At 40.3% G+C, this 57,611-nt stretch overlaps 4 protein-coding genes across 6 annotated transcripts in view; all 4 read left to right on the top strand.

The window, feature by feature from the left end:
• LOC131103837 (paralemmin-2-like) overlaps positions 1-7,920 on the top strand; it is a 7,991-nt gene extending 71 nt beyond the window's left edge. Inside the window, exons 1-3 of the mRNA XM_058050452.1 lie at positions 1-76; positions 5,114-5,190; positions 6,513-7,920. The exon at positions 1-76 is cut by the window's left edge and continues 71 nt beyond it. Of these exons, the coding sequence (XP_057906435.1) occupies positions 5,145-5,190; positions 6,513-7,258 (792 nt within the window). The 5' untranslated portion in view covers positions 1-76; positions 5,114-5,144 and the 3' untranslated portion in view covers positions 7,259-7,920. The remainder of the gene's footprint in view (positions 77-5,113; positions 5,191-6,512) is intronic.
• A 2,724-nt stretch (positions 7,921-10,644) lies between these two features.
• Positions 10,645-18,456, top strand: LOC131103834 (uncharacterized). Its single transcript, XM_058050443.1, has 3 exons — positions 10,645-12,380; positions 15,401-15,486; positions 16,416-18,456. Exons 1-3 carry the CDS (start codon positions 11,039-11,041, stop codon positions 16,512-16,514), a joined length of 1,527 nt encoding a protein of 508 aa, XP_057906426.1. The 5' UTR covers positions 10,645-11,038; the 3' UTR covers positions 16,515-18,456.
• Positions 18,457-38,003: 19,547 nt separating this feature from the next.
• nfil3-6 (nuclear factor, interleukin 3 regulated, member 6) lies at positions 38,004-40,302 on the top strand. Of its 2 annotated transcripts, none has more exons than XM_058050444.1 (2): positions 38,004-38,231; positions 38,659-40,302. In XM_058050444.1, the coding sequence occupies exon 2, from the start codon at positions 38,748-38,750 to the stop codon at positions 39,903-39,905; it is 1,158 nt and encodes a 385-aa protein (XP_057906427.1). In that variant the 5' UTR covers positions 38,004-38,231; positions 38,659-38,747; the 3' UTR covers positions 39,906-40,302. The 2 variants fall into 2 exon arrangements, with proteins under 2 accessions (XP_057906427.1, XP_057906428.1); XM_058050445.1 differs by having other exon boundaries at positions 38,656-40,302.
• Positions 40,303-47,002: 6,700 nt separating this feature from the next.
• LOC131103833 (nuclear factor interleukin-3-regulated protein-like) lies at positions 47,003-57,149 on the top strand. 2 transcript variants are annotated; one of them, XM_058050440.1, is made up of 3 exons: positions 47,003-47,283; positions 51,686-51,778; positions 51,960-57,149. In XM_058050440.1, exon 3 carries the CDS (start codon positions 52,209-52,211, stop codon positions 54,045-54,047), a length of 1,839 nt encoding a protein of 612 aa, XP_057906423.1. In that variant the 5' UTR covers positions 47,003-47,283; positions 51,686-51,778; positions 51,960-52,208; the 3' UTR covers positions 54,048-57,149. The 2 variants fall into 2 exon arrangements, with proteins under 2 accessions (XP_057906423.1, XP_057906424.1); XM_058050441.1 differs by lacking the exon at positions 47,003-47,283 and adding an exon at positions 47,492-47,966.
• Positions 57,150-57,611: the final 462 nt, after the last annotated feature.

The raw sequence follows: 57,611 nt of genomic DNA, 5'->3' as shown, positions 1-57,611 counted from the left end.
TATCCAATGTTTGGCTTGACATAGGTCTTTTTCTTTTGGCAACTCAACTTTCAACTTTTGGGGAAAGTCGTGAGGGGTAAGTCATTTGACACAGTCTTGTTGTTTTGAGTTTAAGAAGCATACACGGTAAAGGATCCTTGTTTTAGTTTGTGCTTAACTTCACTGATAGTAGCCACGTATACATGGACCCAAATATTCCAATTGCATTCGGTTTATTTGGTCAAACTGAAAGAATGTAACCTTTGTATACACCTCATTCCGAAAGAAAAGTGCCAATCCGAATAAATATATAATCGGATTCACAGGGGTGGAATATTCCTTACCCCAATCCGATTGAGGTATATTGTACCCACTCAAATGGAAAGCAGCTTTCGGTGTGCATTACCGCCATCTACGGAACAGAATCTAAACCCTTCTATACTTTATATATTCACAAGTCCAGTTTTTATTTAAAAATAAAATATATATCTATATAAAACATGTCCCCAGTTTAATTATAAAATATTAGCAAGATTGAATTTGATTTTTTCCTGTTTAAATTTATCCTGAGTGCGTTCTTTCAGCGCATGCTCAGATATGATGCAACACTTAGCTGCAGACCTTCTTCAGTTTTAAAAATGAAGGCGAGTAATCGGTACTGGACTGCTGCGGAAAGTTTGTTTTTGATCCAAACTTAATTTCAAGACTGGATGAAAGAAAAACTTGGGGAAGTCGGTATCACGTGATGTTGATGTTTACGTTTTACTGTGCATGCCCCATTGACTATTCTGGTTGATTATAGCGCCGCATGTAGACAAGAGATTGGAATATTCCTTTCCATGTATACCATTGTCTTTGGAAAAGTCATTCGGAAAGAGGAAAAACTCCTCATGTAAACGTGGCTAGTGTTACGGTTAGAACTCAAAGCTATCAGGCGACATGCCTCAGAAGACCAATCAGCTGCAGCGGACAGCAGGTCTTTTCTCCAAAATATTAACTCATTATAAATAATAACCAAGGTAGTCACTATTGACTACGAGGGGACCACAAGGCTGCAAAACAAAAAGGTGTGTTGTCAAATTTACATCATTTGTTTCAATCCTCAAAATTCCAACCTTGATATTTTCATATTGAGTGATTATTGTAGTGGGTCACATGGCTGACTTGTGGGATCAATTCATACCCCATGTGATCTTCACCCAGCCAAAGTTCCCAAAGTTTTTGCAGTGGCATTGGACCTGAAGCCATTTTATGATGAATGGGTTATGGTTGAAGTCTGCATGTAAATTCGATACCAAACAGAAGGACGAAGTTTCACAATTATACGCCCATATATGTTTATTTTTAACACGCGGCTTGCTCCTCCCCCTCCAAACCCTTTTGCTATCTTGACATTAACCTTCTCATCTGATTTCAGATCAACATTTGCAATAAAATCTGTTATAATTATTGGATCACGTTTGACTCCAGAACTCTTTAGCCTCATTTGTCGTTGTTCACTAGAATTGGACGCTAACAAGCTAAATACGCCACACGCTTACGAAAATATAGAAGAAGAAATATTTAGTTTGTTTCTCATCTCCACATGGTTCCAGTTAAATTTGACCCGCCCCACCACCAAATGTCTCGTGTCATATGTAATGGCTTTGGCCAAGCTGGGCTGCTTCTTCGTCAACACCTTACTCATGTGTCCTGGGTGGGGCTCCCTAAACGCCATTATGATTCCTGTTCTGTCCCATTGGAGAGTTATCTTTAGCTCAATGGCATGTGGCATGGAATGGGTGCCTGTACCAGTCCCGCCCAGCTCTGGCTGTCTGTGGGTCCATTTTTCAGTTTTTTTATTTTGCATTGTTCTTAAATAATTTCAAATATTTTGGCTATATTCCCTTCCCCCAACCAAATTTTCCAAAAATTACTACATTTATTTTGTTTTTCAGATTTTTTTTTTCAATAAGGTATTTTGATTTTTAATATTTAAACTAATTTTTTGAGTAATATTTTTCCTCATAACATTACAAGTTTATTCTTGTAAAATTGCAACTTTTTTTGTCATTAAAATATGACTTTTGGGGGATAAAATTACCACTAGTTTTTTTTTTTACATTTCTGTTCTATTTTTCCTTCAAGTAATTAGACCATTTCCATTTTTATTTATTCTCATAATATATTTTTTTCTGTGTTGTTTTGTGTGCACCTCATAATATTATGGCTTTAAAATTTTAAAACTACAAAACTACGACTACTTTGACTACTAAAATTACATCATTTTTACTCTTAATATTAGGAGTATTTTCTCATAAAATTATGACTTTGTATTGTTACATTTCGTTTTTTTCAATATTTTAATATTTAAATATTTCTACTTTATTCTTGTGAAATTACTGCTGACTTTTTTCATTTATGCTGTCTCTTTTCTTTAGTTTTGATATTAAATGACATTTTTAGAATGTGCTGGCGGCCTCACTTTCGACACTCCTAACCCAGAGGGAGCATGAGGGGTGAAAAATGATTAATATATATTTGTGCTCAGCGCTTACTTGCTCATCAGGTCGGGGGTGGGTGCGCTCCGGTGGTGGGATGCTGCTCACATGACGTGGATAAAAACTAGCATTGTAAACAAGGGAGTGAGGACTTGTAGACAGATGAGATGTAGAGACACATTGGAATGGTTAGTCAATTGTCCTGGACGTTTAAGGACTACTCGGGGACAAATTTAACGGTCCAAAATGTACGGGGTACGTTCTGAGGATTGGACCAAGATAACTAGCATAGATTGCGACATTGCAAACTCCTGGAAAAGGAGTACCATTGAAGCTGATAGAAATTTAAGCAAAATGTATGCTAAAATGTATATAAATATATTCATCATCTACTGCTGCTTTAAATCAGAGGTCAGATACTGCATGCACTGAGTGAAAATGGCAAATTTAGAAGAATAAGCTTGAGTAAGGAACACACACACACAAACACACACACCGGTTGCCAAGTTACCCCGCTGCCTTCCTAAGACTTCACTAATGGGCTGAACCATGAACAATTAGACACCAATACAAGTCGTCAACATGCTCTTTATTATTAAATATGGTGTTTTGGGTGTTTGTCTCACAAAGTTTCTTTTCCATATTCATGTTTAACAGCAGCATTAAGGACACACTGATTATTTATTCATCGAGAACCCGATTTAAGGGCACAGCAAATGGGGCATTTACTACTTCTTGCTCACTCGGCTGTCATGTTGAATTTTAAACACCGCACCCTCTGCATCATAAACTACTAAAAGCAGATTTAATTGTAATGAATGTAATTGTAAATGGCTAATGTCTTTTTAGGAATACGATGACCTCATAGTTTCTTTACACTATGCCTCGTGTCTGACCCCAACTACGGTTGCATGTCATGCTCTCCTTGAGGCACTGGTGTCTGCATCCACGTTGCCTCCTTCACTTGTCAGCCTCAGGTTTAAACCCCCCTCCCACTGCAGGTCTCAGCAAAGACCTTGTAGCTTATCCAAGCCTCATTTTGGAAGGTTCATTCACGTCCATTTAAGTCGGCTGTGACATTACAGCCCGAGACAGATTCAGTATGCTGGCATTACTGCTTGCGCACACTGAAAAATATACTCTGTGTACTGTGTGAGATTACAATAGAGACCAATAGAACAAAAATAAAACAGTACAGTAAATCCTAACTTTACACGGAGGTTAGAAAAACACAAGTACAGCGTTCCGTTGTTTATCACTGGGGATAAGTTCCCAAAATAGCCGGAAGTAAGTAGCTAACTTCATTTTTTTATAATTAATATGTTTTACAGGGGACCTGTCATTTTCAGCCCTTTGTTTTGAGTTGTGGACTGTAGAGCAGCTACACACAATAACCAACACAGAAAGCTTTCTAGATCTTCCAGAATCTGCACCTACTCCAGCTATATTTCCTTGGATTTCCAAAACGTCCTGTTTTAATTTATTCCACGTCCCGGCACGGCCACCCCACTGTGATAGGTGCTCCCAAGGACTTCCGGACTACTGCCGAATCCCCTGTACAGGCCTTTGTTTGAATTTTAATGATCAACCTCCAGGTTGAAATTACTAAGTGATTCGTAGTGGGAGTAGGAGTGAACGTATTTCACTCCTGTGACCGTGCCTTTTCATTCTCCATCCCGCTGTACTGTAGTGTTTTTGTATCCTTGTTAAAACATATTGCTGCAGTTCTCCTCCTTTGAAACGAAGATTAACTTTCAGTATTCAATCAATACGCCCACAACAATGTCTCTTGACTCACGGCTTGCTCCCATCCAAATCCCTTCCAACTAGTATTACGTTGCCATTCTCCTCCAATTTTGGACTTTTGCAATAAAAGTGACTGCTGTATTTATTAGATGTGATTGAGCTCTGAACTGTCTCCTTCTCTCTTCAATTGCCATTGTTTACTACAACACAATCCAGGTTTAAGCAAAATGTATAGGTACTCACCACTAATGACAAATAATGTACAATGATTGGTGAACAAGTGGGATGGAGTCTTATAATATACAGATTTCTTTCTGGTAAACAATGGCCAATAATAAATTAAATACCTTTTTATTGAACATATTCAACAAATGGTTTGTTTTTGTTGTGAGAAACAAAGTATCATTATCGCTAATGCAATGGATTTGTATCCTCTTTCAGTCAGCGTCATGACTACGCCTGCTTTGAATCTATTATTTCTGGGCTGATAATAATTTACCATAACTACGTCTTTCGCTGAAGTTTAACTCAAGGTGACAGAATGGAGTCACGGCTAAGAAGCAGCTCGACAGCTCGACTTAGATTGGGGCGGCATCGCGTTCCTTCTCCCGCTTCATGGCTTATGGAGGCCGTATAAGAACACCATTAGCGTATTAAGTTTAGGTTCAAAGCCTTAACAAAAATATAAACACAACACAACAATATGAACACAACAACCCCACCCTCCTCTTCGCTGTCCTATTTCTCTCAAATATTGTTCACAAATCTCTTTTAGTGAGCGCTGATGCTGATTGCACTGGTGTGCCTTAGGCTGGCCCCAATAAAAGGCCATTCCTAAATGGGAAGTTTTAATGTATTGGAGATTGGATGAATGTATAGAATCATAATAAACGTGTTTTTGGTTTTAGTGAACAAAGAGGCTGGCGATAGGACCTCATCATGGCGCAAAGGATGTTCCATGAAAGTGGGCAAGATGGCAGGTCAGGTAAGACGTCAGGAATGCGAATCATCATTGCTGTGATCTCAATCTTATTGATCAATAAGTGGAAGGGTTATTCATTTGGAAAAGAATGTTAAAAGAACTGAAATACAATAAACAGTGAATCTGAAGAGAACAAATCTCCCACTTTTGTTAGTTTCCAGTAATTTCATTGACCAAATTTTATCCACATCTGGAAATGCAGAGATGGCATTAACATTTATTTGACCCACACTGAAAATAGCTCAGGCATCCATCCATGACAGATGAACATCTTCGGGGTTTGGAGACGGGGTTTCTGCATTTGTTTTCATCTTTTGCAAACAGCATTCCTTATATTTAATGTTACTCTGCCCAAGTGGAGCCTTGAGGGAATGACTTAATGATGAGACTGAGGTGAATGGTGTGAACGATGCCAGTGTTATATTTGGCTCACTTTCTACTTCTAGTCTCCTTTGCTTTTTTTTTTTTTTTTTTTTAATTTGCCAGAGGGCTTTGCAGAGTTTAAAAGCTACTTTTTACTCATAGTTTCAGGCAGAATTAAATATTTAGACAGCTCACGCTAGTCAACAAAGGTCTTATTGAGGGGTGTTCAAAGTGCACAAAATTTTTTTTCGGAAGTAACGTTACCAGAATAAAGTCAAAATATTACCAAAAAAGTACCGTTATCAGAAAATGTTACATTTCAAAATATTATGAGGAAAAAAATCATTTTTGTAGCATTAAGTTGAAATATTAAATATATTAATATATATATTAAATATATATATTTTAAGTGGTAATATTATGAGAAACAAAGATGTTTTGAAAATAATTTGGGAAAATTAGGTTTTGGAATAAATGAGAAAAAAAATTAGCAAGAAAATGTTGAAATATTTCAAAAAATATTTTTAAAAATGCACCAACAGAATTGGTAACAGCAGACATTTTCCAAGAATAAAGGGAAAAAATAATGAGGAAACATTCTCCAATTTTTTTAATTGGATTTTTCTTTTAAAGCTGTAATTTTACAAGAATAAAGTTAAAATATTAAGAAAAATGTCATAATTGAATATTATGGACAAAAATTGTGTTATAGTAGTATTTCACTTATGTCACAAAGATGAGAAATATATATAAAATATATATAACTTCTTAGCATAGCCATAAAAAAATAATATCAACGTGGCCTTTGATTTTTCAGTATGTGGTCATCAGTGGAAAAGGTTTGGACACCCCTGTCTTACTGTAACCTATGAGCGCTTTACCTTAAAATTACCTTAACCTATACAAATTGTCAACCATGTTTATTTTATTTTATTCACATTGTTTCCACTTTGATATTGCAGTTCTGGGAATGGTAGCAGTACAGGTGGAAAAGGACCCCAAGACAGGTGCCACTGTTGTCCGATCGGTGGCACCTGTGTCCACAGAAACCAGTGCTACCCTGGCTACGACTGTCTTTGACGACGGCAGGAAAAGCATCCATGCAGTCGCCGGGTCAGGCTGTCAACCCTCAACAGAAGAGCTCGGGCAGATTTTGAGTGCAGTGGACGGGGTTGGAATGAGAGTGATGCTAGATGAGGTCACCGTCACCCCAAATGAAGAATCTAAAATGGTTCATACGGAAGCCAACAGAATTCCCGTGGGAGGACTGCAGGGACAACACAACTCCAGAACCCCGAAGTCCGACGCTAAAGTGGAGCTAGACAACACCATGGTGGTACGAGACGCAACAGGAAAGGAGGTGAATATGGATGATCGAAATTTGGAGGAAAACCCGGTCACTCTTGTGTTCCTGGGCTACACCAACGCCACCCAAGAAACGCAGGACATGCTAACTGCAGAGCGAGTGATTATCACTGACGACGGCGATGAACACATGCTGAGACCGCAGTCAACATTACACGGTGGAACAGATCAAGAGTTGCAGGGAAAAGAAGGTGAAATGCAGCAGAACATTCCCCTCAAGGAAAAACCTCAAACAGCCCAATCCCAGGAAGACAATCTCGATAAGGAATCATCTTCCACTGACGCTAAAGAAGGAAAATCCCAGTCGAAGCGCAAGACTTGTCAGTGTTGTTCAGTCATGTAAGGAGTTGACGTCATTTGATAATAATCGTGCTCAGCGGTCCGTCAAGAATGTATCACGCCTTTCACCCAAAGCCACGTGGGATCGGCTCCAGGTGACTCATAACAGGTGATGGAACAATGACTAAATGAAGGAAAAGGTACATGTTCCTACCAATGAACCACTTTAAGAGCCAGCCATTACCCAACAAAGAAATGTGTTTTGGAGCACAACTGTAAATATACACCTAAAAGCTGATGGATATTGTATCAGCTGACTTCCTTCAAGACAGCTAACAAGCATAACAAGGCTATTTTGTTTCCCAAAATACAAAAGAAACAAATGTCTAGGTTGGCTCTCAAGAGGATACACACTATGAAGGACCGCAGCCCGTTTTAGACTTCCCACCTTTTGACTCTGACTGGTGCTACTGGTGCTACTGGTGCTATGCTGTAAGTCAGCAAACGGGAACAGGCAGCTTCTCAACAGCTCTCTCATGAAAACCACTTCCTCCCCCTAGAGGAGAAAGGCAAGCAATTCAACATGCACTCCTCCGCCTGTTTATCTCAGGATATTTTTGTGCTTCTTTTAACCCTCTAAAAATGTTTTATATGTTTTGTATGTAATAATGATAGTATATATGGGTGGGACTGGACATTTTTTTGCATGGATAAAGCATGTTTCTGGTTACGGTTTCTTCAAATAAAAGATTAATTGATTCTTTTCAGAGCTGGATGGACTATATTATTATATTATTATTATTATATGGACTATGGATTATATTATTATTATATGGACTATATTATTATTTTCTTCAATACAATACTAATAATCATAACAATATAATATGAGGCAGATATACATTTATTCATTCATTCATTCATTCATTTTCTACCGCATATCCTTACGAGGGTCACAGGGGGTGCTGGAGCCTATCCCAGCTGTCTTCATTCAAGAGGCGGGGTACACCCTGGACTGGTTGCCAGCCAATCACAGGGCACATTTAGACAAACAACCATTCACACGCAGATATAAATATCAAAATATTTCAAAATATTAAGTAGATTATTAATATTCTGTAATTGCCAAAAAATACAACTTTTCTGTAATGCTAAGTCGTCCTAATTTTATATTTATCATCAAGTCGAATATGGCGACAAGGACATTATATCATGGTTTTACACTGAACAATTTACTGTTACTCCTGCATACTTAAAAATGCTGATCAAAATGTTAAGAGCTGCACTGTTACAGCTTAAAAATGCACAAAGTTTTGGGGAAAAAACATTTTGAGTAAGTAGTTTATAGCAAACATGCATTAAAGTGAAATTCATTCATTCATTCATTTTCTATCGCTTATCCTCACGAGGCTCGCGGGGGTGTTGGAGCCTATCCCAGCTGTCTTGGGACGAGAGGCGGGGTACACCCTGGACTGGTCGCCAGCCAATCACAGGGCACATATAGACAAACAACCATTCACACTCACATTCATACCTATGGACAATTTGGATTCGCCAATTAACCTAGCATGTTTTTGGAATGTGGGAGGAAACCAGAGTACCCGGAGAAAACCCACACATGCACGGGGAAAACAGGCAAACTCCACACAGAGATGGCCGAGGGTGGTTAAAGTGAAATAGACTGTCAAAAATGTAAGACCGCAGCCTTTAAAAGCCTAAATCTTGGCAATAATGTGGATTCAATATGAGATATTCACACCATCATGACCTCTTGATGGCAAAGACTAAAAAAGTTTTCTTATCAAAGCCTCTCTCAGCACGCATTTTAAACTTCTTAAAAAAATCCTGAGGGTTATGGAAATTATGGCCCCAACAAAATGTCAACAAGGTCCGAGACCTGGGACACGGACCGTCCTCAGCCCATGTGAAGGTTCTTACTGGTTCCGAGTGCAGTCCATCCTTAAAAGGTTTTAAAAAGAAAAAAATGTGTTCAAGGCATCAAAGTGTCCTTAAATGCCACAAAATTTGGAATTTGTATGAGAGCACCAAACATGAGACATTAAAAGGTGGAAGTTTTAGTCTGTGATGATTTTTAAAAAAAATGGTTTCATGGCTTCCGACATTACAGCATAACAAGAAGATCCCACCTGAGATGTTTTGGTTCCATCATGATCTAGATTGTTTTTTCCCTTCAGTGGAACAATGGAGCTTCAGGTTGTGCAGGGGCGTCAAGCGGCACCTGTCTATGTGGAGATGTTGCTGGAGGCCTCACCCATGACTGAAGGCCCTGGTCTGTGTGGTCACGACTGGCTTTTTCAACAGGACAACGCTGTACTTCACAATGCCCGCCTGACGTAGGACTTTTTCCAGAAGAATAACCTCGCTCTTTTTTCCGTGTTCCCCTGATCTAAATCCAAGTGAGAACATTTGAGTAGATGACAAAGGTCATACACAGTAGGTTTAGTTCCATTAAAAAGCCACATATACAAATAAAGCTTAGGAAGTGATGCCCCGTTGAATAGAGTCTGGAATAAACAGGGTAAGCTGATTAATATATCCTGTTACTGGATATGTTGCTGCTAGCGCTGATAATCCTCAACTACAACGCAGCTGACATAAAGCTTGTCAATGCAGGTGTAAATATAGACTCATAGATTTAAACCTGCACCTCACTGAAAGGGATTACTTTGGTATACTATTATTATGTAGAACATGAAATAAACAACATGACACATGCTGTGTTATTATAGTTTTAGGACCTGATGGAGCAAGGGCTAATCGCACTTTGGTTGAATATCGGTCGACAATACTTCGATAATATGAAATCTTGTAACACGACAACGCAGACTGTAGAGGATATGGTTGATTGGCTTGTACTACATCATTTCATTATATGACTAATTAAGAAATCTATGATTTTGGATTCATATCAACAGGCCATGTCGTGGGGAAAACAGGGCTTTTCGTTACGATACAAAACATATTTTAAAAATATTATGACAAAAGGTTTTCTACATTTGTGTCTTCCTTGAACCCTAGTGATCCCTGAGTGTTTTTCAGGGATCCTTGTCCTCATGGAACCCAATGCGCCAGGCTGAGGCCTCTCAGTATAATGATAGCCCGTGGATAAAGATGGCTTCCAAGCTTGTGACAGAAAATCCAGACCTGCTGGACCACAGCTCATCAATGAAACCTGGGCAAAGGTTCATCCAAGATGAACCCAAAGCCTCTCCACCCCTGCAGTGATGGAGAACAATAATGACACTGCGGCTCATATGTTTATCCCACTACAACCTCCTCCATCCTATAGGGATCCACTATTTCCAGCAGGGAGCAACAAAGATTGAACGAGTTGTAATTCCAGTGTGACCCCTGTAGACGAGGCAGGTGACGACACAGGGGATCAGGCTAATTACAACAGATTACACTGGCATCCTAGTGAGAGGCGGTCAATGGCACAGAGAGAGGTTGCGGAAGTGTTAGCAGATGCAGCGGAGATATCAGGGGAGTATAAAGACTCTACTCCAAATGCTGAAGACCAAAAACCCAAGGGGGGCCGGAGTCTCAAGGATCCATTTGGAGGAACAATAGATGGATGATGCATTGAGTGAAGGAAAGGAAAACTGATAAAGACTCTGATTTCTGAGTCATTCATCTTCAAAGACTGCAGACAATTTTCAATACGATGCACTTGTGGAGAAGGTAGGAGACTCAGGAAAATCAACCCAAATCCTGATGCAGAATGCGGTCGGTTGCGGACAAAGACTCAAACAAGGACCTAAAACCCGTTATTTAAGGTATAGCGATTCAGAGACTTCCTTGCTAAGGAGAGTGAAAGCTACCAATGTCTGAAAAGCATTTTGGAAAAGCAATATCACCTCAGAATATGGAAGGAAGGGTAAAGCAGGGCGATGAATGTTGGAGAATAACGTCTGACATCGAGCAAGGGGAGCAGTTACTTCAGCGTCTGCAACTGGTGCAACAACGGCAAGTGGCGGATATCTCCGCTTGCAAGGACGTTGGTGGCGATGTAGAAGATGGGGGGAAGTTTCTGGCAGCAAAAGCAAGGGATCGAACTTGTCCAAATGACAAAGTAGATATGAAGTCTGACAGGACAAGGACGACCCTAATGGAGAAAGAACGGAATGACGGGAACGGAAGTAGAGTTGCCCAAGCAAATAAGCCAACACATATGGAGCGCTACAATATGACCGTAACAGAGGGGGCTTATTCTGATGATGATGTCAGTTGGGTGAGTGCAGATTGGTCTCCAATTTCCAAGCCAGCTTCTTGTCACCGCCTCTCTGTCACGGAGACCTCCATGGAAAGAAGAGTCCACCAGGATGCCGAAGGCAAACACAACCTGCAAAGAGTTGGGGGGGTTCTAAACTTAGCCGATGATCCGGACATATTGGAGATCCCCTTTAATACCAACATCCTGTTTGAGACAATTCCAACCAAGGTATGTCCAGGCCAGGATGATGACTGGCAGATCTCCGAACAGAAGACGCCAAAAGAGACTCCGAAGATTCAGCAAGAACTTGGAATGACTGGATTTGGAGAAATCTCAACGGAGTATATAAAAGGGGGGGCCCATCAATTAAAGGAAACCAGACTGCTGTTTGAATCTTTTCAACAGGATAACACGCAAGGTCCAACCAGGATAAGGAAACCGTTTTCTGCGTCAATGAAAGATCAGGTTAATCCCTCGGTGCTGGAGCGCACACGTAGCTTGGAGATGTTTTCCGTGAAAAGTAACCCCATTTCCAGAGCACATTCCGTCAGAATTTCTAAACCGGAAATCTCTGAGAAGGACAAAAGTTGGGAAAACCTGCCCTCAAGGAGTCCAACTGGAGGATCTCGAGATAGATCACGTTTATCTCCATACCCCAAGCAAGATAAAAATGTGCACCTTCAGAAAAGTTCTGAATCTCTAAGTACCGATGTAGCTACACCAGCCACCACCACAGAAGACGAGATAACACGGGAATCTTCAGTCATCAAACAAAATCCTTTCTTCAAGTTGCGTCCATCGCTGGCTCTGCAACCAGAGGTTGAGAAGGACATCATGGAGGCTGAAGCAAGAGAGGACGAGCTTCGCAGACAAAGACACACTTTGTACGGAGACACGCTGAAGAGTACAGAGAAGAGGAACAAGCCGCTAGTCACGTCGGCCGTCATACCAGGTGAGGCTGTCTGGGTACCGTATGCCGCCATTATCTGCAGGTGTTGGTTACACATAAAGTACATACATTCAATGAGTGTATGACTGTATATTATTAATTATTGCAGTAATACAGCAGAAAATAAATGATGGGCCAAGTGAAGCAGGCTACAAATACTTTGGCCATATTTATAGTCTGCACCAGGGATCACTAACTCATGGACTACTATCCGAGTCCGGACCCAGACGCCATCTCACTTTACTTGAATAATCCTAGACTATGCTTTCACTGTAGTACTGGTTGGCCAAGTGTATACAGTTAGATCAGGGATGTCCGTACTGAAAGAATGCAAGGGCTAAAGATGTAATATATATTTGATATACATTTCTTAAGATATTTTATAGTAATAAAATTACATTTTTCCTCAAAATATTACAGATTTATTTGAATAAAATTGTAAAAATAAACTTTTTTTCCTCATTATAGTGTGACTTCTTCTCTTTATATTTTCATTGTATTTAAATTAAAGCATTTTTTTTATTTTTGCTGCTGTTCATTTTTTTGGTATTATTTCAACATTCTTCATGTAATTTGTACTTTATTTTCATAATATTTTGAGTTCATTATTGTAATATTCAAGATTTTTCCACAACACAAACATATTTTTTAATTAATATTTCAACTGTATTATTCCTTATAATATTACAACATAATTCTTGTAAAACGATACCTTTTTCTCGTAATATTTTTACTTCATTCTTGTGAATTGTTTCAGATTTTTTTCATCTCTGCAGGTGTATGTATATTTTTGCGGCTGTTCATTTTTTTTGGTTTTATTTCAACATTCTTCATGTAATTTTTACTTTATTTTCATAATATTTTGAGTTTATTATTGGCATATTCAAGATTTTTCCACAACACAAACCCCACAATAGTACATATTTTTTAAATTAATATTTCAACTGTATTATTACTTATAATATTACAACATAATTCTTGTAAAACAACACATTTTTCTCGTAATATTTTTACTTCATTTTTGTGAATTGTTTCAGATTTTCCATCTCTGCGGTTGTATGTATATATCTGTTGTAGATTGTGTCATGTGTCAAAAAAAATACCCGCTGGACTGCAAATTGCCCCCGTGCCACACTTTGGACATCTCTGGGTTATATCCTTGACCCCCTGTGACATAATTATTTTCCCATCCATGATATAGATAGTCCTTACTAGCTCCATTTTCATAGCAAAATGTGGCAATAATGATGGTGGTGTTATGATTTTTGTTCCAAGATGTATTATATTCTGAAAAATGTCACTTTGATGTTATTTGTTTGTTGTTGTTTTTTTACACATCTTGACCTTTTTACCCCGTCTGGCGCACTGCTAAATGACCTTCTCTGCTAGCATTAAGTGTGTTATTCAGGGAACAGGATCAGCCACTAGGGTGGACCCTGTCACAAGCTGTTAGGGAATGGAAGTTGGAGCAATTGCTCCGTCAAATAGAAGGAAGCCATCGATGGAAAGCAGTGCCAGTTGGGTTTATTTGTAGGTATTGTTTACCTGCAAATACGTACATTACTGTGGAATAAATGCAGTAATGGTGTTTAGTTCTCCGACATGGTTTCAGTGTGTGTGTCGTTAGTGTGCGTGTGCCCAGCAGGGGAGCTCAGAGACGTGACACAACAGTGCAGCCAGTCTGGGAGTGTGTTGTCCATATTTTTAGCCACTGAGGCTGCTAATGGTGTGTGGGTTGACTCAAGGTGAAAAGGGCCTTACAAGTCACATGTGACAGTAATGCTGTGCGTCTGCAACAGGGATACAATTAAGGAATACGTTGAGGGAAATGCACATAAATAGCATAACACAAAGTTGGATGGAATTGTGTCCTGCAAAAGTTTGCTATGCTGACCTGGCATTGATCCTGTCGGTATAAAAAGCAGACATAAAAATAGTTAAAGCTCTCGGTGGCAGTTGTTTGAATTGCAGTCAAAACCCAGGCATTGTAGAACGCAATGACGGTGGAACAAAGTGTGAAGCCGCTTGACAAAAAACATCATCAGTGAAGTATAAAAACAAACATGTAAAATGTATAGACTTTTTTTTTTACAGTGGTAGATGTATGCTGTATATGTTACCTGTATCGTCATGCATTTATAAATTATTGACTTATGGTGAATACAGTAGTCGAACCGTCCACGACCACCAACGATAGACTACTATGTGATGAGCTTTAGCTCAAGCTACATAGTAAATGGCTAATGGCTCGAGACAAAAGTGGCATCAAGAGCGACAACAAACAAAAGACAGAGGGAGGCTGACAAAGTGTGTGATGAAGGACTTTAGAGGCTGTTCAATTGTGATGTTGAAGAAGACGACTTAAGTGGTTTTAGTTTTAAGACAGAGAGAGGCTGACAAAGTGTGTGATGAAGGACTTTAGAGGCTGTTCAATTGTGATGTTGAAGAAAACGGTCTTAAGTGATTTTAGTTCTCACGTTCTAAGACAGAGAGAGGCTGACAAAGTGTGTGATGAAGGACTTTAGAGGCTGTTCAATTGTGATGTTGAAGAAGACGGTCTTAAGTGATTTTAGTTCTCACGTTCTAAGACAGAGAGAGGCTGACAAAGTGTGTGATGAAGGACTTTAGAGGCTGTTCAATTGTGATGTTGAAGAAGACGGTCTTAAGTGATTTTAGTTCTCACGTTCTAAGACAGAGAGAGGCTGACAAAGTGTGTGATGAAGGACTTTAAATTCAGGTCAGGTGCTTGTAAATTTTAAAATAACTTGTCCTGACAATACAATGGTTTAGTCACATAATATATTGGATTCTTAATATGTTTGTTAGTTTTATAATGCAATGATATACTGGAATCTTAGTACAATTGTATGTTACATAATAAAATGATATACTGACAATTGTTAGTTATATAATAGAACTGATATACTGGATTCTTAGATTTCATTCACACTGTGCTTTTTACAACAACAAAATACCTGGAATGAGATCTCATTATTCTATTTCCACTTTTTCTATATCTTCAGGCGCAAAGCAACCATCCCGAGGTAAACTGGAACGGGTCTGGCCACCCCCAAGCAAGAAAGAGCAGCTTAAATCTGAACAAACTCAGGTAACAACAAACAATACAATCCTACGTTTCATTTGTTTTGTGTATTAATTGTACATGAACTTAGTGCTGTGTCATGCTATAAATGTATCAGTAGTCTGGAGAGATTCATACTGTTAAAAAAAAACTATACGTTTATCCATTATTGAGACCAAATTGCAAGCGAAACAACACTGATTATGTCGTCATTTCAACGACTCTTATTCTTACTTACTTACTTATTACTCTACTTATTACAGATTTATTTGAAAAAAATTGCAACTTTTTTTCCTCTAAGTTTGACTGTATTTTAATTAAAGCATTTTTTCGATTTTTGCTGCTGTTTGGTATTATTTCAACATTCTTCATGTAAATTTTCTTCATGTAATTATAACTTTATTTTCATAATATTATGAGTTTATTATTGTAATATTTGAGATTTTTCCACAACAAAAACCCCATAATATTACATATTTCTTTAATTAATATTTCAACTGTATTATTCCTCATAATATAAATATAATTCTTGTAAAACAACACCTTTTTCTCTCAATATTTTTACTTCATTCTTGTGAATTGTTTCAGATTTTTTCATCTCTGTGGTTGTATGTATATATCTGTTGTTGATTGTGTCATGGGTCATTAAAAAAAAAAAACACCCACCGGGCTGCAAATTGCCCCTGTGCCACACTTTGGACATCACTGGGTCACCCCTGTGACATAATTATTGCAAATTATTGTAAAATGCAAGCAAAATAACACTGATTATGTCGTCATTTCAACGACTCTGTACTTGATAAGGTTACCGTAAGACTATACTGCAAAGTCAGCTGACTTTAATGGCGCCCCACTTGTTCTTGCAATACTGACTGAAATTCAAAAGGTTCTTTTATTAATCCTTTCTTCTGTCAAGTCAACCATCCCATTCCAATCCCTCTTTGTCATCACCGCAGAATGCAAGTGTGCACAGGGCGGGAAGTCAGAGGTCTGGTCTCTGGCAACGCTGGGAGTTTGGTCGCATCAACGGGCAGATGTCTGAAGAAAAGAACTGATCCTGACAGATGAGTCTTCACAGATATTTTAATGTTACCTACAATACTAAAATCAGGGAATGAAATATGAATAAGTATTAGAAAAGCCTAGTTCCTATTCTGTAGATTTGCTTTTACTCTTGTTTAACTTTGGGCTTTTTTTTTTATTTTTCTGATTTGACAGTTTAATACTGTAATCAAGTGTTATGGATGCTATAATGCAGTGACGTGCAATGAGGTTCATAGCAAAGTAATTAATAGAACAATTCATTTTCTTTCCAAATATGTCCTATAGTCCCCTGTAATATTGTTTTATAAACAAATATTTGTAGTCTTACCTTTTATGCGCTCTATAATTCTTGAGGGAAAAGTTGTGTTACTTTGTTGTAAAAGTCTGATCACCTTCCGTTGAGCTTATTATATAATCCACCATCTTGGCTGTCAAGTTCATTCATTCATTCATTCAGCAGGACATGAAAAATCATTGCATTTGACTTGTTGATTCTAGCCGACCCTGATGTTTATGTATTTCAATAAAGTAAAAAAAATGCTGGGGTTTCCTCTCTGTAGAAAGACGGCAGCGACAAGCACTTTCTAACTCATGCACGCCCCCCTTCACAGGTCTCTGTATTGTATTTTTTTATTATTCTTTTATTGTATTTTTATTATATATATTATTATATATAATATATATATTTATACACACACATACTTACATATTAAATTTTATTTTTAGAATGTGCTGCTGGCCACTAAAATATAAAAATCAGCAGCCTGCCGCAAATGGCCCCTGGTAGTATTTTGCTCGTTCATGCAGTACTCTTTCCAGTCTACAGGGGGCAACAGCGAGGTTTACGTGTCACAATGAAACAGCAGTAGAAGAAAACGGATCCCATTTATATAAATATCACTCAACTCCATCAACAACAACAAAAATAGACACAGGAAATTTTACTTTGCGATTGGACTAAAATAATGACCAAACCAGCTAAACGGTGTTTTGAAGAATAACCTGTGGGGGAACTTTCATACGAAACATTACAACTTTGATGCAGTCCATATATCCCCATTATCCCTGATTATAGTGGCTTGCTAGTTATGTTAACACAAAGAAAAACAGAACCATAACAACTATGTATTTGTAATATCTTTTTTATATAAACCTCAGCTCGAATTCAATGACTTCCCAAAAAATATCAGAAAGTAGGCGGTGATACATAATGTATTTAATAGATCGATACTGTGTGTATGACAATTTTATGAATATTGTACATCTGCACACTATAACATATCAATATGGTGGTTATGATTATTAGAGATGCCCACCTTGTCATGTTTATACATACAATACATACTACAGTATACGTGTATACTCCGTATGTCACGCGCTGTGAGGTTTTAATAGTGTAATCCCCCTTGTGATGTGTAATGTGTTGCCATGGAGAGATATGTTCCGGGGTTGGGAAGGAAAAGGGGTGACGGACAGGAAGTGACTGAGAAAAAGCGCATGTTGTTGGACATAGTTACAGTCCAGCTACAGTTCCCCTTGTAGGAACAATTGTTCCGCCTATCTGGTCAGGTGTTTGGCTGAGAGCAGAGTGCTACAATATTATTCACCAAAAGAGGGCAGTATCATCTCAAATAACAACGGAATTCCACATTGAGGCAATTAGAATGAAAGTAAACCTGTACAGTCTCTATTGTTTGACAGGCACAAAGGACGATAAATCGGCAAATTGTTTGGGTGGTTATTATTTTAGCCACGCTTATTTGACACTAAGTGAAAAATGATAACATTAAATGAGAGTAATTATTATTGTTATAATGTAAAAATGTTATATATGTGTTTGTTATGGCCTGCCATATTTCCATTGTCCCTCATAATAGATATGGACTTCAATTTCATTAAATGTTTTTGCACAAAAGACAAATACATTCCTGTTAAAAACTGGAATTAAAGCTGTCAATTGTTTTGCAACTTACTTGTTGGTTACAGGAAATAGAAAGCAGGGAAAACGCTTATTGATGTTTAAGTCCATTTAATTGCCTTGTGTGAATAACAACATAGCATGTTAAGTCTTATTCATATATTAGGGTACATCTATATGACAGATATCATTGAATCTATCAAAAACATTGGTTATGTTGGTTATTTTGTTAGGAAAAAAAACTTTTGTGGTGTGATGGAGATGATGTTTTAGTCCATATAGACCAAATTTGCCCATAGTTGGCGAGTTCCCCTTATGCAATGGCGGTCATACACGGGAAGGGTAAAGCAAAGCTGAGAAAGTACAGTGCAGTTATGTAACCTTTGTAAATTATCTAATGATGAGTCACTTACTTCATGGAACAGGAGCCACCGGCTACACATAATGTATTATTTCATCAACGGTAAAGATTAAGGGAACATACTGTCCCATTTTGTGTAATCGTGTGGGTGGGAACTTCTCCAAAGTTTGTCACATCGAGTCCCCGGTAGAATGTCAAGTATGCATTAAGGAAAAAAGAACATGGCAAGAACATCTTCCAGCCTACTCTTTGTAACAAGAAAAAACATCTACAGTGGATTGGCATTTAATAAAGATTTAGTAAAATTGTATGGTTTCATCCATGGGTTTATAGACAAATACACACTGCATCTGGATTTTGTCATAGTGGAAATTGCCATGAGGAAATTTCCAACATATATGAGTATTATGTAGGGTATACACTACGTATATTAGACATGATGCAAGTCTGCTTGTATATTAAACAAGATATACTAAGCGTGTCTTAAGTGTAATTATCAGATATCAGATTAGTTGTGTGCCCCTTTAAGATGCGCGTGTGATGTCAGCAAGAGTAGCAGTGTAGAGAGCAGCCGACAGCAGCTCCTGTGTGAATGTTCATTGCATGGGCTCAAATTTTGTGTCGCAGCGCAAACGGGGCGCAGGATGACTGAGCGTGGCGCAGCCCACGCAGTGGTAATTTGGTCCAGCACAAAACTGTGCGCCAATTTGGTTATTAGGTAGACTGGACTGCGCCAAGATGGGCGTGGCGGTGCACCATGGGAGGTGTCCACATTTTCAGCTTGGCGCAGTGACAATTTTGTGATATAAAACAGCATGCTAAAGGTGCGCTGAAAGCTCGCCAGGTCTGACCCGGTCTATTTGTGGCGCAGGCGAAGCGCACCGTAGCAGTGGTAAATTGACAGAGGGGTGCACAGTGTACACCAGGGGTCACAAACACGCGGCCCGTGGGCCAAATGTGGCCCGCAGGACACTAGTTTGAGGCCCCCGCCTTGATATGAAAGTTTAATGTTAGTGCGGCCCGCGCAAGTTTGATATGGATGCTGTATGGTATCATGTACCCAGAAAAAATTATTACGTTTGATTAATGTTCATGTTAAAGGTTAAATAACTGTTAATAGTTATCCTCCCTATCCGTGTGGAAGTGGTAAGTTTTTGGCTATTTAAGTTTAAAGGAAATAACTTGAAGGCTACCGTTTAGGTCGCTAGCTCTCTAGTTTGCGAGTTAGCATGTGTCTCAAGACCCTGCAGTTGCGCAATATGTAAATATTGTAAATAAAAAAAGTATAAATGTGACTATAGTCGTGTTTTGTCATGTCTACAGGGCTCTAATAATGCTTTGTTCATTTTAATCTGAAAAAAATAATTTGTCTACCCACCAACTATATGTGGTTTCTTAAGTTTTTATTATTTGCCGTTTTATTATTATTATTATATTTATTTATTTATTACTGATTGATTTTCTTTATTCTTGATTTGTTTATTTATTTTTCATCGTATTTTGTGTAGAAAAATAAAAAAGTAAGATATTTGAGAACAGTGGAATGTTTTATCAGAGCTCTTCTTGTAGAAAATCGGAACCAAAGCCAAGTTTATTCATTTTTCTGTTTTTAATAAATGCGTTTTTTGTTTTTTGGAAAACCTGATGCGGCCCAGTCTCACCCAGACCCTAGCTCCAGTGGCCCCCAAGTAAATTGAGTTTGAGACCCCTGGTGTACACACATCACTAAACAAAGAGTGTCGCGCACATTTCGGTGGAAAAACCAATGGCGGCAACCACAATTACAAGAGTATACAGTACAATATTTGTACTCAGAAAGATACTAAGATCTACACTTTAAGCGTGTAGTCGATGCACTCCACAGGGTGTTGTCTCGAAACAACCAAATGTAGGAATACCAAAAAGCATTGTGTGGGGGTTATGGAGCAGAGCAGCGACAGCTCTGACATCACATGGAGATACAGACCCTGACTCGCCTCTGCACCAGCACCAGCACCATAACTCAAATCCCAGATGAGGGATGACTCATCCTCCCACGTTGCCTCCTATAGTCGGGATTTATTATCTAGGAACTCATGGGCTAAATATTCCAAATTACACTCAACTAAAATGCTGAACATGCGATTGGTCATTGCAGCATATGAGGAAATAAACATGCCAGTGAGGAATGCGATACAGTATGTCCTAACACCGATGAAGGGCATGTTGTAACAGCCACATCACTGGGGAAAAATGACTGAACGAACAGTGACTAGCGGGAGGTAAGAACAGAGTAAACAGACATCCATTGGCTATGTTGAGTTGCACCATTGTCCTCAACAAACTGTCCTATTCTTTACCCTTTCCGGATCATTCCCATTACACAAGCGATCCGATTACGACAGTCCAACAGTTGATGGTGAACACAGTAAAATGAAGGAATCAGTGCCATTCATTGCCTTGGGTCTCTGGCTCTCGTACTCTGAAAGCACAGATTGTTTACACACTCGTTCCTTTAAGCAATAATTTGTATTAGGGAAAAAGAACTTTCATTCATTCATTTTCTACCGCTTTTCCTCACGAGGGTCGCGGGGGTGCTGGAGCCTATCCCAGCTGTCTTCGGGCGAGAGGCAGGGTACACCCTGGACAGGTGGCCAGCCAATCACAGGGCACATATAGACAAACAACCATTCACACTCACATTCATACCTATGGACAATTTGGAGTCGCCAATTAACCTAGCATGTTTTTGGAATGTGGGAGGAAACCGGCGTACCCGTAGAAAAAAACCCATGCATGCACGGGGAGAACATGCAAAACCACACAGAGATGGCCGAGGGTGGAATTGAACCCTAGTCTCCTAGCTGTGAGGTCTGCGCGCTAACCACTCGACCGCCGTGCCGGCGGAAAAATAACTTATATACTGTTAAAAAATAATAATCAAGGGACTTGTGCTTTTTAGAACTGTATTCATCATTTTTTTCTACTCCTCATTTCTAAAATCACAAATACTTCAACTTGCTGATATGTTTATCTTCAAACAGCAAAACTAATGCATAAGGCTAAAAACAACCAACAACCAAAAAATGTCATCCAATACTTCTCTACAAGAGAGGAGAAATATGATCTCAGGGAAGAACTAAATCTGAAACACTTATATGCTAGGACTACGTTAAAAAGCCATAGCATTTCAGTATGTGGAATCAAACTATGGAATGGATTGAGTAAGGACCTCAAACAATGCACAACGATGAGCCAATTCAAGAAACAATACAAGCAGTTGATGTTTGCTAAATACAAGGATGAAGAGTCTTGAACCAGTCATGATGTGCTATATATATCACTATATTGACACTTGCTATGGTACCCATTATGTCATTGGATGGTCATATCACCTCGTACTTCAGTACATGACTAAAAAAAAAAAATTACTTGAACTATATTAGGAAAGCAGGAAGTGAACAAATGTAACAGTTACTGATTGTAAAAGTACCAGATGGAGGGGTAGGATTTAATAAGCTTTGCTTCTTCCTACTCCTTTTGGACATGTGGAACTGTCAACTGATTATGTGATGCATTCAATTGTAATCTGATGCATGTTCAAATGAAATAAAACCACTATTACTATAATATATTTCTCCCCCTATATGCCAAATGGGTCATCATTAATCAAAATCTATCTGTACGACTTTTGCTTATCCAAGGTTGGGTCACAGGGCCAGCAGTCTAAGCAGAGAAGAACAGACTTCCCTCTCCCTGGATACTTAGTCCAGCTTCTCCAAATCCTCTTGGAGGACCACCCTCATTTTATTTTATACATGTTCCCACCTGACCTTGAAGAACATGGTTTCAGCCTATTGCAAGGCATGCAGCATTACATAAACTGAAAGTTCCCCGCAAATGAGTAATGAGACAAATCATTTAGGGTTATAACAAACAGCCTTTCGACAACAAAGACACTACTGAGACCTCAAAGTCTTGTTGAATCAGTCCATTGATGAATTTAGATACATTTGAGAAAACCCAAAGTGCATGTTGTACGCTGGTGTTGTTAAGTCATGTGGATTTCACTACATGCTATGACAATGACTCACTTATCCAACATGACTTTTTATTTTTCCAGTTATATGAACATTAAACAAATCCGTATTACGGGCTATGGAAAATACAGAAAATGTGGAAAAAGTTCCCATAACAAGTGAAACTTTGTGTTATTGCATTTTTGTATTTATTTCACTGTTAGTGAATGGGGTTCATAGGGCTGACTGTCATGCCTTTCAGAGGCGATCACATGGCCATGTGGTGACGACTTTGACGATTCATGTCATGACAACACAGACATGACATGAACGTGCAATGTGTGCTGCGTCACGCAGGAATACACTCTTTTCTGTATCGCCGTGAGAATCAAAACTAGTTTGTAAAACCTCAATGGTGTCATTTTGACAGCTTGACACAGGCTACGCCAATCGATGCCGGCGATCGCTCCCTTACCGTCAAATCTATTTATGTCTTTTCTTATATATTTCTTTACACACTTAGCCTAGCTGTCAACACCTCTGTTTACCTTCTCATGTACGGACACAAAAGTGACTTTTTACAACAAATCTTAAAATAAACAAGCAATACGGTTAGTTTGGAGCTCGTTTTTGTCCCACGGGGATCACTATAATTTGGCACATATTGACTTTTTCAATTGTCAATGGAAAAACTATCTTCAAAAGACTTCTTGTAAGGTTGTTTAATGTACATAAACACATAACAATAATTACAGTAAAACGGAGATGTCAGGGACGACGGGGTAACAAGGGACAATTTTCGGGAAAAAAATGTTTTAACAATTTGTTCAAGAATATTTGCTTCTTTGGAAAAAAACAACACAAAGCAAATTCCTGTTGAACATGAAAAGGCAGAATTACATTTAAAACATTTTCCCAATATTGTCCCTTACTGGCTGCACGGCGGTCGAGTGGTTAGCACGCAGGCCTCACAGCTAGGAGACCCGAGTTCAATCCCACCCTCGGCCATCTCTGTGTGGAGTTTTCCATAGGTATGAATGTGAGTGTGAATGGTTGTTTGTCTATATGTTCCCTGTAATTGGCTGGCGACCGGTCCTGGGTGTGCCCCTAATCTCGCCCGAGGACAGCTGGGATGGGCGTCAGCGCCCCCTGCGACCCTCGTGTGGATAAGCGGCAGAAAATGAATGAATCCCTTACCACCCCATTTTATGGTACCTTTTATGACCAATAGCACTCATCATAAATAAATAAAGTGAAAAATGTATCATTAATCCATGTGATCGGTATCAGTATCGGCCAAACTCACTCATGGATGATTGGAATCTGAAGAATAAAATCCTGATCAACCCTTCAAAGTACTTCACAATACTGTACATACAGTACACACACAACCTAGTACCAGCACATCAAACTCTAACAGTGATACATTTGCTGTACATTTGACTTTATCATGTTACTTTATCATCCAAAAGCTGACTTGTGTGAACCCGAGTGGCGAGGACAGTGTGCCACCGCTATGCTGGAATGAACACGAGTGGAAAGTGGGCCATCTATATCCGCTCTACCCCTCTGATTACGAACAGATTATGCAACTGCACAACATACTTTACATAACCGGAGATGTTTACGCCCTGTTCTGTCTGAATAAACCAATTTGTTGCACATGAAAGGTTTAATTACACACAGGAATTTACAGTTGACGTCACAGCCCCTCCAGATGCATTATAAAATTATTTTCTATATGTATGATGCCCGTCCTCAACATAAAACACGCTCCTTGAGTCATTGTTATATCATTATGACATCATATTATAAGGAGAACAACAAGTCACCAGGTGTGGATTTACCTGTTAGTCATTTGCTGTTATGCTTTTGGCTATTTGCTATTTACAGGTAAAAGTTTAATTTGTGTATGTACTGTATAAATTGTAATACTCATATTGTATTGAGCAGGCAAACCACTCAGTATGTCAGTGTCTGACATTTCGGATTCTGTGGTTATCATCACACTTCCCCATCACACGTCAAAGCTGCAGAATTAGCTCAGATTGACCTCATAGTGACCTGAGTAGACTACCGCATTATCCAGTAATAATACATTTTCATATTTTGAGTGATATTTGTAAATGTGTGAATTCTGTACAGTATAAAATGGTATGGTACTCACCACTAATGAATGACAATGTAAAATGGAATTGGCGTCACGGTCTAGCCTTGAGTCTGGTCGTTTAGCTTAGCGTTTAGCTAAACCCGCTCTTCCAACTGTCATGGGGCCGCCGCAGTCTTCCTCGAAAGCACCTTGCGGTTTTGACCTCACTGCAAGTTTTGAAAACAAAGTTGACTGTAGAATCGAGTGTACACAATGCACGGCCATCTTGCACAAACCTCACTTTAGTAATACAGTGAAAGAATCTGGTACATTTTACGCCGTATTGTCATATATTTATATATTTGAAAACAGGATGACATAATGAAAATAACACCTCTAATGTCTATTTACGTTCACACACCAAATCACTTTGCACAAATATATTAGTATACATCTGTGTATGAGCGCCATAGCAAAGCCGTGCTCGCTGTCTCAACCCAATTTCACACACTATTTCTGGGTTCCTGAAAGCCTCCGGACCACGCCACTCTTCCAAGCCCTGGTACCAGCACTGGGCATGCTTCCAGGCGGAACAACACACCCTTTTAGTCGGGATGATGCTCTCGAGGTCAGGAGGACCATGGTGGAGAGACGCCAATGACGCTTCACATGTCCGCCTTTGAGACGTTTTTTTTCCCCTTTTTATTAAAATGGTATTAAAATGGATGGATATTTTGTAGTTATGGTATTTATAAGAAATAATTGGTCAAAGTTGCAGCATTGAGATGAAAAAGTATGAGGAAAAAATGAATCTACAGTTTTCTGATATGAGGCAATACTTCCTGTATTTCACATTTTGGAGTTTAAACTGAAGTTTCACTTTGAGTTGTGGGATACATTTTTCTTGTTGTTGCTCCCTGCAAACGTCAGCATGCATCCTTGGCTCCACTCAAAGAGAGCGACTGCGGTTTATGGTTGTCATGAACTTTTTCCCTTTATGATGGACGACTTGGCTCATTCAATCCCAGCCATTTTACAAAATCCCCTTCTCTACCGGCCATTGCAGATAATTGACTAATGTTGCAAGGCACACAGAATTGTACACAAAATTGTGTACTTTGACTATATAAAGATAATAAACATGGAACCTAACAAAATGAAGATTGGTTCTACCTTTTTCCGTTCTTCAGTAATCAGCAGTAGAACATACTGTATGTAAGTTTCAGGGACAAACAACTTTATAAAGTGTGTGTGGGGGGGGGGGGGGTGTATAAATAAACAGCAAGATAAAGAAAGACATGAAGTGGATATTCCCACTTTGTAACTTTTAATCAAGATGTCACTTGCTACAAGCTGGAAACTACACTATGTAGAACGCAAGTACACTGACCTTAAATGACATGAACATGTCTTTGAACGCAACCCTTTGATGCTCATAACAACACGGTTTAAAGCAGGGGTGGGCAAACTTTTTGACTCGCGGGCCGCATTGATATAACAAAATTTCCAGTAACAGTCCACCTGGTATTATTGTATCTGTAAAATTGTCATGCAATCTGCTATTATTATTTATTATTTTATATTTATATTTAAATATTTTAAAAATAATATAATAATTAAAATAAAATTAAAATAATAATTATTATATTATTATTATGTAAAATATGCAAATACAACAATATTATTATATATAATTAATATAATAATTAGCATTAATATAATAAACATAATAATCATAATAGTTATAATAATAATATAATAATTATTATTTTAATTTTTATTATTATTATGTGCTTGTGTCTCTTTTTTCAGGAGCACTTTGTAAACAACAGACCATGTCAAACAACAAAATTGATACAACCATCAAAAGGTTGGCTCAGGCCATGATGCCAGGTTGTATGTTGAGTTTAAATTAAATACTTTTGAAAGATTGGGCGGGCCGTATTCAAACACTTGGCGGGCCAGATGTGGCCCCCGGGCCGTAGTTTGCCCACCCCTGGTTTAAAGTGTGATTCAATTGTTCTACATATTGATTTGAATCTGTTAATATGTACATACAAGTATATATAATGCTATCCTGTCATTTATCTTTCAGTATATTTCAGACATAGTTTCTGGTGTGATTATTCATGATTAATTAGTTTGAAACCTGATTAATCGGATTTACAAAAAAATCACTTTTGCCTGGATTGTCTTGCATTAATGTTTTTTTTGTCCTGTGTGCATTGAATACCCCAACCCTTCTCCCCCCTCCCCAAACGTTCAAAAAACGGTTGCTCGGGCAACAGCGTGACGTATTTCAAAGGCTAAGAATAGATGCAATGGGGGGAAAAGCAGCATCAAGGCTCTTGGCTTCTTTACAATTCCACTGTTTTCCCTTGTAATGCCTCACACGGAGACAATGATGTGATTATGTAAGTGTGACGTGATAACAGGCCGTGTTTGTGATTTGTGCTACAACTGACACCTGAGGACTGCATAGAGTTATTTAGCATGTGCTGACAATAAGCAGTCAGTTCCGGAACACACACACACACTCCTTGTTATGAAACTGAACCCCAAGTTTAACAAAATGAGTCATAGGCTATTTTTAGCCGCACCAATACAGCTGTCCTGTGCATGATGGGGGGGCTTGAGTCTGTGTTTTTCTGTTACATAAATGTGTTCTGGTCGCATAACTTTAGCACAAGCCCCCCCCCCCCCCAAGTACTGCATTTTTCACATTCACTAGCATATACAAACAAAACACATAAAGATAGATGGAATGTTCAGGGAAGTATGTCTTTTTGCCATTAATTACTAAATGAAGTTAAGCTCTACAATAAAGGAGAATGAGGAGGCGAAAATATGAACTATTGCCTAGGTTGGTGAAGGCTACTTGTATTGTCACACCAGGAGTGCCGCCCATAGCTGACAGCAGGCAGCAGCTCATAAATGCCACAAAGTGTTAGCACATTAGATAACCTTACACCGCACATGAAAGTAGGCCAAGCTAGTGTTTAAGTTTGCTGCAGTGCAGTCTGTCCCTGCAGCAGCTTTTTTTTTTTTTTTACAATGAAGTAAACACCATCATCCCGCACCATTAAAGTATGGCGCAAACATCATAATAACAATTAACAATGAAATGAAACACAGTCCGCAGCAATTTTCATAATAGGGAGCTATTAGTGATTAATGCCTGTGACCTTCTTTCTGTGACAGGTTAACTATGTCAGCCACCCTGTTGCCCTTTTCCCCAAGACCCTCCCACCCCCCAGTCTATTCTGCAGAGCACTTGACGTAACAGCTCCAACTAAGCTTGCTGCACCCCAGTGGCTGTTTCTGTGGGCGGGTTTTGGAAAGGGGATCTACACCGTCACGCTGACTTTGGTCGATGGCTTCCTGGCTGCTGCTTATGAAGTCCTTTGAGTGAGGACAAAAGCGGAGAGTCATAACAAAGAGGAAACATTCAATGAGGATCATAGAGCCGGAAGCAGAGCTTATTGGTCATCACGGTAAAGTACGTTGGGAAATGGCAGACAAGGATCAATAAAGTCAGTCAATAATAAAAGGGTGAAATGTACACCGCAGTACAGTGGATGCCTTTTGAACATTTTCCTAAGTAATGTATAATAAATACAGTAGCTAAAAGCCTGGATTGTCAACTCCACATTTAAAAATTATTAGTATTATTAGCATTATGGTGAATGAGAAACTGTCTATAAACCAAACATTTGCAAAGGTGCAAATGTACACGGATCCACTTTATACTCATTCTTTGTTTATTCTGGCTAACCGCTTACATATAAATGAAACATTTTTGTCGTTTGACCATGGAAAACCTGTTTATAACCCTCTAAATAGGTTTAACATTATTAGAGCTCTCTAGACACAAAATAACACCCCTATGGTCACCTTTACACCCGTATTACCCAATATAACACACATAAACAACAGACAATAAGCCGTTTGAAACATAAATAAGACATACAGTCATACCCCGCCCCTTCGCAGTTAGAACATCGGGCCCTAACATTATCCTAAATTAACTAATTAATAAATGATCACTGGTTTGTGGTTGACTACAGTCTATTATTACTCAAAAAAGCAGAAAATGAAATGTAGTATTCTGCACTCATACAAGCACCGGATTTGATCGCCACAACAACAAGCTTTTATTGCAGGTATCTCGCAATATGCACAATAATATAATAATAATAATAATAAATGTAATGATAACACGGGCTACTGTTGTGGCTGTACTTCAGCCAAAAGTCAACCCGCAAATCCCCAACTTCACTTCCTGGCCACACGCCTGGAAGATGTTTTTTTTTTTATTATATTGACTAAGTTTTGAAATAAATGTGTCAAAGTGGCGATAGGGGTGTTATTGCATGTCCAGAGGGCTGTAATAATGTTAAAAACTGTATGTAGAAGGTCATAAACAGTTTATTTTAATTTGATATATAAATAAGAAATGCTTAATTTAGGCCAGGCATGTAATATTGACCTAAATATGCATATTTTTCTACTATTAATAGGCCGTAATCAACCATGAAATAGCTCATATTCATTAATGAATTTACTGAGAAAAACTGTGATAGAGTGAAGCTGCAAAATTCAAAATGCAAAGTGTCAAGAAAGGAGTGTATATTCCATTTATTACAGTTTTTACCTACCACACTCCAAATGAAAGTGTAAATACATATTTGTCAAAAGCATGCCTCTCTATTTGCATGAGCCTTCCTGTCAGAAGAAGGTGAAAAATGAACTTGAGATTAAATTTAGAGTCATATGACCGAAGTTAAAAATGGCTGAAAATATAGAAGTGGGGTGTTAAGTTACTAGCTAGCTAAAAAAGACACTAGGAAAACAGCCAGTTTATGATGGGAAAGATAAAGTAGCACATACTGTACCTGTCAATCCTCCTGTTTTCCCTAGGAAACTTCCTTATTTAGCCCTTCCTTCCCACTGCCCCCTTGTTTTAATAGTTTCCTACATTTTATCTTTCATGGGGGAAAACTCGGGTATTGTTCGAGAAACACAGCTTCCTGTCTGCTATGGCTACACTTGGCCAACATTTCTGTAGCATGTGGGGGGGGGGCAAATACTATAAAAGGATGGGATGATAAGACCACTTCATATGGTGGAACTCAACACTTAAAGTTATGCTAAGAAAAACTTTGTGGTATAGGGGAAAAGTGTTATATTTGTATGAATGTTGGTATCTTTTCATTTTCCCCCATTTTTGCTTTTTTTTTTGTTATTTTCCAAATATTAAAAATTCTTCTTAAAAAATCTTGGTTAAAAAAATTGTAATATTACTTATTTGCCATCCTAATTTTTTAAAATTTTTCTTTCAATAAATATATCAATTCAATGCTACTAAGATGACATTGTTTATTCTTCATAAAATGACAAGTTTATTGTTGTAAAATGGGTCTTTTTTTTTAAATATAACACCTTTTTTCCCCATTTCTGTTGCTGTTTTATGTTTTTAAAATTTCCAACAGTTTCAATTGTCTTCTAAGTTTTGTTCCCACAGTCATATGTGTTGGATCTAGAGATTGGACAGTCCGAAGTTTGTCAACAAAGGAGGTTACTCAATGTTTTCTACGACATTGGTAACATCTAATGTGTTTTGCGGGACTACCACTTAGGTAGAGCCACTAATTTTGGTCGGAAAAGGCTATTAGCAAAGGATAGCAGAGAGCTTATCTGTCTTACAGCCAAGCCCATATAAGAAAGTCTGCTCCTCTGTGACATCATAAAAGGGACAATTTGACCACGCCTTCTAAAACCGCATGTTTTGAGCCATCCCAAACTTCTTTCAGTGCTCACTTCCAAATGTGCAGAATTCTTTATCTGAAACTTTGGCATGGTTTCACACAAGAATACTACATTCTAACTACTTTCATTCTAACAACCTGAAGGTTGCTGGTTCTATCCTCGGTGAAGGCAAAATCAATATATGATTTAAATGATCTTAAAAAAGGTATTGGTATCCGTTTCAGTGATATTGGTACTGTGTTTACTTGGTATCAGATTGATACATAATTTGTAGCATCACCCACTTCTACTCAATACCTGGTTTAAAACATCAGTACTACCCAACTAAAGTACATGGACTTTAGTAAAGAGAAAATTAGATCTAAAAGAGTTAAATTGCGGGCACGGCGGTCTAGTGGTTAGTGCGCAGACCTCACAGCTAGGAGAACAGGGTTCAATTCCACCCTCTGGCATCTCTGTGTGGAGTTTGCATGTTCTCCCCGTGCATGCGTGGGTTTTCTCCGGGTACTCCGGTTTCCTCCCACATTCCAAAAACATGCTAGGTTAATTGGCGACTCCAAATTGTCCATAGGTATGAATGTGAGTGTGAATGGTTGTTTGTCTATATGTGCCCTGTGATTGGCTGGCAACCAGTCCAGGGTGTACCCTGCCTCTCGCCCGAAGACAACTGGGATAGGCTCCAGCACCCCCCCCCCGACCCTCATGAGGAAAAAGCTGTAGAAAATGAATGAATGAATGAAAGAGTTAAATTGCATGAGTCAAAGTGATGTTATCCTTAGTCCATACACAAATAAATACATATACATTTTTCCAAACGCAATTGTGGACCAATAAAGTCTATCTCAGTCCCAAAGGAAGTCAACAAACCGCCCTCTTGTAAATTCTTGTGGGACATGTTTTTCAGTTGAGACAACACTCCGTCTACAGGTTTATCTTACTTCCACCCCCCCGGCCCTCGGGTCAAGGTCACTGTTCCATAAGGCGGTCGGTTAGCATGTCAAGAATTTCAGCATGAACTTGTTGAACCTGCAGACTTAGGATAGGAAACTCGTTTTCCTATCGTGTTAACTGACTGCAGAGAGCCCCCACTGGTGTGTTATTATGTGTGTGTGGGGGGGGGCAAAACTAGATAAAAATATGGGACTTTTTAACCACTGATGTGTGACGTAAACATAATGTTTACAGATAATACGTTTGCAGATAATAACCGATTCAAACTACGTCCCCAAATGGTGTTTGATATTGACAGGGATTAGCGACTGACATTTAAAAGCGAGTATTTCGACATCCATTTCTAAAGAAGCCTGATGCAAAGCCAATTTCATAAGTAGACGTGTTACATTTATTTCGTAAGGCAGCCAGGTCTGTGATGTAACTCTCTTCCTGTTGTGTAAAGCAAACAGTCACTCTGATCATCTACAAGTTTCTGAGGCGCCATTCAACAGTTGGATTGGTTTAATATACAAATAATACATCTGAGCTGAGAAATACACTACATATATGTAGTGTATCTCTCAGCTCAGATGTATTATGAAAATGGTATTTTAAAGTTTTCTTATTTTAAGATTTATCTCCTTTTTCCATATCTAGTAATCCTTGTATTTCTGCTTAAAACAAGCACAACATTAGAACAAATAGCAATTTTAAGAGCACACATTTTTGATCAATAAAGAATAATATTCCCATATCCAGAATATGGAAGAACATTTTGCTTAAATCTAGCATTATAAAAGTACATGTTATCTCAGGTAATGATATTAATAAGAATATTTGGCTTAATCTGTTCTTGTAATAAGGACATTTTAAATCTGTTGATGTGATTACAAACAACTTGCTTAAAATTAGTCATGATTTCTCATTTTATGACTTTTTATAGTCTTAAATTCACAAGAAAAAATGTTTAGTTTTAAGAATTCTAGCCAAGCAAATTTTGCTTAGTTGTCTAATTTTATGATAGTTTTGCCTTGTTTCAAGTATGGCTGTTTTGGCAGTGTATTTGTCATTCAGGATTTGAGTATTTGTGAAAAAAACATTATTTTTAGTGGGAAAACCACAAATTGTGGAGTTACAGTTTCCATAATAAAGCTTGATATGCCTGAAAATTCATTAGGACTTCCCTGAGAAGTTTACACACAGCTATAATAATAAACAGCTCATGCATATAATTCCTCTAAAGAAGCTTATGAAAACTGAAACAAAAGACCTCTAGAACCGGCTTTACTTGGTGTCATTCTAAAAATTATTAAAGCTGCAAGCAGCCTCGCCCCACCACGTAATTCAGGGTTGAGGTAAGTAAATAAACATGCCGTGACTAATAGATCATACACATATTATGATGAAGCTCTTACCTTGTGGAGGCCAGTTATTAACATTTTTGTGCCAGGTTGGTTACCAAACCTTACAGCTCCCACATCCTAGGACATCTAGCTAAAATCAAGCTAAAACGCTTTGCAATTTGTTGTCATCCATCGGTCTAAGACCGTGATTTGAATTTGGCCTCATTTGTTCCAAGTCCGGAGAAGGAGTTTGTGAAAATACAAGCCCTGGTTTTGGCTTAAGACGGCTGGTCCAAACCAAAATGTCTGTCTGATGAAATTTGGTGACGATTGGTGAAACTGGTAGCAGGGGCTACTTTTTATACAATTTCTCAGGGGTTTTCGTGGAATCGGGAGGTTCACGTTCAAGACCCTTGAAATATCACGTTTTTCACCAGGTCATACGTGCTTCCGAGTGGTCAGCATGTTAGCCACACAGTCAGGGCATCAAGAAGACCTGAGTTGGGCATCTCCGGGTACTCCGGTTTCCTCCCACATTCAAAACAAATGCATGTTAGCTTAACTGGCGAATCTAAATTGTCCAAACTGTCCATGAATGAGAGTGTAGCTGATTGTCTATATGTGCCCTGTGATTGGCTGGCGACCAGTCCAGGGTGTCCCAAAATCAGCTGGGATAGGTGGCATACAAAATGGAAGTTGGGGGATAATAATAAACATAGCAGACTTAATAGGGTCTAACACAGGGGTGGACAAATATTTTGACTCGTGGGCCGCATTGAGTTAGCAAAATTGTCCGGTGGGGCAAAACACACATTTAACACACACACACACACACACACACACTATTTTATGCTTATAATTTTCCTTGAATTATTTGTCTAATTTTAGCTGTAAAAGTGTTATGCTATCCGCTGTATGTTCTTATGTCCCTTTTTTCAGGAGCACTTTAAACACCAGACCACATCAAACTATGTAATTTCATTTTGCAGTTTTTTTATTTTTTTACTAAATAAGACATCCGACGGGCTGCACGGCGGTCGAGTGGTTAGCGCGCAAACCTCACAGCTAGGAGACCAGGCTTCAATTCCACCCTCATCCATCTCTGTGTGGAGTTTGCATGTTCTCCCTGTGCATGCGTGGGTTTTCTCCGGGTACTCCGGTTTCCTCCCACATTCCAAAAACATGCTAGGTTAATTGGCGACTCCAAATTGTCCATAGGTATGAATGTGAGTGTGAATGGTTGTTTGTCTATATGTGCCCTGTGATTGGCTGGCGACTAGTCCAGGGTGTACCCCGCCTCTCCCCAGAAGACAGCTGGGATAGGCTCCAGCACCCCCTGCAACCCTCGTGAGGAAAAGCGGTAGAATGAATGAAGACATCCAACTTGCAAGACATGTTGCCAGTTTGTATGTTAAAAGTGGAAATACTTAGAAAACAACTGGCGGGACGGATTCAAACTTTTGGTAGGCCGCATGTGGCCCCCCGAGCCGTAGTTTGCCCACCCCTAGTCTAACAGGTACCACTCGCTGCTAGGGTCCTAATCACTGTCTCTGAACAAACACATTGTGTGTATTATTTGGGGGTGGGGGTCACGGGGGCAGCAGTAGGGAAGTCCAGACTTCCCGGTCTCTGGACACCTCCAACCAGAGGAACATCAAGGCGTTCCCGGGCCAGCTGCGAAACACGATTGTGGCTGCCTATGACTGTTATTACTTCCTATATTATTATCGTGTATGGGTTCCATCTTGTGATTACAGTGAAGAGCAAAACCCACAAGAATTTTCCTTATTGACTATAGAGTCTCTATCCTTTCCTGGAAGTACATTTGACAGAATTTTGCCCAAAAAAAAAAAAAATCATATGATGAATTATTTCCAACAGCTCTACATTATCCCGGGTCATATGCTACAACGATGGCGTCACCCAGAACGCTTTCTGTAATGCGTTTTACTAGCGGAAAATTCCCTGATAACAAACCCTTATTTGGAGGAGCTACTGTACCGTGGCTGTAAAGCCATCGGCCTCGGTCTCTATCAAGAAAGCAACGTGGCCAAACAGAGAGGAGGAAAAAGGCTAAAAGTGTATCTCACTATAAACCTAAGCGTGTTTGCTCAGGCGGTTTACATACGTGATATGATTCCGTGTGTGGAGTTCACTGCCTACCGTCAGCATACATACATCGCAGATTACTGTAAAACAGGTTAGTTGAGGGCATACCTCCGATACCACTTGGGAACAAATCATTTCCAGTATATTCATTCTACCCACTAACATTCATTTCTTCTACTTTGAAAATAATGTACCTTACATGAACATGCTACATTATAGCACCACCATCCAGTATTGTATGATATCTTCATTATCTGCACAATTGAATGGATTCCAGGCTTCACCACAATAAGAATGCTCAGAGTAGTAAATTCCAGTGTTGTACAAGTGTACTAAGAAGTATTTCTAATTGCCCGGTTACCTTAGCATTCATGCTTTGCAGTGTGGGTGTTGGTTTGGTTGCACAATAACAGAGAAGGTCAAACAGGCCAGACAAGAGAAGCCAAAAGGAACAATTCCCTGCAATTAAACGCTGAGACATCATCGGGAAAAGAGCTTTATTGGAAAAGGCGGTGAAGTCCATTTTATGATCATAAAAGCGTGTTGTTGCTACAATCGTGGTTGTTAACCTTTTTCCAAGTACACTCTAATCAGAGAAAAACACTTTTGGTGAACCAAGATGGAAAAACACAGCCCTTGCACTGGTCGTACAGTTTTGTATGTGTTGCGAGTGGAGGCATGTCCCACTTTGCATGACGGTCCTTCAACACACCATCTAACTTTAATCCCGGGGTGCACAGATAGACTATTATACTGTATTCTTACCCCTTTTCTCACCTCATAGTTGGTCCCAAATGCTGAAACTATAAAGGTAAGATTTACAAACTGGTGGCTCTGTGTTCACACAGTGCTTTTAATTTAATTTAATTCCTGTCTTAGTTTTTCATACAGACTAAGATATAAGTTAGATCGCTATAATGTATGCTACTTCTGCTATTTACATTCATTCTCATCCTCACAGTAAGCTACAATAAATGCATGACAGTGGGGACCTATTCCTTTTCTGAACCAGGCAAAGGCAAGCTAAGGCAGAAGTGGTTGCAGTTTGAGATTCCCAGCAAGAGGAAAAAACATTTACATCTGTCGACGACATTTTGGTGAGCATTAACGTGAACTATCCGCCAAGCTGGTGCTGAAGCGGGCTGCATGGCGATCGAGTGGTTAGCGCGCAGACCTCACAGCTAGGTGACCAGGGTTCAACCCCACCCTTGGCCACTCCAAATTGTCCGTAGGTATGAATGTGAGTGTGAATGGTTGTTTGTCTATATGTGCCCTGTGATTGGCTGGCGACCAGTCCAGGGTGTACCCCGCCTCTCACCCGAAGACAGCTGGGATAGGCTCCAGCACCCCCTGGGATAGGCTCCAGTACCCCCCGCAACCCTCGTGAGGATAAGCATAGAAAATGAATGAATGAATGTTGCTGAAGCCTGAAGCAGCGCACTCTCGTCGGGAAAGGTGCATTAATGTCGGACACACTACGCCTGCATTCAGTATCTCCTAAGTGGGGATCGGCAGTAGTCTGGAAGTATGGGAAGTATGGTACTTAAGATCGCGATCAATCACAGCAGAGTGGGTGTAATCAGAAGCGGGCCATGGGTGGAATAAATGGCAGGAAGCAGCGAATCCCAAGGAAACACAGCTGGAATAGGTGCAGATTCTGGAAGATCTATAGAGTTTTCTGCAGCAGAGTCCACAACTCAATACAAAATGGATGAAAAATGAGCATAGTAGGTCCCCTTTAAGAGACTCTTGTTAGTCTTGCTAGCATGTTAGTCAGCGATACCTGGTGAATGTCTCTACAATTCATTCATGTAAGGATTTTGATGTGAACTTTATTAAAAAGGAACTTTTTCCAGTTTCTGTTGCCCGGGGTGATTCCCATTACAAATTGTGATGTATATCTTATCAATCTTTTAAAAAAAAAATGTAATTTTAAATATCAAGTACCCCCTGTGGTGTATACTGTACTATATGAGATATGTGGTATAGCTACTACATTGTTCATCATGATGATTCATGTCCTGTGACCGTATTGAGGACAGAACATTTGGTATTTATTGAAAGTAATGCATTTACTTCATAGTATTTATTTATTTATTTTTAAATGAGGCAGTGAAAATATACAGGAAGTTAATATGATTTATTTTTATTTATTTATAGTTACATTCAGGAGTTAAATTCAGACCAGTCAAATGTTTTTGCATCATTTTGGAAGTTTTTCAGTTGAATTCATCTACAACATTTGAAACACTTATATGCTAGGACTACGTTAAAAAGCCATAGCATTTCAGTATGTGGAATCAAACTATGGAATGGATTGAGTAAGGAACTCAAACAATGCACAACGATGAGCCAATTCAAGAAACAATACAAGCAGTTGATGTTTGCTAAATACAAGGATGAAGAGTCTTGAACCAGTCATGATGTGCTATATATATCACTATATTGACACTTACTATGGTACACATTATGGCATTGGATGGTCATATCACCTCGTACTTCTGTACATGATTTTAAAAAAAAAATAAATTATATTAGGAAAGCAGGAAGTGAACAAATGTAACAGTTACTGATTGTAAAAGTACCAGATGGACGGGTAGGATTTAATAAGCTTTGCTTCTTCCTACTCCTTTTGGACATGTGGAACTGTGAACTGATTATGTGATGCATTCAATTGTAATGTGATGCATGTTCAAATGAAATAAAACCATTACCATATGAATACATTCATGTATAAAATATGAGTTTCACTTTTTTGCAGGGGTGCCCAAAGTGTTTCTGCGCTCCAATAAAGCTCCTGTATTGTGGTGGTGTAACATTGCTTCACTGTGATGACTTTGCCAAAAGGGGCGGGGCCACATCGGTCTGATGACGACGCCAGTCTGACGCATTTGTCCATCCTTTGCACTGGGCGGGGGGAATGAATGGGCGGACGTGGTTGGGAGGGGTGGGGGGGTGTGGGGTTACTTTTAGGAGGCCGTCCGTCCCAGTGCTTGACTTGTGCACACCAACGGGGGCCCAGCTAGTTCAAGCGAGGATAGAGACCGTCCCGAACTGAACTCCGCGTTGCAATAAGAGGCGGTCTTGGTGGAGCGTGGAGTGGAGTGGAGCGGAGTGGAGGACAGCATCGGTGATATTAAGTCACTACAACACTACACAGCATCTGCTGACTCGCTGGACCGGCACCGGAATTCACCATTCATTGCAGGTACAACTATTTTATTTGCATTTTTTTTTAAATCATACATTATTTTGTTATTATCATTTATATTTTTACTCTAAAATACAAACCAGTTTGCATGGGTTGGTTCAAATGTCCTGACTTAAGACGCTAAATATGAGGTGGAATAGTAAAGTGTGTCGCGCCTAATGAGGCATTTAAAAAGATGGCTAAATTATTAAGAATGTAAAATGTAGGTCAAAATGCAGCCAGGATTTGCAATAGGATGTAACGTGAAAAGTGTTACGCCATCCCAGCGGCTTAGTGTTTGGCCCATATTGAAGGCATAATATGGTACAAGTCGTTCCAGTTTGACTGCACAAGTGTAATAGGGTTGCATAATATTGTGTTGTAATGGCGCTTGCGTAACCATTAAATCCTTCATCTCCCGCCGTTGTGTGTTTCCGGCCAGTAGGTGGCACTATTGCTGCAGTCCCAACACAGCCTGAGAAGCGTAGTGGTCTGTCAGCACCACTCCGTGGTCATTCCCATTCCTCAACTTCCATGTTCGACGAGGAGTCCAAGGAGATGAGAGTGCAGCAAGATGGAGCGGTGCTCCACACGCTTGAATCCCCCACAGGAGGAGGAGGAGCGCCGGTGTCCTTCCCAGATGAAAGCGTGTCCGTCCTGACCTCCAGTAGCCTATTGGCGCGTTCCCTGCTGGGCCGCACGGCCGCCATCAAACGCAAGGAGAGCCCCTCGTCCAGCATCAGACGCAAGCGTGAATTCATCCCGCTTGACAAGAAGGATGAAGGTTACTGGGATAAGAGGAGGAAGAACAACGAGGCGGCGAAGCGTTCCCGTGAAAAGCGTCGTGTGAACGACATGGTTCTGGAGAGCCGCGTGCTGGCACTGCTGGAGGAGAACGCTCGTCTCCGGGCCGAGCTTTTGGCTCTGAAGTTCCGGTTTGGTTTAGTGAAAGACCCGTCCAACGCCTCCATCCTGCCCTTGTCGGCCGCTCCTCAACACGCCGCTCCAAGTGTGACCCCCCACTATTATCTCCTCAACTCCTCATCCTCGCACACAAACAACATGACAGGTCAGCTGAGTGGGCGGAGCTCCAGGGAGGCTGGTAACCTGTCAGAAGACTCAGGGTTCTCCACCCCGGGGGGCTCCAGCGTGGGCAGCCCCATCTTCTTTGAAGACAGGCTAAGCGACAATGGCAAAGCATCGCCTCTCAGAGCGGAGGAGGTGACCTTTGACATGTACGCGTCTGATGTCCACCACACTGCAGCCAAGGTGGACCAGGCTGAGGCGATGAAGAACCTCCCTCATAAGCTGCGTTTCAAGACGCCCGGTAATACCGAGGGAGGTGACGCCGCTGGGGACCCCGGCAGCACCAGACGCAGCCCTGCACCCCCTGCAGGGGAGGGTCACCGCGAGACCCTTAACGGTCACGGACTGAGCGGAGGCGACAATGGAGAGGGGCACTCGACTCCCTGGCTCCCCCTGCAGGGCGACGACAGCAGGAGGGGGAGACAGTCTCCCCAGTGCATCGCCTCACCCACAAACCCCAACATCCAGCCTACCGCTCAAGGTCACACAGAGGTCAAGTATCAGCATGAGAACCACTACCTGAAGTCTCAGCTCAACTGTCTGAGCAAAGAAGTGGCTCAGCTGAAGAAACTTTTCACAGAGCAGCTCATGGCCAACGCCAACTAAGAGCCCTCACACAATAAAAAGGACCCAAAACCTCCAACAATGTGATGTTTTGAATCAAATACTGTATTTTTTTTTGTAATAAATGTCTATAAATAACCTACTGTTTAGGTTTAACGCCTAATCTCTCAGGCATGGAGCTTCCTACTCGTGTACAATTATGTCTTTCATTGCACTGTGACTAGAAGAACTGCACACATTTGGAGTGTTTGCAGTTCTGACTATAGAGACTGATTGAAGAAGTCAGAATATAACCAGAGAAGGTAGCATGCACACACAATCAAAATGTAGAGGCCCAACTCTGGACTCCTGATATTGTATTTGTTGACTTCATTTTCATGCCAATAAGTCTTCTTTTAGAGCACTGTTTTTATTTTAAATAAACTCATTTCGACATTGACCATAATGACTCAGACGTCAAAGATGCTTTGTGGTTTATGTGGATATATTACGTGGCATATACAAAAACAGAAATGACCCAAACACACACAAATAATATGAAATAAACTGATATAATCACATAAACTTTGTAAGAAGAACACAAGGGAGGCTACTGGGGGCACCGGACCTGGGGGACATGCGTCTTTAACGGCTTATGTCCTGTTTTCACATCTTATCCTGGGTATTTTGCTTTTATACAAAATGGTTTTCATTGGCCATTATTTTGAGTGGAATTAGGGCACTCTGAAGTCCATGAGAGGCTGCTGTGTGGGTGTTTTTTTGTTTTTTTTTTAATTACTGTTGGCAGAAAAAGCAATATATGCACACGGTTAATTCTCTCACAAATTGGGCTTCAAATGCCTAAGTTCTTTTTAAAAGGCACATTCATTCGAGAGGCGGGGTACACCCTGGACTGGTGGCCAGCCAATCACAGGGCACATATAGACAAACAACCATTCACACTCACATTCATACCTATGGACAATTTGGAGTCGCCAATTAACCTAGCATGTTTTTGGAATGTGGGAGGAGTGGAATGGAATGGAATGGCCTTTGTCATTATACAAGATGTACAACGGGATTGGAGAGCTTCTCCTTTCAGTGCAGTAGTCAAGTTAAAAAAAGAAATAAATAAATAAGAAAAAAATATTACAATAAAAAAAGGATACAAAAGTACAGTAGAAAAGACAATTTTACAAGATATATACAAGATATATACAAGATATCCAAAATATACACATAGTATTGCACAGGAGCATATGCAGGAGCAGACATATATTGTGATTTTCAGAGTGTTCATGAATGCATCTCCCAGTCTCTATAGTGACAATAAGGAGGGTTACGAGGCTCGCAGGCATGCTGGAGCCTATCCCAGCTGTCTTGGGGCGAGAGGCGGGGTACACCCTGGACTGGTGGCCAGCCAATCACAGGGCACATATAGACAAACAACCATTCACACTCACATTCATACCTATGGACAATTTGGAGTTGCCAATTAACCTAGCATGTTTTTGGAAAGTGGGAGGAAACCGGAGTACCTGGAGAAAACCCACGCATGCACGGGGAGAACATGCAAACTCCACACAGAGATGGCCGAGGGTGGAATTGAACACGGGTGTCCTAGCTGTGTGGCCTGCGCGCTCCCCTTTAGAAGGCACATTTTCCTCAAAAATATTGCTTACCTTCCAAAACTTGGAAGGTTTCTGGAATTTTCCACTACTACCAGCTATAGTATCTCCGAAACATGAACCTAATATAAAAATGTAGTCTGTGACTGACAGGTCATCTGTTCAGCGGGTACTCCCACCCAAAACCATGGAATTGGGCCTAATTGGCCTTTGACCAGTCGAAACTCCAACTAAAAAGTAATCATGACAAAAGTCCAACATTGCAGTCCAGACGGCATCACTATTGAAGACACAATGTCCTGCCGCAGTTTAATGCTGATGGAATCCGTTTGGTCATGCTCACCACCACACATGCAAGCAACCAAGCCCAATTGGCCAGCAGGGGGCAGCAAAGACAACATCATTCCGTGTCTTCATTCTTTCAGCTTGTTGTATCCATCATGTTCGAGCTCAACCCCTTGGGGGGGTTTAGGGTTTAGGAACATTTTTCATTCCACCATCAATTAATACATAATTTGAAAAGCCTTTATCTCAACCATTTATCTGGCTCACTTTCTTTTCCAACCCTGCCTTCTCTAGAAGCCACTTTCCTCCTCTAAGTCTGCAAGATATCTTGCAAATACAATATATGCATTTGGAAATGAGTTATGTAACATTTTAGGATCATCTTACATTATCATTCCTTCCTTAGTCGGGAGTACCATGCATGCAATTTATCATTTCAAATGCTTTTAATAGGTATGTGGGGTATATTGAATAGAGAAGGGGAGGGTTCTGGAGCTTAGTCTTATTACAGCAGTCTTTTATTGCAAATGTTGATCCAAAATCGTCATTAAAATATATGCCTATTGAAGCAAAGTTACATATATTTGGCCTAAATTAATGGCAAAATGAACTAAAACAGAAACACAATGTGTGAATGATGTGTAGTATTCTACACTGGTCACTAGGTGTCAGTATTGTTACTGACACACAAGCACCAAACTGGAACAACTGACTTTTATTTCCAGCTTTGAATTATCTCATAACAGGCCCAAAAATCCTTCATTAAAAGAAAACTACTTTTGCATCCATAACCCATGCGAAGCTGCAACTCCATTTTGAACCCCGGACATCACTTCCTGTCTGCCTGCCACTCAGCTCCCCTAAGGAGCAAACACATCAAAAGCACAAGTTTTATTTATGTCTTAAATGGCTTATTTACTGTTATTATGTCTATTTTACTGGGTAATACAATTGTAAAGGTGACTATAGGGGTGCTAGTTCATGTTGACAGATCTCTTTTAGTGTTAAACACCCTATTGTTTTCTATGCTCCAACTATAAAAAAAATATTCCATTAATAATAAGGGATCCTACTTTTCAGAAAGTCATTTATTATGGTTGGGTCTGGAACCAATTAACCGCAATAAACGAGGGGTCGTATTCACTGATTTTTGCCATTCGCTTATGTAACCCCCGCAAAAGCCGATGATCTACTGTGTGTGTGTGTGTGTGTGTGTGTGTGTGTATCATTCCCTGCTAATGAACTCCTCTTCTTCAACTTCAGTAACCTTCAGTAACGTTTGTTGACTGAGACATGCAGCATAGTTATACTAATAACTTATGTCTATCACTATTATTATTTTCCACAGAACTGTGTTCTATAAAAGAAAACGCAAAACAACAAAAACAGCGATAATTGGGAACTTTTAAGTGTGGCTCCAGCTACCTTAAAATAGACAACAACATCCATGCATCATTCCTAGGAGCAAGTTAGTTGGCATGGTGATAAGTTAAATTCAACATCTGTGCACGTCTCTTTTTGTGCGTTTGCTGGTATTTATACACGTGAGGGAAGGTCACATGAAAGACGCATAGATGCAGACTGCCGATGATGCTTTTCAAATGAGTGTTTGTGGGGAATGCATCATATTTCATCTGCTTATGCATTTAAAAAAAAAATGTTTTTCACCCCCATTTGTGGGAGTAAAAATAAAATATATATACAATGTTCACATGCATCATTTGATGTATGTACTGTATGTTGAAAAATGTAGCGCACGCATGCAAGCAAGCAGATGGTGCAGGTGTGCAGCAGGATGGAAGGTGTGTGATTTAACGAATCCACTGCAACATGCTGCTACTAACATCTACACAACTCCTGCAACCCCCTCTTCCTCCACCACACTCCCCCCACCCCAAATCTGTTGCCCCCACCACCACCCTTTTTTTTTTTCCAGTGAAAGGATAAAGCCTGTTGCTAGGCAGTCAGTGCGACAGTTGCCATGGGAACGCGTGCAGACAGGGCTGGGTGGGGGGTGCTATGGTAGGGATAAGGATGGGGCGCAAAAAGAGAGAGAGAACGATGCAGAGACGGAGAGACAATGTGTGTTTTTTCATGGGGGAGGGGGACTCCATGTTCACGGCCAATGCCTCAGCTACTTCGGTGTCGTTTGTCTTCTCCATCCTTGAAGGGAAACAAAGAGTTCAGCTTCAAATGTTGTATTTTCCTCCTAAATTTCGCAATATTTATCTCCCTTGCAGATTGCTGAAGCCCCCCCTCCCCAATCAGGAAATGCTTAGATTCCCAAAGCTAGACTGGTCATTAACTATGCATAGAGGATGCATGTAAACAGTACAGTCCACACCACCAAACAGTCAGTGTGGTCTCATCCCAATACACTACGCTACCCCCCCCCTACAATCATCATTGATAACCCCTTAATTTACACATAGTGGTTGCTCCAAAAGGTGTGAGATGAACAGAATAGTTAAACACGCCTTTGTCTTTGTGTGAGGGGTTTTCCACACTTCAATCCTGCCAGCATGTTACACATTCCCGCTTGTAACAAGTGCTTCAATAGCAGCCGGGGTTTTTCCACACAATGTGGAGGAAGATGAACACAAAAGGCAAGAACGGAATGTGTCATTTCACTATTCTGCAGTCAATATGGGTCCAGTTGGTTCGCAGGCAAACGTATGCTTCCAATATGTCTTCCTTCTGCTTTGAGTGTCCTCATTTGCATGTCTTCGCTTGCGCTTCTGGTGGCGTATATAGAATATTGCTGATGAAGGATGCGATCTTTGTGTCCTACTGCACTGTTCAACCCTGTAGAGATGCCCATTATATCAGGATTGACTATTAGAGAGTCATTTGTCACTGCAAAATATAACTATAATATTGAAATATTGTTAATGTAATCCCTCCCCTTTATTCCATTCTTTCATAACAGTTAATTTTGTTCATTCAATGTTTGTAATTGTAATTGTACTCCAATTGTTACTTTGTGTACAAAATATGCATATTTACGAGGTTGTGAATGCTAAATCACATGTATGCTAAGATCCACTGTACTTACAGTACCGATGTAAACATTTTTATATCACATTTTTATATATACATATACACACACACACACACACAAATATACCACAGATAAACAAGAATAACGTGTGATGTGACTATTATTTTGACTTTTTTTATTTTATTTTTAAAATAAAATATAAGTAAAAATAAAATTTTACTTTTTATTCTAAAATGTGTGGTTATCATGAAGGAGGAGCGCTCGCATTACAGTCAGTCAATCTATGACTTGCGTGAATATAATGCTGTCGTGGAGTTTCAGGAAAATATCAGTTCCTGACTAAAAGAGAGAATTTTTTTTTTTTTGCTTTTGTGATATACCTCAACAAGTATACCACAAACAAATGTTTTACATCATGATCATTTATTTACAATGAACTATTTACAATTTTCACATCTGGAACTAAACGCGTGCATTGAAAGCATTACAATTTCCCGACAATGTTGCATGCTACACTCCTCCACGCTTCCTCTTCAAAGTGTGCAATTCTGCCACCTTGTGGTGGTTTTTATGCTTAAAAACCGACATCTTTTAGTGTGCACTTGTATTATCGCCTCGTTCTGCCTTTTGCACAAAAAAAAACAAACATAAAAGGTGCATAAATATGTCTTTGGGTTTGGGCATTTGTGTGTTTTTTTTTATGGTGATTGATAAATAAGGACCGGTCACATTACCCATCGTGTTCGTGTCCTGGCCTAATGTGGATTATTTCCTACCTTAGTTGTCTTGATTACTATTTTGGTGCAAGGTGGTGGCCATCATTAATTGAGCAGTCACATTCATTACATTCATAGCTCTTGTTGTTCTATTTATCACTGAAACTAATGTAGTTGCAGGTGAGCGAGTATACTGTGGGATTTAACCTTTGGATTATTTGGAGTCTTTCCATTTCTTAGAAAAACGTGCCAGTTATCAAGCCGAAGGAGGGGAATTGCGCCAAACCTGAGCAAGGATCAGTGCACTCACACAAGCCGAAAAGTGCCAGACTTTTGGTGTGAAGCGGGACCCAAGTACGCTACCATTAGCCTATTGGGAGCACATGCTAAAGCAGGGGTCTCAAACACGCGGCCCGTGGGCCAAAAGTGGCCCGCAGGACACTAGTTTGAGGCCCCCGCTTTGATATGAAAGTTTAATGTTAGTGCAGCCCGCGTAAGTTTGATATGGATGCTGTATGGTATCATGTGCCCAGAAAAAATTATTACGTTTGATTAATGTTCATTTTAAAGGTTAAATAACTGTTAATAGTTATCCTCCCTATCCGTGTGGAAGTGGTAAGTTTTTGGCTATTTAAGTTTAAAGGAAATAACTTGAAGGCTGCAGTTTAGGTCGCTAGCTCTCTAGTTTGCGAGTTAGCATGTGTCTCAAGACCCTGCAGTTGTAAATAAAAAATAAAATAATAAAATAAAATTAAAAAATATATAAATGTGACTATAGTCGTGTTTTGTCATGTCTACAGGGCTCTAATAATGCTTTGTTCATTTTTATCTGAAAAAAATAATTTGTCTACCCACCAACTATATGTGGTTTCTTAAGTTTTTATTATTTGCCGTTTTATTATTATAATTATATTTATTTATTACTGATTTTTTTTATTCTTGGTTTGTTTATTTATTTTTCATCTTATTTTGTGCAGAAAAATAAAAATTAAGATATTTGAGAACAGTGGAATGTTTTATCAGAGCTTTTATTGTAGAAAATCGGAACCAAAGCACTGAAAAAGTTTGTATATTTTTCTGTTTTTAATGAATGCGTTTTTTTTTTGTTTTTTTTTGAAAACTTGATGCGGCCCAGCCTTGCCCAGACCCTAGCTCCAGTGGCACCCAGGTAAATTGAGTTTGAGACCCCTGTGCTAAAGTGTATGTTAAACCTTACACTACCGGAGTCGTAATAGAAGTGCCATTCATCCGAGGGATGTTGACATCCATTGCTTCCATTACGCTACTCTTGCTAACTTTTTATATGCATGTTCTCCCAGTTCACAAGCAGGTTTGTTGACCCTAACCTTATTATGGCTATCATGGGCTCTCAACTGACAGCATGTGACCACGCCCCTTCCATCTGTAGCTCCACCCCTTCACTCCATTCCCCTGCAACAGGATTCGAAGGCTCTGAAAGAGGGGAGGGGGCAGAGCTCGGAGAGAAACAAAAAACGTGACTAGGCACCCAAAGCGTCCTGTTATGCAACAACTGACCTACTAACATACATTTAGAGACCGGGAGAGAAGAGGAAATAGAGAGAGGGAGGAATTGGAGCAAACATGACATGAGGAGCAGCACTAAAAAACAAGATCCACTGTGTGTTGGCACTCCTTCTGGAGACGTGCACTCATCCAGTAGCGCTGGAGTTTTGTAAAGTGGTAGATGGTGTGTGTGTGTGCGCGTGCGTGTGTGTTTATGAGTGAATGTGAGGGGAGAAGACACCCCACGGATTGATGCCCACTGTGGATTCTATAAACTAGACAACCAGGTGAGTGTGGAGTTTTTTTTAATTCTTATTATTTTTTGTTTCAAAATATATTACACAAGAAGTCATCAAAAAATATTAATATAAAATTATAAAAATATAATAAAAAATATTTTCCCGTTTTTTTTTAAGTATGTGCGTTTTTAATTGTATACTTATTTATTGTGGTGTTATTCTAGAATAACAATAATATTTAGGAATATTAATTTTAATGTAATATAATAATAGTCAAAATCTGTGCATAATAATATTCCAAATAATGTTTAGATTAATCATAAATATAACAATACGTTTAATAAAATGGTTGTTTTTATTATGCATATTAATATTTTTAAAATGAAGTTCAATGGTGCAGAGTGTTCAAGCAGCGACCCAATTGGACGTGTTGTGGGTTAGTAGGCTGGAGTCCACGCAGACAAGTGGAGCAGTCCCGTGTCGGCTCCGTGGGCACACTTCTCCGTGTCACGTGTAGCTGCTCTTTGTAAAGGTTAACGCGGCTGTGCGGTCCTCCGGCTGCGTTAACCCTTCAGTCGCCGCCTGAGAAGCGTGTCAGTAAGACATGACCGAGCCGTGAATGCGTCCTTTGCGGATTTGGATACTGATTTTTGTATTTTTTGTGGCTTATTTAAGAAGAAGATGGTGACGCGTGTAGAATGGGCAGGTTCACCGGCTTTGGATGTCGCAAGGTGAGGTGGGGGAACATCTGGAAGAAATGTGGGTCAGACGCGGGTCGGTGTAATAGCCGGTCACGTTGAGATATGTCGGGTGTTTTTTGATGGAATTTAGGGCCACAATTGCTTGCATGCTGCTGCCTTCAATGACCGGGGGGGGGGATCGATTAAATTATGCATGAATGCGATTTGTCAGTGGAGTACAACAAAGGAGCCACGCGGGGTGAAATAGTCACACCATCACCTTACCAGGAAGGATGAAGAAAAGCAAAAATCACTAATCAACTTGGATGTTGCTAAATTATTTTTTTTTTTAATAACACTGAACTGCACATGGGTTACCCCACGTGCCCTTGCAGCTTGTCAGTAATGGCATCCATCCTCCAATCTTATCTCCATCATAGACACTTCCATTCACTGCGAAAGGCTGCTTGTATGTTTAAACAACCCCCCCCCAAAAAAAAATATATTTTTAATAAGGCTTATTATGCAATCGGCGGAAACAGTCTGCGGAGATGCTGCTGCCAGTTGGTTGGCGCACACACTGCTGGTCTCCATGCCAGTTATAAATGTAGGTCACTTTGCTACTGGGTGGGGGGTGTGGGGGGGCACACCAAAATAAAATCCCCACCAACTATAACTGTACAGGCAGATATGGATATAAAAAGCCTCATAGTAATCTCCAGTTAAAAGGTCAAAACAAGAAGTAAATAAAACTATGTAAACGCGGTTCCAAAAGGTTGCCAGGTAGGTTTTATGGCTTTATGGCTTCTTTGGGTGTTTTGTAGCACATGTGAGGTGATAAAAAGATGTGCTTTGTTGTTGTGCTGTGGTTGTTACAGCAAGCGCAGGCGAATGACGGCATTTTAGTAGGCCAAGGGAGCACATGTGACTGGCGAAACACATGGACTGAGTCACTCGGCTTTTTTTCCCCCCCTTTTTCCAGAGAGAAGGGGCGATATGGTTGAGTGTTCTTGGAACAAGGATCCGGTTTCGATAGGACTCCACCTTGCTGGCATGCTTTCAGATTTTTAACCCCCACCCCCTTACCTCTGTGATTTTTTTTTTTTTGGAGTGGATGAAGTCTGCACCCAGATTTGGAATTCACACAGACCCCACCCATGCCAGCGACCCCCAACTTCGCACCACGTGCCATGTATTCACCCCCCCACCCCCTTGTTTCATCATCCCCCCCACTTCTTTTGGAGGCATGTGCCTTTTATTTTAAGCCTGCTCCTATTTCCTGAAATGCTCTACAGGAACACGTGCAGCGCTTGAACTCGATCCACCGTTTCCAGTGCGCGTTACCACATTTAGTCTCTTGCGGTTTTGGGCCCTGTGGTTGTGGAAACGAGTGCAACTTGGATTCTTTTACCGTGCTATCATTCCACAAGTGCCTCAGAGACCGGGCGATGACACGTGAGGAGTATAATGAATTGGAAAGTGGAATCTAGGTCATGGAAATCTTTGCAGATCCGGTTTGCTTGCTTGAGCTTACTGTATTTGTATATTTGAGTCATAAATGAAATAGGGCTGCTTTGATTTGCTTGCTCACGTGGGTCACAAAAAAAAGAGGGTGGGAGAAAAAAGGAAAAACAAAGAACGAGCATGTGCGTCCATTCGGAGACAATAAAATGAGCTCATCTGAGGAGGGGTGAGCAAAATACACCATCAGTGACGTCAGCCGCTGACCTTTTATTGCAGAATATACTCGAATGATGTGCTCTTGACCATATGAAGGGGGGCGGGGACATGTCATGTGATTGCCCGCAGCTCTTTTGTTCCTTTGGGTGATACATTCTTTCTGTTGATGCAATACCAACATTGTCACAAGCGCTGTATCCCCGTAATCTAGCGACAATCTCAGCCTTTGTTGCAACGCTCACTCTTTGATTCACTTCTTTGTCTGCACTCACTTGCTCCCTCCTCTGTGTTAATGCTCTGATTCGCCATCACCCCCCTACCCCCCATCCGTATCTATTTTATTACTTTTGGTGTTTTTTCCTCCATCTCTGGCGTGTTTTTCAGGACCTCACTGCAGTTCTGCTGACCTAGATTCCAGCTAACCGTACAGTGAAGGGACATAGACTTGTATTTACAGAGTCAGTCGGCCGGTCCCCGGTTTCTGGGTCAGTGGGGCACGGCGCGAAATGTTCCCTTTCCTTTCTGTGTCACTCCTGCCACATGTCGAAAGCTCACGAGGATCAAATCTTTAAGGCTGGGCAAAAAGACAGAAAATTTCCATTCCTAACCAGGAAGACAAGGGGGAGTGGAATCAGCAGTTCTCGCCAGTGTTTAGCTGGCTGTTATGGACCTTTTAGGCCGGGGGTGCCCAACGTGCTGCCTGCAGCTCATTTTTATTAACCCATATTATGTATGGACTGGAGTGAAAAAGCTCTTAGTACTGATAATAGTAATTCTTATTATCATTATTATTATAAATAATAATAATTATTATTATAATTAATAATAATCATCATTATTGTTATTATCATTGATAATTATTATTATTTATAATGATAATAAGAATTATTATTATCATTTATTATTATTGTTATAAATAATAATTAGTATTATTATCATTATTATTATAAATAATAATTAATAATAATTATTATTATTATAAATAATAATTATTATATTATAATCACAACAGTTATTATAATGATAATAATAATTATATATAATAATAATTAGTATTATATAATAATTAATATCATTATATATAATAATTATTATTATACATATAATTATTTTATTATTTTTTATTATTATTATTATATCATTATTATTCATAGTGTTATCATTAAATTAGTATACCATTTTTTAGCTTTTTTACAAAATGAAAAAAATCTATAAATCATAGTATTATTGTTTTTACTATAATACTTATTGTATTTTTTTAATAGTATTTTTTTACATTCTTCATTACATTACATCCTGATTACAATGAGACTTACCATCCTTGTGTTGTAGTCTCTGTTACTGAGCTTCATTAGTCTTGCCTCTGACCCTCCTCCTCTCCTTCCAGAGGCCCTTGACCTATATTTATCAATGCCCCAAGTCCCAGCAACCCCCCCCCAGAAAAAAAACACATACACACCTCAAAATCTCATGCCCCAGGTCCCTGCCTCTTTATCCTTGACCGTACACTGGCTGCTTGCCTTTGTCTGCCTTATCTCCTCACTGTGCATCATTGATTTGGCATTGAGTTGTTTTGGCAAAGAATGCTGCCACATTCCTCTGTGGCTGAGTGCATTTTGGGGGCGGGGGGGTAGCAGTATTTCAGCACTGATTACACACAGGGATTCTCTGAAAGGCTGGAAGTCTCCAATTGACTGACCCTTTGACCCACATACGCCTTCAATTCCAGCTCTCGGCATATTGCAGTTGCTGCGGCTTACACCTTTAAATTCCCGTCTCGGGTTCTCGGGTTGCGTTTTACAAAAGCACACAGTGACAAGATAAAAGCACGACCCGGTGACCGTGTTACATCACAAAAGTCAACATGCCGGGCTCGGAGTCAAAGGTCACAGGCTGCAGACAGAGCAGATCAATAGCAGGGCATAGAGGTCAGACGGTGTGGTCGGACGACTTGTCATTGGTTGCCGTGGGACACAGCCACACATTCTGATACACAACTGGCTTCAGTCACTATACAAACCAAACGGAACAACATGACACCATTTCACCAAGATGATAATATCTTATTTCCTGTTTTTCTATCTCTACAGCTTTTAATCTCTCCATCAGCCGTGGAAAGAACAGAGGGAGAGCGAGCGAGCGAGCGAGCGAGCGAACGTTCCCCAAGAGACTGACGCACCAAGGTAGACAGGCCGACCTACATGCTGCAGTTTTGCATTCAGATCTGGGACACCTCTGTACCAGCTTAGCTCAATATGACACGTTTCTGCCAACTCGACAATTTCAAGTAGAAAAGTACTTAAATTAGCTAATTAGCTTCATCCACTCCACCTGTCATTAAAAACACGTTCTCTTTCATTGTAGATTCATTGACTGCAATACGTGAATGGACGCTGAGCCCAAAGCTACAAGTGAATAAATGAGGGTTGCAAATGCTGAGCTCCAACTCTTCCTGATCTTCTTGGCTAATTTGGACACTTGAGTCCTGGACTTGCAATAAAACAGACTGATCAAGATCCCGGAGAACATCTGGAAAAAGGTGTTCTTCATCCTAATCGCTGACTTTGTTGTTTTGTCCGGTCAACATTTCAAACTGGCTACCACAAGAAAAGAATGGAGAATCTAACTTCAGCCCTCAAAAACTCAGGAAGTAACATAAACTGCCTTGAGACCTTCAGCGGTTATGAAGAGTCTCTACCCCCTCTCCAAGGGACTCCGACTCGCCTGGGCCGCATCATCAAACCCAAACCCAATGCAACCTGCAGGCGAAAGCGGGAGTTCATTTCGGATGAGAAGAAAGACGCTTCCTATTGGGAGAAACGGCGCAAGAACAACGAGGCGGCCAAGCGCTCCCGTGAGAAGAGGCGTCTCAATGACATGGTTTTGGAGAACCGTGTCATTGCACTGAACGATGAGAATGTTAGGCTCAAGACCGAGCTGCTCCAACTGAAGCTGCGCTTCGGCCTTATAAGCACCGCCTCTTACATCGAAAAGAGCCAGCAGATCAGCGTGACGGGCAATAGCACAGGAAACGGAGGATCCTCCTCTTCGTCGTCGTCCTCCACTCAGTACTACTCCAGCGGGTACTCCAGCAGCTCTCAGGTGATGATGAACTCTGACTCCTCTGAAACCGAGCAGTCCGGACGCAGCGACGGACACAGGCAGTTGGTGAAATACTCCCCGCGCGGTTCCCTGTCTGACATGTCTGACGGCTCCTCCAGAGATAGCCCCGAGCCAATTCCCTTCGAGATCAAGCAAGAAGGCGACAGACTGGAGATGGATATCACCAATGGCACCACGACTCAGATCATGTTCAACATCCACCGTGGTCTGGCGTCGGTACCCACTCATCACCAGCTCCAGCAGCATTCTCAGGAGATGGAGGCTGCTTATCACAGCCAGCAACAGCAGCAGCACCATCTTCACCATCAGGAGCCTGCTCCGACTATCGCAAACCAGCCCGCTCCTCAACCGCCTGCTGCGCAGAGGAGTGTCATTCTCTACGGCTCGAGCAGTGCCTCGTACCCCGTGGACGGCTTGACAAGATCCCAGGATATCGACGTGCAAAAGCAGAGCGGCGGCAGCAGCCAGCAGTGTGTCAGCCGACAACCCCACTCCTTTGTAGAGAGCTCCACAGAGACTCTCACGGAGGTGACAAAACAGCTGGAGAGGAAAACATTGGACTCTCCTCCGTACGAGCTCGCAGGCAGCCAGAATGAAGCTGGAGAGAGACAAGTGTACAAAGTCTGCCGGCAGAATCTGCCGGAGCAGCAAGAAGCCGTTTTGTCCACGGAGGTTATCCACAGACAAGTGGAGGAAGTCAGCCATCCCCACCTGTATCACCACCAGCCTCATCCTTCGTACCTCAGTGCCCAAGACGAGGAGCCCCCGGTTCTCGCCTACGAGGGTGAGCTTCCTAATGAGGCTTACTACCAAGTCCAGTCAAGTTCCTCTGGTAAAGACACCTCATCTAGCGACGGGGATCCAAGGAGCTCTGACAAAGAGGCGTCTACCGACGATGAAGAGTCTCCGTCGTTGTCGTCCTGCTCAGATCTGGGCAACTACCCCAACCGACATCTCAACAGCATCCACCAGCCGGCCTCCCCTCAAACATCATCCCAGAGCTGCTCTCAAGCCCAGGGCCAGGGCCGGGACCACCAAGGAGAAGTGAAGGGCACAGCATTACCCCACAAACTCAGACTCAAACACCGGGCCATGAGCTCCGGAACCACTGGAGGCCATTGCTCTGGCCAGGAGTCCCCGACCACCCCTCCCTCTGCCACGCCGCCACCCCTCCCGCAGCACCCTTATTTATCCCTGTCGCCACAGCAGAACATTAAGAGCCTGAGCCCAGACGTGGCGTCCAAACTGGCAGCATCAGAGGGGGAGGGCAAGAGGAGAGAGAACGGAAAAAAGGAGACAGGTGGACGACGGAACAAGAGGCGAGATTAGGCGATATGGAATTTGGTGACAGCTACGTATTCTCCAGTGCTCTTTAAAGTAAAGACAATTGCTCCCTGTCACTATCCCGCCATAATGCCTTTACCCTGTGATCCAATCACCTCCTCTTATTGGCGGGACACAAAGCTGAGCTTTTTTTTTTTTTACACCCTGAACCTCAATGTCACCAAAAAGGCTGGACTTTTTGTCCTGTAGGACTGTATCATACTTGTGTATATTGTACAGATTTGTCATTTCTTACATCCTCTCCATACTTACAGAAGCACTTTTGTTTATGTGATGAGAGGAGGAATGGAACTACCTATACTTTTTCTACTTACGCCATTAATGCCAACACCATAAAGCGTCAACGAGTCAAAGCACATTTTGACCAAAAAGAATGTAGAAAATCAGTGTCACGCTTTATGGGTACGTTTAAAATTTGTCGCATATCTGTCTGGAGATAAGAAACACATGGCTGCATATGCCGTCATTCAAATCAAACGTTCCCTCAACCAAAGAAGCTCCAACACCCCCCGATACTACAAATTTCAAGTTCCATACCTCTTCCCAGACCCTACCTCTATGCCCCCTAATTTCACAAAAGATTTGCATCACCTTTATTTTTTAAGCACTTGCTTTGTATATTAATGTGATATATGAATATATGTATCTATTATAAATATATATTTTACAAGGAAATTTGAATACCAATGCAACAAGGATTTTTTGAAATGACCATCCTTTGAGGAATCGGAATGAAATTACAGTGGAACCTCGGTTTTTGTCATGAAACGTATGGAAAGTGAATCCATAAGAAATAATGTAAATCTATTTCCCAACATATTTTACAGAGAATTCATTCATTCATTCATTTTCTACCGCTTTTTCCTCATGAGGGGTGCTGGAGCCTATCCCAGCTGTCTTTGGGCGAGAGGCGGGGTACACCCTGGACTGGTCGCCAGCCAATCACAGGGCACATATAGACAAACAACCATTCACACTCACATTCATACCTATGGACAATTTGGAGTCGCCAATTAACCTAGCATGTTTTTGGAATGTGGGAGGAAACCGGAGTACCCGGAGAAAACCCACGCATGCACGGGGAGAACATGCCAACTCCACACAGAGATGGCCGAGGGTGGAATTGAACCCTGGTCTCCTAGCTGTGAGGTCTGCGCGCTAACCACTCGCCCGCCGTGCCGCCTTTACAGAGAATAATCTGTTAAAAATGTATGTTGTGTGTCTTTGTCAAAGCATTCCCTTTGCAACCAGTGTTAAAAGTATCTACTTTTACTGTACACCACAATCTTATTGTACAGATTCCTCAAACATTCAGAAATACGCAGTGCGCTTGAACAGGTCATCAGTGAATGACTCACTGTGCTTGTTAGGTGTAAGAAAGGCACACATTGTTCTAGTTCTAGTGTGTGTGTTCTAGAAACAAATAAATAAACCACACACACACACACTGAGATAATTGATGGCTGGAATCTGTCTATAGTGTCCCAACTTCCCAGAGACCAACATGTAACATTTTTAGCAATAATTTTTGGTCAAAAATCCACCGAAAAGCGAGGTTCCACTGTACCGTACAGCCACGTTGTCTGATGTTGCGACAGGACCCACTCAAAATCAAAAAACGCCTCTCTTGCTTGTTACGCTTTAGCATTAATCCTTTGTTAATGCCCTGTTTACACAGAAACGGCTGTCCAGTTTGGTGAGCCAACAGCACTGAATGGAAAACATTTTGTTTCCTGGGGCGAGTGCCTCGTTAATTAAAATGTTTGGATTTGTTTTTAACCTTTAAACCAGCCTTTAAAAATGTGGTGGAATTCACCAGCTGCAGGTTATAATAAGCCTTTAGTTTATTTGAGCTTTATCGACCATATCTGTTGTCACCATTCACTGGCCCAATGTATTTATTTCCCTCTTCTCCACATGCCCATCACTGTATAAAAAGCCCACGGGAACATAAACAGAATGTGTACATACTTACAACTAAAAGATCTGCAGCTTGGAGTTTGAACTGTGATGTAGGCATTTGACGCTCGGGGCTAAATGTAGTGTAAGCTGCTAAGCTGTCGTGTAAAAATGTACAATTACTACACACTTATTGACAAGTTGTAGTGATCGTCGAGATTCATTTTGGATACCGGATAAGATTGGCTTACTGCACGTCTCCATCAGTCTGAATAATAATGTAGACAATCACAGCATAGATTGGATCGCCCCAATTGCCTCCATTATTCAGTTCTCACTGCAGTGCTGCTACACAGTGATGTGTAGCCTGCACTGGATCCAAGTGAAACAGAAAGTATATGTACCATGTTTGGCTTTTTGGCACTTGTGTATAAATGTAAAGCTCCCTCACCCTTGAACAACACTGTAATGTTTATTTCATTGTTTGTTTGGGTTTTTTTTTTATATCCTCTTTTTTCGTCAAGGTGTTGTTCAGTTTCCCGCTATACTGTGTCTTTTTTCCTATTGACCGTGATGACATGTATTTGCCTCATAGCACCCCCCCCCCCCCCCCCCCCACCCCCCCACCCAACCTCCACGCCCCTGCTTTTCAGTGTGTATTAATCAGTAACGTTTGTGGTTTTGCTGATGGTTTTATGAAAAATAAAAACAGGCACAGGTGATGTGGTGTTTGAGATGGGTAGTGGTTGGTCTGGCTGGTCATTACCATTGCTTCCTTTTGACATGAATATGTATGTAATGACACTAATGTGGAAGATGGGAGCATTTCAAGATCGAAAAAGAAATAAAAAGAATGTTGACCCAAATGAAAAGTCGATTTTTTTTACTGTGCTAAATAGCTAGACTGTGTAGACTGTGTTAGAATTCTGACCAAAGCAGCACCGAAATGAGTCCTGGTCCTTCAGCAAGAAGTTTGGTGAGAAAGAGAGAATGCCTCAAATCTTGGGAGAGAACCTCCTAGCTTCAGCCAGAACGTGGAACATTCCTCTAGCTCCTCTTGTGGCACATTTTAAAAAATATAAAAAAAAAACTGTAATTTTAAAAGAATAAAGTCAAAATTCTAAGAGAAAAAAGTTGTTCTGGAACAAGAAAAACATGTAATTTTATCAGTTTTATATGTTGGAAAATAATATCATTTTAGTAGCATAAAGGTGAAATATATTAGTTTGTTAAAATCGTAATATAAGAAACAAGACAAATTTTAGGAAATTAGGTTGGGAAAACACTATAATATTGGGGAAATAAAGTCCAAATATTATGGGAATAAAGTCATAATATTACAAAAAGAACATTCACAAATTTTTTATGAAGAAAGTCAATATTTTGAATTTAAAAAATAACAGCAAAAATGGGGAAAACGGTGCAAAGATCATAGTTCATACTAATAATAAAGCAGTTCTTTCTCAAAATATACATAACTTCTTAGCAATGGTTTACTAAATATTAGAGTGGCCGTGCATTCTTTTTTTTTTTTTTTGGTATCTGGCCCTTAGTAGAAGTTTGGACACCCAAAAATGCAACCAAGACAACAAAAGAGTGGCTGGAGAGGAAGCACATTAAGATCTTGGAGTGGTCTCTGGACCTTAATCC

The sequence above is a fragment of the Doryrhamphus excisus genome, chromosome 15 (assembly GCF_030265055.1).
Source record: "Doryrhamphus excisus isolate RoL2022-K1 chromosome 15, RoL_Dexc_1.0, whole genome shotgun sequence".
Lineage (NCBI taxonomy): Eukaryota > Metazoa > Chordata > Actinopteri > Syngnathiformes > Syngnathidae > Doryrhamphus > Doryrhamphus excisus.
The sequence above is the reverse complement of the archived record's forward strand: the minus strand, read 5'-3'. Positions and strand labels throughout refer to the sequence as shown.

Excerpts from the sequence above, each read along its gene's own strand:
- LOC131103833 (XM_058050440.1), top strand. The coding sequence starts at position 52,209 with ATGGAGAATCTAACTTCAGCCCTCAAAAACTCAGGAAGTAACATAAAC.
- nfil3-6 (XM_058050444.1), top strand. The coding sequence starts at position 38,748 with ATGTTCGACGAGGAGTCCAAGGAGATGAGAGTGCAGCAAGATGGAGCG.
- LOC131103834 (XM_058050443.1), top strand. The coding sequence starts at position 11,039 with ATGTCTGAAAAGCATTTTGGAAAAGCAATATCACCTCAGAATATGGAA. Across the intron at positions 12,381-15,400 it reads CACGTCGGCCGTCATACCAG|GCGCAAAGCAACCATCCCGA; the intron begins GTGAGGCTGTCT and ends CTATATCTTCAG. Across the intron at positions 15,487-16,415 it reads TTAAATCTGAACAAACTCAG|AATGCAAGTGTGCACAGGGC; the intron begins GTAACAACAAAC and ends TCATCACCGCAG.